This window comes from Thalia democratica, chromosome 7 (assembly GCF_965202585.1).
Source record: "Thalia democratica chromosome 7, ktThaDemo2.hap1.1, whole genome shotgun sequence".
Taxonomy (NCBI): domain Eukaryota; kingdom Metazoa; phylum Chordata; class Thaliacea; order Salpida; family Salpidae; genus Thalia; species Thalia democratica.
The window spans coordinates 60,152,978-60,225,066 of record NC_139171.1 but is presented as its reverse complement, the minus strand read 5'-3'; the positions used below and the strand labels follow the sequence as shown (position 1 = coordinate 60,225,066).

The 72,089-nt window shown below is 23.6% G+C and overlaps 2 protein-coding genes across 2 annotated transcripts; one reads left to right on the top strand and one right to left on the bottom strand.

Annotated features, from left to right (window-relative positions):
- The first annotated feature begins 19,194 nt into the window (after window positions 1-19,194).
- LOC145841674 (chymase-like) lies at window positions 19,195-20,216 on the top strand. The gene is made up of 2 exons (XM_082949026.1): window positions 19,195-19,358; window positions 19,520-20,216. Exons 1-2 carry the CDS (start codon window positions 19,195-19,197, stop codon window positions 20,214-20,216), a joined length of 861 nt encoding a protein of 286 aa, XP_082805152.1.
- A 9,910-nt stretch (window positions 20,217-30,126) lies between these two features.
- LOC145841673 (uncharacterized) lies at window positions 30,127-62,588 on the bottom strand. The gene is made up of 6 exons (XM_082949025.1): window positions 62,472-62,588; window positions 61,593-62,396; window positions 33,366-33,394; window positions 32,783-32,948; window positions 32,182-32,322; window positions 30,127-30,213 (listed from the first exon to the last, which is right to left on the bottom strand). The coding sequence occupies exons 1-6, from the start codon at window positions 62,586-62,588 to the stop codon at window positions 30,127-30,129; spliced, it is 1,344 nt and encodes a 447-aa protein (XP_082805151.1).
- Window positions 62,589-72,089: the final 9,501 nt, after the last annotated feature.

Below are 72,089 nucleotides of genomic sequence, written 5' to 3'. Positions count from 1 at the left end.
TAAAAAATAATTCATATGACTATCTTAACTTACCGATCTATTAGTACATCTACATATGTATTAATCGTATGAAACGCATTATTAATAAAAAGTAGTAAAAGTATACTTTTAAAATTGTAAGGATAAAAGAAAGTAAGAAAATTATTAGAATAAGATTGTTTACAAAATAAAACTTAAAATAAATTCGATTTAAGGCTGTTATTTATTTATCTAACTTTAATAAACACAATTTTTGAATCAAATTTAATGAACTAGTTTTGATCAAAAGTTTTTTCAATTATATTATGTATATGTTTTTTTTGTATATACATCGAAAATGCGGTTAATTAAATTTGTTTAAGTAAAACTAAAAAAAAAAAAGAACATATTTATATAAAATAACTTTAATGTCATAAAATATAAACTTACATAATTGTAAAAATACTAGAATCTGATAGACTTTACTAAATTGTATATAAACTGTTCACAAAGCTTAAATTTTTGCGAGTAAAGTCATTTGCAACGTTTTTTAAAATACTTAATATTAAATGTAATATTAATTGTAATAATTAAATGTGAGACGTAATATTAAATGTACCTAATGTTAAACGTAAGAGTGTTTTAATTCAGCGTTTAATTATCTTAACTTATTTTCTAATTTATTTTATAAACGTATAAAACAAAAGAATTCATTTTATAGCAACACTCTATTAAGTTCACTTTTCGTAAGTAAATTTATTTGCGCTGCTCCCTGACACTAGTTGTGACGTAACAAGAATAAATTGAGTGAATTTTGTGATACGTGAAGTACAAGTTATGACAGAAAAACCTTTAATTTGCTAATTTTCATAATAAATGTACCTCTCATGAAGTAATTTAACAGCCGTTGCTACCACGGCTAATATATTTGACAATAAAGCTTTAAAAAAACAAAAATAATATTTAAACCGAGCAGAATAATTACTATTAAGTTTTACCACAATAACTCAACTACTAAATGAATTTTGCTAGTTGTAAAATTAAAATTTACAAAAAAATGTTTGTCAACTTGGAAAGTTGATAACATGCTGTTATGTCTGGTTTGTAAATTGAAACCAATAACCTCACTAATACAAAGCTAAGGAAAAAACATATTTTCGAAAATAAAATAATAACTTAGAAAACCAAAAGTAGCATGATTTTTATTTAACTAAATAGCCACACTAGTGTTTTAATTGATAACTAAATAACAATTTTTTAATTATTTTTTGTTTTTACACAGCTAATGTGCAATTAAATAAAAGTTTAATTTCAAATGAATGTTAATTTTTTATTATAAGTAGAATAAATGTTATGTAACCTAAAGTACATACCTTGTGCATACGTTCTGGCTGGATGAATGAATTAAATGATCAAAATACTTTGATGTAAGTAATATTTAATTTTTTCAAACTGTGTTGGAGATAAATACTTATTTTAAATTATAAATTACATATTACGTAGTTTTAACTTCAATGCTCGGTATATTATTCATTTCAAATTAAGTTTTTTAACATTTACCAATGTTAGAGGCAAACACAAAAATTACAAAAATGATAAAAGTTTGCTCGAAAGCAGCTAACAAGTTAATAAATACAATTATTTTAAGCTTATATAATATATAATATTCATTATATAACAAGGCAATTTTTTAAAAGTATCACTAAAGTTAACTACTATAGTTTATAAATGTCTTTTTGTTAAAAAACTTTTTTTTTAACTTTTAATACATTTTTAGCTTAAATTCAAACAAACAATCTTGAAACATATTTATCATCTAAACGTTTTACTGTATAGTATAGTAAAGTATTTTAGAAATTCTTTACTTTTAAAGTTATCGCTAAGATATATAATTTAAAACACTTACATTGCATCATATACTACTTGTATTATAGTGGTATTTATTATTACTTTTACGAAAGTTCAAAGTACAAAGCTACGTTATTTTCAAAATTTGAAGCATTATAATATTAAATTAATTTTCTTCTTTTCCTAATTTTAATAAAATCACAAGTACATAAAAAATTTTACGCTCCGTTTTATGTTTATGTAAAAATTAAAGTTTGTTATACTATATGTTTATTAAGAATAATTATATTTTAAATTATGTAAAAAAGTATGTTTTGATTTTAAGTAAATCTTAAAACTTCATTTTAATATTGTGTTATGATTTAATCTATTAACAATTTAATATAAATCGACTTTTAGTTTTTTTTTAAGTAAATAAAACTTTTTAAACTTTATTTTTGCTGAATTTTAACCACAAGCGCTTTTTATTTCAAGTTTTTATAAAAAGAAAATTAGAATTATAATTTCAGTTTCTAGATATAGATTTTTGGCTACTTTTTAATAACCGCTTATGTACGGTTGTTATGTACAGTTTTACTTATGGTTTTAAAAATAACATGAAACTTAGTTGTTTATATTCATAAGTAACTTTAAAAACTTTGGTAAGTATATTTTTAATTGATTTATTCGTTATTAAGGAACAAATACCTTTGAAACAAGTGTGAACACATACTATTATAATTCTTTCAAAGAAAGTTGTCAAGTTATTTTTGTTAATTTTAGTCTTAATGAAAAATTTTAAGATAATAGATAATTAATTATTATTTAAAATTTAAAAGATTGTAAGTAATTAAAAACAATAGTTGTTAATATTTATTTAATTATTAATGATATTATAATTTTTAAAGCTTCAGCTGATTACAACTTTTGGATTTAACTATTAAACAGTCCCACTTATTTACATTGATCATTACATTCACAATTGTATTTAAATGATCATTAAATGATTAATTTGTTACAAATCAAACAAATATTCCTAACTAAACTAAATCAGGCAACGAAAGGTTTTAACGTAATTTTGAAAATAAATATTTAGAAAAGTCTTTTAAATTACGCCTACTAAATAGTAGTGCTTAAGAAAATTGTCCTTCCAATATTATTTTTTTAAAATCATTTTTAGTACAGTTTTTAAACTTGCCTGACATGCAAGTAATTTTTTTGAATAACTTTCTACATAAAATATGTTTTCCGATAAATTCAGCTGGCTAAAATACTGCTAACTCCTATTCTAAACTTGTTTATTAATGTAGCTTTTTTATGTGTCATGTCTTAAAAGTTGATTTGAAATTCATAAGGTACAGTTTTTAAGATTATGAGGGTAAAGCAAAGTTTTTAAAACAAGCTTGAAATTAATATAAAAAACCCTACGTACCTTTCAAAAGGGTCCATATGTTTTTACAACTCTACTAATTATGCTAAAAAACATTTAGTTAAAAAATAAGACAAGTAAATATAGTATACAAGTTTGTTATGATAGTTTAAAGAGAAAACTTTGAACAATACTCAAAAAAAAAACTAGTTTAGAACAAATCAGAACGGTTATGAGTTGAAAAGTCGGAATTAAAACTAATTTCTCACTTAGTTTTGGTAAAGCCATAATAAAATAATTTCTAAATTTCAATTTTTTATCATTTTTAATGCCCACACTAAAGTTTATAAACTTTATTAAATCAAGTTTAATCAATGTATGTAAGCATTTGTGTTAAAAAGTAAAGATTGGTAAAAACATATTAACTATATTTAATATTTTTAAGTTTTTTAAAGTAATAACACTATTATAACTAATTTATATGCTGCTAATCGAGGAGTAATGGATAATTAAATAAAAAAGGAGATATATAAAACTAATCGGAGCGACAAAAATACACCAAGACAGGGTCAATGAAAACAAATTTAGGAAACCCTGGTTTTTACAAAAAACAAGTTGCAATATCTACTGTTGTTATTCCAGTTTATAAATTATAACTTTTTTTATATAATTAGCTTAAAGTATTAAATAAAACTTCTACTTACTTTTGATAACGAAAGGACTTAGCCAAGCTAATTTTGTAAGTTTAATTAAATTAAAAAAAAAATTAAATAAAAAATAAAATTAAAAAACTGTCTATTTTAAATTTATAAAATTTTCAACAACCAACAAGTAAAGTAAACTGTCTTAAGCATACTAAAGCTATTAATTTAAAAGTTTTCACTGATTAAATATAATCTAGTTGTTTTCGTAAACATTTACCTTAAAACATTATTTTAAAGTTAGTTTTCACTAAAATGTATACTTAGTATATTTTTTATTTATCTTACACCTAGGTGTAATATTAATGAGTATTGCATTGTAAACCAAAACAAATGCTTGAAATTTGATTGAAGCACAAAATAATTTTCACACTATTTATAATCTTTAACTTAAGTTTTACTAATAAAGAGTTGCTTAAAGTAGCGTTTAACTTATTTTAAAATTCTTAGTCTAGTTGAATTTTGAGAAAAATTTCATCAAACAATGATTAAAAAATACTCTTGAATACAGTAAATCAAAAATAAATCATAAGAGTTTTTTTTTATTAATAGGTTGAGCTACAATGCATGATTTAATTTTGATACCATCTTATGGTTTAATCAGATATATAAATTATTATAAAAGTTTTTACATTAAATACCGCATTAAAACTTAGTTTTACTATTTTTGTTTTCAGTATATAGTAATAATATGTGTATTAAAAGTTCAGCTAGGAGTTCTCATTGTTTGGTAGTCGTTTGTACATGGCTAACAATAAATTAAATATAGGTGAGTTAGAGTATTGATAGATTAATAAACTGTGTTTTTTCACAAATATCTTTGTACTTTTTTATAAATTAAATAAATCGGTAAACTATAAAAATCATTAACTTTAGAAATTACGTTACGTTTCATAAATTAAGTCAAAGATATTTTAAAGTTAGTTTTTCACTTTTACTAATAAAATTATCGTCACAAATTAAAAATTTGTTTTTAAATGTATTAGTTTATTAATTATAAAATAAAAATTTAAATTTTAAATATAATAAAAAGCAATATTTAGAAGCAGTATTTTTAAATTACGGTAGGAAAGTTGAATTTATTTTGAAAAACTAAATATGTTTTGAACAAGTATAGTTGATGTATTAAAATCAGTAATAGTTGACTTATAGGAATCTTTTAGTAGTTGAAAATAAATATTTTAATATTATATCTAACTTAAGTATCGATGTAAATAAGTTAATTAATATTTTGTTTGAACAGTTAAGTTAGTAAAGTTTCTATTTATATATTTAGTGTATTTTTTCTGTTAATTTCTAATTCAATGTTTTCAAGATTACTTAAGAAAAAAAAACGTTAAAAATTTGGTCAAATTTTAATGAAATTTATAAAAAAAACTTTTACAATAAAACAGCTTTCATAAAAAATTGTGTAGTCTATTTTAACTTATTAAAAGTTTTAAATAAATATACCTTGAAATAACTACCTAAATTTCAAATGTCTTTCAATTATTTCTTATCTAAAACAATATTAAGTTTTAAAAAAATATTAACGAAATTTTATTTTTTACTAACTTTAACTAACAAATCAAGTATATCTCTTATTAGTTTAAGTATTATTTTTTTAAATTTATATTTTTACATAAAAATGTTTAAAAACAAAATTAAAAAACTTAACCCACAAACATCATGTTTAAAAAATATTCAAAAATCTAGCTGAAATTAATATTTTAAGCGTTTTTCAACATTTAATAGCTAACTATGTTTGTAGCCGTTTTTATACGGCTGATAACATTACAATTATAAGTAAATCAAATGTTTATACAATTTAACAAAATAAGTAAATTATTAAATTTTATACAATACTTAAAAACAGCAGAATACTGAAGAACTTAATGATAAACTATTTTTAGAAGTCATTTTAGTTTTAAGTCTAATATCTAAATTTTCACTACCATTAACAAACTTAGTAATTTATAAGTTGTATTTTATATTAAATTTTATCATCATATCAATTCTAAGTACTTTTAAATACCTAAATAATTAATTAACAATAATTCTTTTTTAATTGTTTAAATATAATTTTCCTTAAGTTCATAAGTTCATATTTATTTGAAAAAACTTACTGCTTATCATTATAGTTTTAAAAGCTTTCAGTTTTTTTCTTTAAATTTGTTTCTTAAATTGTAAAAAAAGTATAAATTACGATTATTTTGAAAAGTTTATTTATGACACATATGTGTCAAGGTATATAATGCATTTCAGCTAAGAAACGGTTTAAGAAACATTGACTATGTAATAATGCCATAAAATAATTTATTGTTTCAAAGTAAGATCACAAATGCAAATATTACATGTAGAACAATTTACTTATTACTTACTGTTATATTTAAAAATTTTCAGAAGATTGAAAAATTCTAATTGTAAAAAAGAGTTTTAAAAATAAAGCATTAATACTTAACTGACAATAAAATAGCAAAATATGTACAAAGTTCATATATAACAATGAAAAAAGTTTAGTAAAAAAAAACAACTACATATAGTTTCGGACTTTGAGCTTTTTTACATGTTTAAATAGGTTTATTTTCCCTAATCAAAATTCTTGATATAAAACTTTCTCAACTTAATCGCTAAGTTTAAAACTTAAATAACTTAAAAGAATAAGTGAACTTAGTACTAAAATATGCAATATATACTTAATTCTTTAAACTACTAGGTTAAATTAATATATTTCTTCTAATTAAAAAAGAAATATTGTTAATTTTCTTTTATAGGTTTTTTGCGGTTTAGCAAAGTGTTTTTTATTGAGCAGAGAGTTTTTAAAGAATATCTTATAGTTAGTAAAAATCTACTTAGTTTATATAAGTAATAGCTATGGTTAAATTAGTTTTTAATTTTTTCAAAGAAACAACTTAAAATTAACTCAAGTGATGCTTAAAGACAGTAAGTGTTATTTTTTTAGTTTCATACATTATTTTATCAAATAGATTATTTTATTTAAATTATTCCAAGGAATGATTCGTATAAGTTACGACAAAAAATTAATTAGAAGTTTGTACTAACTTTTTCAAATACTGATTTTCCAGCTACCTTTTTATTAATAAACTATACAACAAATTTATAAGTTTTAAATATATAAAATTTTTGCAGTGAATACATTTACATCACCATGTAAACCCTATTAGTTATCACACACGTTCAAAAAAAAAATTTTGTATTTGATTTTTAAACTATTTCAATTTGAAGTTTGATTACATCTGCTATAACTAAGGAGCTATAATTTTATTTAAGGAGCTATAATTTTATTTAAGGCAACATACTTAAATCGTTTATACTTCATAAAGTTGTGGTCTCCGGAAATTGGTAGTTGTTTGTAGGTAACTGATGTTTTCTTTTGATATAACATTTAAACTATAACAAAAAAATGTAAATTAAAACTAAGAAAAACTAACGTTTTTTAAACTACTGTAAAATCAATTTTTATTATGTTATTTTTTTTTGACGACTTAATTGTATACTTACAACTAATTACTTTTTGGTTGTTATTTATACTTTTAAAACTCTAAATTGATTTTGTTTTATATGATTTTGATAGCTTGTTGTACTCATTTAAAATTTTAAATTCACTATTGAAACAAAGCTAAATTTACTTTTTTTTCATTAAAACTTACTTTAAATTAAATAAATTCAGCAAAGTACTTGTTATATATGCTTTTATATTTTGATTTAGAAAGAATAGAGTTACATTAGAGTTACATATTTTAAACAAATTATTTAGAACAATGTAAAAAAGTTTAGAAATAAATATAACTAAAAACTATACAAAACCTAAAGCTAGTTAACAACATTGCATTAATTATACTTTGATTTTTTATATGTCAAGTTATTGTAAAGTATTTACATATTTGTAAAAAATAACGAATTGTTAACGTTAAAAGGTTTTATAAAAGTTATTTTACAAATTTAGTAAGTAAATTAGGCCTTTACAAAAATAAATTTATAAAATCTTCAAAAAAATTAAGGTATAAATGTAAAACCTTTTTTGTTATACTTAATTAAAAACATAACTATCTTTTAATTAAGGTCGCTGTAAAGATTTACCAAAAAAATCAAATATGTTAACATAAAGTTTTAAAACAATACAAAAATTAAAAATCATTAAATTAATGAAGCAACTTACACAATAATAAATGTTAGTTATAAACAGCAACTTAAAAAATATAACTAAAAATTGCTTTTTTTTATAAAAAAAAAGTATTTTGAATTGGCATTAAGAAAAATATACAAATAAAAATAATAAAAACTATATTTCTATATGATGTTTGTTGTAAAAAAGCTTAACAATTAAAAATGTACGTACATTTTATTAGTAAAACAAGTTAAAGAAGTTTTTTATTGTATATCATTTAGTGACCAGAGATGTAGAGAGTTAGATTTAAATTTAAATTTAATTGTTAGAATAGTACAACATTGAAAAAATGTTAAAAACATGCAGTTATATAATTTGATTTATCACTTGTTAATTTGTTTAAAGATTTTAACCTTTTATCTTTTGTTTTTTAATTCCTATTAGTTTTATAAGACTTATATAAATCCAGTTTTGAAAATATTTTTCTTGTTAACTTAATTTTAAGTTTAATACGTAGCTACATAAGCTTTTATTAAACTTAAGAAGAATAAAAGAACAGAATGTATTATGATGTAAACTTTTCTACTTTATTACGTAACAAATAATACTAAATAAAAAAACTTAAGTTGTTAATGTTGTTTTTAGACAAAGTATCAGGTAGAAATTATTAAAACAACAAAACTATTGTAGAAATTTCTTAAGATTATGTTACACCTACAAATGCTCTTGTAACACGATAATATGTAAACAATATGATAACGTAATACTTACATCATAGATAAGAAAATCAGATTGATATTTTTTTATATATGTTCGTAGATGGCTAAAAAAATTATTTAAAATAAATTAAAAGTTAATGATAATATTATTAAACTAAGCAAAATAAATTAATCAACTAACTAAGCTAATTTTTCAATTAGCTTTTTAAACATAAAAGGACTTTAAATAATTAGTATCTAAATCTATAATAAGTAAAACCAGTACAAATGCTTCATGTAACTTATTGTTACAATCTTCGGCTGTTTTAACGTGAAGTAAAGACGAATTAATATTTTACAGTAGTTAAGAAGTTACTTAAAAAATCAAGAAAACAATTATACGAAATTTTGAAGTTTTTTAAAAATATGTATTTGTGCAAACATACACATTTTGGCGCTGTTTGAAAAGTTATACTTTGAGCCTGCTTCATATTTAAATAAATTTTTATCTTTGTTAGACTTGAGTATTATTATTTTAGCTGAGAAAATATTAAAAAGTTGTAATAAAACTACTACTAACTTAGTTTCATTTCATCTTATTATTTATTGAAACATTTTTTTTTATAATTTATAGCATCTATAAAATTATATAAAACAATTGTGCTGTTTAATGAAGAAGTTTAGTTATAATTCTAAATTATCTATTTAGTTATTTTATGTTTAACTAGACAAATATTTGACTGTTTTTTAAACCATAGGAATTTCAAGACTTTGTTATATTTCAATACAAAAAAAACTATCTAACGCTTAAATACTATGTTTCTATGGGTATTTTTTACGTTTTAATAACCATATGAGTTAATTTTTTATTAAATTAGTTATTTTCTATAACCTAAGCAAATTAATACAAAGTGAGAATAACTATCTAAATTATAAATGATATTTTATCATTTTGTCAAATAATATAACATTAATGTGTTTACTACAAACAATAGAAAATACAACATAGCTTACCATACTTAAATTTTTCATTTTTACTTTTATAAAAATTTGTTTATTGATTAGTTTTCATCTTAATTGTGGTACTATTGTAAACATTATTTGAGTAAACTACATAAATTACATAACAAAAAAAATTGTACGTGTTAATCGATGTTAATGTATCATAAATAAAGATTTTTTTTTCAATTTTTACAAGACCACAAACTCTCAGTTAGTTATATATTATAAAAGTAGAGAACAAGTAGTTGAATATATACTTCCTTACTTCCAATAGACTTATTGTTTGACAGTCATATCAATATGGCTGTTGATTTGAACTTATGAAAATCTGTAACATAAAATTATTTCACTTTAAAAACTTGTCAACTTAAAGTTATTAGAGCAGTTACACATAAGCTTCAATGTAATGTCATTACTTACAACTGGAAAAAATATAGTTATATAGGACTCTACAAACTTTGATTTTTTAGCTTAAAATGACAAAATCTAAAAAAAATACTTTTCACACGTATTATATATAATACCAAACAGTTAATTATAAAAACTTACAGTTGTTTTTAAAACATAGAATAATAACTATTTGTTTTAAAATTTAAAAATCACATTTGAACAAAAATTGATGATAATATAAATAGTTTATTATTGATTTAGTTGTTTACTTAAAAAAAGTTTAGTTTAAAATATTTTTCTTTGAGATTTTATTTTTTAAGTTTAGCTCTACATATTGTTTGCTTAATTATGATCTAAAGTTTTAATCATTACTTTTGTATTAAACCGTGTAAATATTACGTACTATAAACAATAGAAGAGTAAATTACGTATTTAAGTTAAAAATTAAAAAAAAGCTTTATGCTGCATAAATTAAATCGTTTTTATAAGTTATTCAAAACCATAAACTCTTAGTTAATAAGTTTTAAAAAATATAGACCATTAAAAATTGTTTAGTTTTATCATGAAATTGAATTTGTAATTAATTCAAAAATTTTAATGTATAAGACAAATGTAAAATCAATTTAGAAAATAGTTTTACTAAAATATAGTTAGTATTATTAATTTACTTAATTAATGTAATTAGTAGTTTCTTATCCTTAATAAAAGGTTAATTTAAATTCTACGACAATAATATAACATTAAGTAATTTAAACTATTTTATGAAAGTAACTTTCCTTCAAAAATACAAACATGTTGAATTAGTAGTTCAAAATTATGTTTCCTATAAAATTATTTGACTATAAAAAAATTTACTTAGTTTTTAAAATATTTTTAATTTACAAAATTTGAACTATTAGATGCTATTTCATATTAAAATTACAAACAAAATGAATTTAAACTATGATGTAAACTTGAATTTAGTTTCAATACCTAAAGCAGCATAGTCATGGTCAGATAAAGCTTTAAAATCTTTAAATTTATACAAAGAAAATTGACTCTTATTTATTAGACATAATTGGATTTAATAAATTTAGTGTATATTAAAAAAAGGAGTGTTTTAAAAAATAAAACTTCTAGACCGGATAAACTTAAAAAACAAAATTTAAAACTAGTAATAATTTATCTAGACAGTGCTGAACTAACTAGTATTTTATGATTTGAACTAATGTCTTCAAGTGAAGTAAGATTTTTCAAGCTTGTTAGCTTTTTAAAATACTAAAATAAATGTTTTTGCAGTTAACTTTAAGTGTTTTTTTCAAATTTAATTTTATACATAAATATATAGTAACATGTTACTGAAAATCTTACCTATCACGTGTTTTATTACTATTTAGCATACATGTGTATTTAAAATATCATTTTCATTATGTAAAGAAAGACTTGCTACAGTTTAAATTTTAAGCACAACTTTTTTTTTTATTTATGCGAACTAAGCTTTTGTAATTAAATCTTTAAAATATAACATCAAATTCTGCTTTGTTTACTTTTTTTTTAAATATATGTTTATTAATACGTATTTATAAGCATAGTTTAAACATAAAATTTTAAATGGTTGGTGATTTTTTTAAATTTATTCATAACTGCCTATAATGGAAATGAGTATGGAAAACCTGGTTCGATTATTTATCTATGACTTTATTTAGCAGAAATTTTTAATATACTTAATCGATAAATGCTTTCTTAATAACATACTATAAAATATCAGTCTTATAATGTAGTTATTATTTTGTAAAAGAGATCTGTGAAGTATGTTCCTATATTTGGTAGCTGTTTGTAGATGGCTAGTGATATAAAAACAGAAAAAAAAGAAGTAAAAATTAAAATTGATTCATTTATTGAACAAAAAATTAAAAATAATAAGTAATTTTTTTTTTTCTTCAACAAAAATTTCAATCTGGGTACTTTTACTTCTGTACTGATCACTATATGTCAAACTAACATTTATTGTAATATGCTGTTGAACAAACTTATAAAAGTACTAGGACCAAGTTTTACCTGCTGAAGTGAATTAATTTGATGTTCTTTTAACTAAAACATCGGCGAAAGCCTGCAGAACAGAAACCTAGACTTTTGTTTGCCGTGAGACAAGCTCAAGTTTAACAAATGATTGACTCTGCCAATTCGATCATCAGATGTAACTGTTCTCAGTCTACCGAAAGCTTGTGGTCTGATGATCGAATTGGCATGATCAGCCCCTTGTTAAACTACAAGTTCTTTTAAGTTATCATTTGACTGTTTATTAGACTAGCTTATTATAACACTTTTTACATAAAAACATATAAGACTACTATAAAAATTAATTTAATATATTTGAAATAGATAAGTATTAGTTAGGTTAAAGTTTAGCATTAATTATAGAACTCAACTTATAAATTATTTATTTTTAGGAATATTTGAAATTGCCTTTATATACTTATGTAATTCAGTTTTATGCTTTACAAAATTTAAATATTTTTATAAGTAATAAAATGTTTTTTTAGAAAAAGTAGATGTTGCTTTAATTCACTATGCATTTTATCAACTTTTAAGTACTTAGAAATTGACCTATGCTAGGGTTTAAGTTTAATTTTCTTTTCTTCAGCAAGTTGTAAATTTATCTACGGAATTCTGTAAAGTTGTGTTAAAATTGCTAAAATTTTAATTTTATGTCTGATGAGGTTAATTTTGCTACTAAGAATAACTTCTAAAGCTATATCATTTACGTAAAAATAAAACTACATTGGCTTATAACCCCTCTTTGAGGAAGTCTACTAAAATAGATGTATAATATATGTTTATTAATTGCTACTTTTTGAGTTTATTGGGTATTTAGTTTAAACTATTTGTTTTAAAGTTTACATCACCTAAGAAAACAATTACTAGTTATAGTGAAAAGTAGTTTCATTTTATCATACTAATTTACCAGATCAAAACTATAGAACGAATTAATCAGTTTTCAGTTGTCAATACAAAAGAAACGTTATTAGTAATTAGAATTTTTTATTATTCTAAAGATTAAAAATAATTTTTAAAGTTTATAACAACTGTTTGACTATTGTTTAACACATCGTAACAAAAATTTTATGAAATCATTATATTAAGTCATATCTATTTATAAAAACAAGACTTAAGTTATAAAAGTTTAAATATCTGCTTTTATGATAAATAGTTTTATTTGATCAACCTTTTGTTTAGAAAAACAAATTTAAATTCAAAGTTAGGGTTAGGGCTTATTGATAAAATATTTTAAATTGTTTAATTTTATACAAAATTTTATAAATGAAACTGATATTATTGAGTTTATTTATTTTTTTTACAGAAAATTAAAAAAAAAAACAATTAAAACTTTTATGATAAGTAAACTAATTAAATAAGTAAAATTTTCAGCTATAAATAGCTTGGCTACCTTTTTTTAACAAACCTTGTAACCAAATTAAAACTTTTAGTGTATAAATATGATACAATTTATCGTTGAAACAAATTTACACTACTATGCTCGGAGTGTCACTTAAACACGGAGTGTCACTTTAGCACAGAGTGACACTTAAGCACGGGGTGACACTTTAGCACAGAGTGACACTTAAGCATGGGGTGACACTTTAGCACGGAGTGTCACTTTAGCACGGAGTGACACTTTAGCACGGAGTGTCACTTTAGCACGGAGTGTCACTTTAGCACGGAGTGTAACTTTAGCACGGTGTGACACTTTAGCACGGTGTGACACTTAAGCACGGGGTGACACTTTAGCACGGGGTGACACTTTAGCACGGAGTGACACTTTAGCACGGAGTGTCACTTTAGCACGGCTTCACTTTAGCACGGGGTGATACTTTAACACGGAGTGTAACTTTATCACTGATTGATTCTTTTGCACAAAATTCTTCTTAGCACGGAGTGACACTTAAGCGCCATCGATAGTTTTAAGTAACTTAATCAAATACGTGTAAAGTTTGTATTTAATAAAACGTTTAAAATTAAATTTATATAACCAGCATGCTGTTAATTATGCAATTTAGGCACTTTAAAAAGTGATTTCAAGAAAGAGTGTGTCTTCCAAAATTATTTTTAATAAAAATATTATTTAAGTAAGGAGTGAATTGTAAGACAAAGTTTGGCAGTCTTTTTGAATTATATTTAGAAAAATCATTCGTAGGTAGCAAAACGTTAGAAAACATCTTTAGTGGCCTGTATTTTTTAAGAAAAACTATACTTAATAACATAAATAAGTACTGATAAGTTAAGTGATAAACAAGAAGTTGATAAATTGAATGGTAAGTAGTTTTAAAAATCCTTAATTAATTAAATGTTCTTATACTGTATTCTTTTTTACTTCTGTTAATAAAATAATAATACTTTACTTACATTTTATTTAATTACTTTGCTTGGCTGACATGGTTAAAATAACTTTATTTATGTAAAACAATAATAAAAAATTATGCATAGCACTAAATTTTATTATAAAAACGAACACAAACGAAGTTTACAAATATATACATTTAATCTATATCAAAATTGTATTGAATACCGCGTAGGTATTCGAGTATATTATTATTTTCATTAAAATTTGACACCAGATAAAACAGACGCTCATCTGCTTGTCTGAACCTTATTCTTTTGGGATCTGGTTTTATCCCTGCCAGAAGGTTTTCTAGTCCCATATCCCGGGAATTCTGAGTCGTTTTCAGAATAGTTATAAAACTCCACAGATTGGGATGGTTTCCATTTAATACTGCGTACAAAGCTCGATGCGCTGCTTCCGCAATATTGTTCGTTCGATCACTTTTTGTAAGTACTCGTTCGTACTGACTCCACAAAGGAATTGGAAACAATGACTCACCTCTAGCACATTTTAGTTTAATTTTTTAGCAATAATAATTGATTATAATAATAATTAATTCATAATTTAATTTAAACAATAGTTTGTTTAGCACCTATAAAGTATTAAGTTAATAGTAAAAGTTTAGTTCGGATTTGATACATCGACTTTATTAACATGTCAACTTAATATAAAAGTAACTTAAGAAACTATCTACGAACTATCTTATAATAACGCGTTACGTCAGTTAAACGCTAAACCCGCATATATAAAAGTAACAATATCGGCAGATGGTAAAATGCAAACATGAGTACAAACACTTTTGAAACAATCGGCTTAAAATAATCAAATAAAAATTTTACTGATCAAACTTCAAATTATACTATTTAAAGAATAGAAAACCTAAATAGACAGAGAAAACTGTAAAATAGTTTTATTTACTTTTGTTGCAGTCTATATATAAATCTTACACATTTACACTTTTATTTAACGTATATACTAATATACTAGTATTTATTAATATTTATACTTTACTTACTGAAGTTAAATTAAGCTATAATCTTATTAAATAACGTTATAAAAAACCTTGAGATCGTACATGTTGCTAGGTTTAAACAAGTAGTTTAACGTTTAAAATATGATAGTAAATATTTAAATACGTTAGTTAAAATATCTTAATAAAATGGTTTGATAGAATTTTTAAAGTTATTTTTGTATTGTTATTATTAAGTTGAGGTTTGCCATAGAATAATTAGTATAATTTTATATTAAATACGAAGTTTTAGTTGAAGTTTTAACTTGAAACATATTAAAAGCTTGTAGTATTATGTTGCATAGTTTTTTTTTTCAACATAACATATAAGCACAAACAAATGTGTCATTCCATGCTAAAATGACGCAGTGTGAAAGTGTCACTCCGTTCTAAAGTGACGCCGTGCTAAAGTGTCACCCTGTGCTAAAGTGACTCCGTGCTAAATTGTCACTCCGTGCTAAAGTGTCACCCCGTGCTAAAGTGTCACACCTTGCTAAAAAGTCACACCGTGCTAAAGTGTCACACCTTGCTAAAAAGTCACACCGTGCTAAAGTGTCACACCGTGCTAAAGTGTCACACTGTGCTAAAGTGTCACCCGTGCTTTTCTGACCCGTTGCCTTACAGCGTAGCTAAGCATTCGTGGCCACCAGTAAGTTTTATCAAAGATTGTTGACCATCATTATTTTGTTCGGTTTGCTTTGAAAACCTCTTAGTATCAGATTGCAAACTTTCAAAGTTTGTTTGAAACCCTGCAGACTTGTACTAAAGTCTTTAATTAATTGCTTCTAACTTTATTTGAAATAAAATAAATTTTTGAACATAAGTTTTTAGTCTGAGGTTGATCAGATCTTTTTTGTGTTCGTTTAATACTTTTTGTTGGTTGCTTAAGTTTAGCAGCATTAAACATCTTTTTTATACACCTTGAATAAATCTAAAACAAACATATCAAAAATTATTTTTCGGCCGTACTCTAGTTTTTTTTAATGCTAGTTTGAGTCTTTTTAGTTTTGTTTATCTTTAAAAAATAGTTCTCCCAGTTTCAGGTCAGCTTTTAACCCAAATTTCTGTTCACCAAAGATTTACTCTATTTCAACACAATTTTTTTTTAAATTTGGTTTTACAACAAGTGTTTTGCGACATAGTTATAAGTTTTTATTCTCATCAATATATCTATTATAAAAATATTTTATATTCATCACTTAAATTTAAGTATTAAATAATAGACTTCAAGGACAAAAATATAATGTAACTTATCAAGTTTAGATTAAAACTAAAACAACTTATTAAGCAATATATTACATACTCATAAATAATCAGAATAGTTGAAAGTAATATTTCTTAAATGGTAACTTGAGGCAACCTTTAAAAAAAGATTATATTAAAAGGTCTTGTTTTATTTATAGTAAAACATTTCTTGTAAAATTTATATAATTTAAAAGACAAGAAAGTACGTCATAATAAGATCTTGCTTTCCAAATTATTATTCTTAACAGTAAAGTGTAAAATTATTTGGTTTTTAAATAATTTCTTTTCGGTACTAACTTTATATAAAAATTTAAGACAATAATTCATTTTGCAGTATATTTTATTTTTGTTAACTAAAAATTTTTCAATCTACCCTTTTCAATAGTTTTTGTAGATAACTAAATAGATTTTTCTAAAATAGTAAAATTAATAAAATTGTAAGATTATGCGTCATAGTAGGTAAATAAAATTACATGTACTAGACGATGCTATTTAAAGTTGTTTAACAAAATTTAAAGTATAAAGCTTAAGTACTAGAAATTGAAAGTATTAATAGCAATTTTAATAAGAGGAAACAAATGTTTCCTCTTATTAAAATTGCTATTAATACAAATGTTTCCTATTATTAAAATTGCTATTAATATTTTTTTCTTTTAGTGCTTGTCTAAATTATAACATTTACTTAATTAGTTTCTTAGTTAGTTATTTAGCTTTTGTCTCTGGATAGCAATTTGTTTTGGTATCAATTAAAAACAAAATGCTTAATTAAAATTTTACTGTATTGGACATGACGTTAAAATGTATCCAAGTGGTGTAGGACTCGATAACCGAAAGGTTTTTTCGTGGATTAGGTCCTAGGACCAAATACTTTGAGCGATCTTTTTTTGTAGGGCAATAAACAATACTTGCCGTGAAATTTACTTTGTTTTCAATGATTCATAAAATGCGAGCTCTTTGAGCGAAACTTGGTTTGCTGAATAAGTTATATTGAAAGAAAAAAAAAACAAAATGTGTATTCCTATAAAATACTTTTGTAATTCAATTCTTCGTTATATGCTTAGTATTTATGAATATAACATTTTATACTAAAGATATAACATAAACTGTTCATCTGTTTTAAGTTTATTCTGGAAATAGTATTTAGCTCAAAAAGCTTGTCAGTGCTTATAAAGTTGAAATTCTGAAAAAAATAGTCAAATCTTTTTTTGAAAGATAGTTTTACTAACATTACTATAAATAATACAAATTATTATCTAAAGGTAAAAGAAAAGTGACGAATTTAGTAATAAAATGTAATATTGTAATTGTTAAAAGTTAGTTGCTATAAGGCTGTTAAAATGATTATTTATTATTAAACGTTGATATAGTCTACTTGTTCTGCTTTTTTTAAAGTAAAAATCCATAACTGTTTCTTCAAACAACTAAACGTATAGTACTAAAAATATAACTTTGAAGCTTATAGGTTTTTCTATTCAACTTTAATATAAAACTGTTTTTTGAAAATAACTAATTTTTATTAGCTTTTCAACGAGGAAAATTTTAATATAAGATAGAAAATAGCTTAAGTAAACTTTTAACTTAAAGATGTTAAGTCTCTTGTTTGGTTTTTAGTTTATAGCATCTTTCATTTAGTTTTTGTAATTCATTTTCTGATTTTTTTTATATCTATAAAACATTGTTTTGTAATTCAATCTGATCATATAAGTTTCGATAACTTGTCACCTTGTTTTTTTTATAAAATGAGACTTAGTATTGCTTTAAACCAAAATTTTAAAGTTAATTTTCAAGTATTAGCGAAACACTTTAAATTGATAATTAATCATTTATAAATTGAAAAGTATTACTTGACAGTTGATTTAAACTCTTTTGGTGGACAGAGATTTTGTAGTGACCAACTGAGTGAAACTGAAACAAAAAACATCTACACATTTGTCTTTAAAATAAGTTGTCTTACATTATTCAACAAATTTATGCATTAATTAAAAAAACATATGCACTAATAAATCAACATTTCAACAATCAAATTTTTTTATCAACATCTTACCAAAACACTCTGTATTGGATTGTATCATTATTTAAATAAAAAACTATTCACGAATAATGATACAATCCAATACAGAGTATTTTGGTTAGACGTTGATAAAAAAATGTGTTGATTAATAGTTCTTTTTTTAATATTCATGTTTTAAAGTTAGCATCTACGAGGTAGCTATTGACTAATTTTTTGGTTTTCTTCTTTAGCTAGTAAAAAGTTATTACAATTGTTGCCCACTAAATTAAGAGATTAGCAGAGTATAGTAACAACTGGTTTTATTAATGCACAACCGTATATTATTTTAAAGTTATATTTTACTGAGTAGTCTTCATAATTACAGATTTTTCTATTTAGATTTTGTTAAAGTTGTTAAACTATGGACTTTGATAAAACACGTCATGAAACGATTAATTTATAAAAATCGACTATAAAGTTTTGGAAAAAAAATTACTTTTCACACAATTGTTTCAATTTTGCCGGACAGGTTTTCAAATGTCGTGGAGCGCGGGAAAAACACTTTTCCTGCTGGTGATCTTTTTATTCATTTTCCAAACAAAATCGCAAGTGATGAGCGAATTGAGAGCCGAGGAGGGAACGCTGAACCACTTGGTGCGCCTGCGACTCCACTTCAATTATTGGATTGAGGAAAAAAAAAGGTAGCTGGGACAGGCTCTGGCAGCCTCGTAAAGTTGAATTGGATTTTAACTGCTGCTCACAACGTAGCGAATAGAAAAGTAAAAGTTCGTGGAACCACAATCCGATACACTTTTCACAAAGCCGACGTTTTAGCTGGCACAAAAAACTGGAATTTTCACAGACAGTCAACAACGCAGGAACGTACTGTTTATAGAAGAGATACAATTGTGCATGATAAGTACGACCCTGTGCGTTTAGCTTACGATGTAGCTCTCATTCACATAAGAGAAGAGTTTGAAATAACAGATACTGTTGGGCTGGCAAAGTTGCTTGAGCCCGAGATGGAATTCGATGCGGATGCCAAGTGCGTTGTGCAGGGGTGGGGATACGATAAGTTGGTCCGTAACCAAGGCAACCAGCTTCAATTTTCACGCGTTGAGCCGAACAACGCGAGGCAGGGATTCGTGAATATTTTAAACGGCGAAAGCTGCTCGCAAACTTACGGCAATTTCAATTCGAGTTTGCATTTTTGTTACGGCTGCTACCACGGAAAGTGCCAACAAACGTCTCCTGGAGATTCGGGAACCCCGGTGGTTTGCGCTCTCAACAAAGGGGAAAACCCTTTAGTCAACGGTGTGGTGTTCGCTGTTCACAGCTACGGGTGCAGTAACGTCACAAAAAAATGTTTCCCAGACGGACCGAGCGTGGGAACAGACGTGCGCGAAATAAAAAGTTGGATTGGCAAGGAAACTGTTAAACGTACGAAAGGAACCGGTGCACGAAAAGAACCGGTGAACGAACCTCCTGGCGGTGTGTTACCGTATTTCGTTGCTGGGGCGGTGATTGTTGCTACGGCAGCAATAAACTTTTTTTATTAAGCAGCAACCAGTTGCAGTCAGATAAATTTACGTCAGTTCCGTATATTGAAGTTGATTATGTTAAAGCAACGTCATAAGTGCAACAAAGCTTGTGTATTAAAAAAAAAACTTAATTTGAAAATTACAACTATTAAAAAGTGTAATAAAACGTGATACATATGTGAAAAAAGGATTCATTAGTTATTGTATGTAAAACTAATTTAGTCAATAAAAGTATTTATTAAAAGGTATTTATTAAAATGTATTTATTAAAATGTATTTTATAATAAAAAAAAATTAACCAACTTTTAATTTTTAGGCTTGCACAATACTTCTGCAAATAAAAAAAAATATGTTGGTAATTGTTTTTGATTTTTGTTTTTAAAACAGTTATATATGTTTTTATAATTATAATTTACTATAATTAACTTAACTGAATATAAAAAATGGACACACTTAAACAGTTTTGTATATATTTTGTATCTAAGCTGTTTAGTTTTATTTTTATAGAAAAAGTTCAATCATTTTCAATGGAAATAAAATAAAACTATTTTCTTAACTTATGTTAAAACTAATTGCAATATACACTTATTTACTTAAGATAAAAATTTAAAATTTTGCAAATGTACTTAAATAAGTGTATAGTGCAAGTGAATTTTTATTACTTACTAATACATTTTAATACTTCATAACGAATTATACAGCTTATCCATAAAAATAATACAACTTAGTCAAAAAAATATAAAAATGAACAATATCATGGCATGTTTTAAGAAATAAGAGTTTAATGATTTTTTGTTTCATTTTTAAGTAGATAAAGCTACTATGACACAAAGAATAATTTAAAAGAAACTTGAATTTGTTCTAATTAGTAATTATTTACTGTTTTTTTTTATTCTTTACATACAACATACTCATTGGTTTTGTTAAATAAGACTACTTTAAAATATATGTTAAGTTTTCAGCATTATAAATATCTTATTATCATTTTTTTTCGAAATGTTTATTCTTTTTTGAAACTTTTTCAAGAACTTTTGACCAAGAAGTGTTTTCTATCAAATAAAATGACTTTTATTTTCTTACTCCATTTGAAAATGGGAATGACAAGTTTTTGAACAATAATATTTCATAAAACATAAGAAAAATATAAAAACTGTAATATACTTTTGAGGCTATAAGCTATGTATAATTAAGTTCTAAAAAATACATTCTTTTTATAGGCAAATAAAGTTTAGCAACCGTATACTTAAAATTATAAATAACTTTTAGATAAATAAGTGGTATAAAGATTTTTGTAACAATATATAAAACAGCAACTTATTGCTTATAATAGTTGTTACTTATCTTTTAAATTTATGTTTGTTGCTATAACTATAATGTTTATTAAGCACAAGAAAATTTAAAGAGGCTTTAAAAATTTTTATTATGAAACAGTTAATACAATATAAATGGTAGGGTTGTAACAGATGTTTTCATATTAAGTATATTATTTTTTCATATATTGGTATTTTTAAGTATTTATTGTTACTTTTTTTTTCTTTAAATATATACGTTTGTATGCATTAGCTTTCAAATGTTTAGAAGGTTGATAGAGTTTGAATTTGCCACAAGATTTAGATATTTTTAGCTGTTTAGGTCAAAACTACAATTTAAAAAAACACAAAACACCATTATAACAAAATTTAACCTACAACATTTCAAGAATGCAATTAAATCTAGGTTCAGCAACCTTTTATAACTAACGGACCAGTATTCCTACAACAAGTTTTTAGCAAGTTGGTCTAACTGTTTTAAAAAGTCTTCTTGGAGCTACAGTTATTCAAAATAATTTTCATAACGTATATATGAGTAAAGTCTTGGACAGTTTATCAACTAAAAATTTTAAACTTAAGCCATAAGTATAAAAAATTTCTAGAACAGTTTAGATTAAAAAATTGATCAACGATTACTCCTTGAATACTATTAGTTGGTTGCTAACGTTTAGAAGCATCGAAAATTGTTTTCACGTTGAATGAATTTATACGGAATACTGTCTTCAAAGGTACTTTTTCGGCCAAACTCAAGTTGTTTTTAATTCAATACCTTTTTTTAAACGTATCTTCCACTTCAGTATTTTAAATCACGTTCAAGGTATCTAGAAACTTTTTACTACCTCCAGATTTTTCTGATGCCTTTTTTTCAACTTTCTCTTTGTACTTTCTTCGGTCTTCCTTTTCAGATATTTTCAAATTGTTACAATATTTAAATCTCACTTCAATTCAAAATATTTAGCTTTTGGACCTTTTTGATTTTTCTGTACAATTTTGCTGTACAATTCTGTACAAAAATTCCAGTTTGCATTTTATACGATAAACTGCGGCTCGCTGGTAATTCTTTTCTATGGCAGGGTTAAACCAAAGATTTATGTTTAACTTCACATTGTTCATTGCTTGATTTTAAAACCTTATGGTTTCGGAATTCAATTTTTCAGAATTAGTTTGATACCCTGCAGCTGATACCCAAATTCTTTAATTCATTCCAACCAACTTTATTGGAAACAAAATAAAATCTTGAACTCAACTTTTTAGTCTGATGTTGATCAGATCTTTTTAGGAGCATATAACTTTTTTTCACCTTGAATGAATTTGTACAGAATACTGTCTTCAAAGGGTGTTTTTCGGCCAAACTCAAATTCTTTAAGTGCTCTTTTGAGTCTTTTTTCTTTCATCTTAAGAAGATAAATCTCCTAGCTCATGCTCATCTTTTTAGAACTCACACTTTTTTCAAATTATTGTTTATCAAAGAATAAATTTGGTTTAGCTCAAATAAATTATTAGCTTTAAAACAAAAGTCGTACATCATTAAAAAAGTAAAACAGAAGAAAAAACGAGATGAAGCAATTTTTTTTCCAAACTTTATAGTTTAATGAATTTTTTAGATAAAAACAATTTATATTCCTGTGTCATATAAAAACACATATTAAATATAAATCAGTTATCAATGTATGATACTAATGTATATGTTTTTTTTTATATTATTTAATTTATGTTACTTTAAATCAGTTTGACAAAACTTTTATTACAACTGAAAACCACTAATAGAGTAAAGCACTGTTTTAGAAATTTTATAAGTTTAATACTTGTTTTAGATTTAATTAAATCTGAATTGGTTTTAAATGAAACTTATATTAAAGAAAAGCAATTTTTTTTAAAAAGATGTAATGTAAACTAAAGTTTACTGGAAATGTCCCCAGTTATATACTGGGCACTTAATTAAATTTCGAACTTTAGTTGGGTCACACAATTAAAATTTTATTGCATTAATTTCATATAGTTTATTGGTGGGGCATATAGTAAAATATAGGAAAAATATGATTAATATTTGTAAACTTAGTTTTATCTGAATTATTCGTGGCTAACAATACTAACAAATATAAAATATTTATATTTAAAGAGAAATTTAACTAGATTTTTAAATAAATCCCTAAAAGTTTCAAATTAGCTTAAATATTATAACAACTTCGTTAGTAGTAAAATGTTATCCTAGTTTTAAATTAGTTTCTGACTTATTTTTATAAATGTATTATGGTTATTCTGTTATACAGTTAAAGTAAAATATGCTGTAAAAGACTTTAGATTCAAGAAAAGTACCAATGGAAATCAGGTCCAGTCCAGGTTTTTAATTACACACTTGGCATTAATATAATCGCTAGATAAAAAAGTAAATAAAAACAGATTATACAGCAATCTCCCTTTATTGTACCAACATATTTCTATGTGTTAACTAATCAACACACTTCATCTGTGTTTTTAAAAGAAAGAAAAACCCAGTTAAAGTGTGATGATTTGTTTAACACACAGAAACATATGTTGGTACAATAAAGGAAAATTGCTGTATAGTTTGTTTTAATTATATCCAGTGAACTTGTTTCACTAGGGTCTTTTGTTAGCAAACGATTAAATCTGTTTTTGAACAGTTAAATCAAAAAGTATTGATATTTTTATTTAAATTAAAAACTTTCAATTTACAGCGTAGCTAAGCATTCGAAAACTATCAATCAATTACGATTTTAAAATTTATTAACATAAAATAACACACTTATTGAACTTATTATAAAAGATTAAATGCATTTTATTTTTTAAGTTAAAAAATATTACTAAACTTATCAGAACTATTTTCTTTTTTGCATAGGAATTGAAGTTTTTTATATCTGAAATTGTTTTAGTTCGTCTTTTATAATAATTAAATAAATGTTTTATAAATGTTTAATCTTTTTATTGTAAAATTTTTAAACTGGTTGAACTTGAAGCAGTAGAAATGACTAAAAATCTATCTAATAATAGAACAACACGCTTTTTATATGATTTGCAATATCAATTTTAAATCCATGCACGTATCACAAAATTTAAATGAAAGGTTAATTTTACCTTTGAAGTTAAAATAAACTCTGAGTCAAGTTACTATTAGTTATATTAAGTAATAATCTATATTGTTTAGATTTTATAAAACAAATAAAAAGATCTCAACTACTAGAGGAGTTTGCATAATCTAGTCTTGAAAAAGTGTTAAGAATTTATGGGTTGTAGACCGTTGAAAAACTTCTACAATCAATAAGTAATATTGTAACTTGTTTTAAGTTAAACAGTTTAAAGTTCTCGACTTAAGTGTCTTGAAGCAGATTTTTTTCCAATATTTATTTTAACAGTTTCTTACAAACAAAACAATGTTTCACTCCTATACTTGCATATAGGAGATCCTCAGTTGTTGTAAACAAGTCTTATTCAAATATAATCTAGAAGTACAATCAAGAAGTAGTCTAAGTTTACTTTCTTACAGTTAAACAATTAAGAATAATATTCAATTGACATCAAGACAGTGCACAAGTAAATATTTCAGTCACTTCTGTTTTACTCGTTGAATCAATCATCTTAGCATATACAAATGTGCAAAACTTTTTAACCTTCAATAGTTGGCAGTCTAGCTAGTTAATTTGTGATAGACTTTATGATGTGCGCAGAGCACAAGTGTATGACTACTTTGTTAATTGGCAAAGTTTCTCATTTTTAAAACTTTCCAACACCTGTAAATTAAAAATTAAATAAAACATACTTAAGTAATTATTCTATGTGTCATAATTTTATAAAGCATCTTAAATTGTTGAAGATACCGTATAAACAAAAGAATTAATCAAATAATTTGTATATAATGTTAATAAGAAACATATACTTTATCACTAATTTTTTTAATTATCAAATGAAACAAAAACGTATAACAGACATTTAATTTATTAATAAAACAACTGGAAAATTGTTACAATAATAAGTTGTTGTATTTGAAAACAGGTATGGGAAATATAACTGTTCCGAATGTTTGAATGAAATGTTTCATTTAAAATTACATTCAATGTTAGCAATTAGTCACTAAGTAAGTATTTCCTTGCATATTTATTGTAAGTGTAAGTATAAAAGTAATAAGAAAAACTTTGGTATAAATATTTCACTTTTAACATTTTCTTATGAACATAACAGATTTTAAGTCTTACAAAAGGTGGAGTTAAATCATTTAGTTGAAAAAAAAGGTCTAAAATACTATCATAATATATAAACATTATCATCATATAAGCTAAATATATTTAGTTACTTGAGCTTTTCTAAAAGTTTTCAGAATTTTATAACACACAATTTTAAAGGAATTAAGAGTTTCTAATTTTTTTGACTAAAAAGTTTATTAAACAAAGTTATTTCAACAGGATAAAGTTGAAAGCTGAAGTAAAAAAACCCAATGTCAAGAAAATCTACATGTTTTACTGCGTATTATTACATTTTACATATTGCTAGTTGCTAATTTTTCTTGCAAATTATTGTGTAATTGTAAACTTGTTGTGTATTTAAAAATTTTGAATTTTGTTAAAATTAATTTGTAACTTTAAAACTTTTTATTTTATATAATACAATTTACGTAATCTATTTGTCAAAAATTAGTTTATTACATTTTTGTTTATTTTTTTAGATAACTTTATAATAGTAAAAACTGCTAATTAAAAATTTGAAACGTTATTCAATTGTGTGAAATGTTTTACTAAAGCATTTAAATTTCAACCAAACATTTGTTCAAATAAATAAATTTCTATTTACACTTCATTTCGTTTTCCAAATCGGCAATAATTTTATTCATTGTATCTTCCACTTCAGTTTTTTTAATCAGGTTCAAGCTATCCAGAAATTTTTAACTTTTTTCTGATGCCCCTTTTCCTCTTTCTCTTTGATATTCTCTTCAGTCTTCTGCGGCTTTTTCTTTTCTTGAAATTCTCTACAACAGTGTTTAAATGTCTGTTCATTTTATAACAAGCATCATTAATATATTTTACTTTTGGAGATTGATTTTTCTGCACAAATGTCACTGCTTTTTCCATTTTAAACTGATATTTGCTGGTGAGTCTCTTTTGTGGGCACCAGTAAGTTTTATCAAAGATTGTTGACCATCATTATTTTGTTCCGCTTGCTTTAAAAACCTCTTAGTATCAGATTGCAAACTTTCAAAGTTTCTTTGAAACCCTGCAGACTTGTACTAAAGTCTTTGATTAATTGCTTCTAACTTTATTGGAAATAAAATAAATTTTTGAACATAACTTTTTAGCATGATGTTGATCAGATCTTTTTGGTGTTCGTTTATACTTTTTGTTGGTTGCTTAAGTTTAGCAGCATTAAACATCTTTTTCGTTCAATTTGAATAAATCTAAAATAAACATATCAAAAATTATTTTTTGGCCGTACTCTAATTTATTTAACGCTCGTTTGAGTCTTTTTAGTTTTGTTTATCTTTAAAAAATAGTTCTCCCAGTTTCTGGTCAGCTTTTAACCTAAATTTCTGTTCACCAAGGATTTACTCATTCAATTCAACAAGAGCCACCCCTGGTTATTTCGAGTAAAAATCTCAAGTATATAAATTAATTGTTTTCTTCTTTAAACAAAACATACCATTTATATATCATTTGGTTTTTAAATTATATAAACTTGAAGTGCAAAAATTTGTTAATTATCTGTGTTGAAAATAATTATAGAAAAATATTTGTGTTTGCTTGAACTTTGAAGAGATTGGAAGAATAAGAGAGCATTGAGTTCGTTTTAAAAAATTTGAAGGTCAATTTTCTGCTGTCAAAAAAATCAGAATGATCAGCTTGGATTTGAACAGCATTAACCTTTTTTGATTGACTACGCCAATAAGATAGACAATATCTGATGAGGCTTTTTATTTCGGTTACCTTTTCGTTGAAAGGATAGAAAAGCTTTTTACAGTTCTGGCAAGGAACATGTTGGGACTTATCTTCTATGTTGACACGTCTCATTCTTCGACGTTGAAAAGAAAAGACTGCAGATATAGTCCGCGAATTCTTAGTTGCATGGCGTCCCATTTCTTTACTTTCAATAAAGAAAATTATATCAAATGATGACCTGGATAAATATCTTCAGTACTGAGAACTTCTCTTAAATCATCGTCCCCAACGCCAGCGAGCATCAAGTCTTTTATTGCTTCTTCTGTTTAGCTCGTCACATTGCTTTTCCCACAGTCACACTCACTGACTGTAGTGAAATTGCAGGTTTCTGCTTTGCTTCGTACACTTGTGGCAACCGTTCTAAACGGTTCATCATGGTCCTGATGTAGGTTCATAAGTTCTGCTCTCTTTACACCAATAGCAACTTTTATGACTGCAATTGACTCCATCAGTTTAGCAACGTAACTTTCTGATTTGGCCATCAGTCGAGGATCACTTGCTAACATAAGATCGCCAAGCTTGTCCTGCGCACACTGAAAAAGCTGTATGCTTGCATTTCGGTTGCTTATGTTTGAACCAATCTTGAATGCCTCCCACCTCCGAATGAAAGCAAGCCATGTCTCTTGGCTGATCCCCCGGTCAACCCTTGGTCGAATCAATTGAGGTGCATTTGGCATTACTCCATTATTGGATAACCCAGAATCTTGCTGATGCTCCATTTTTTGGAGGTTGAGAAGGCTATTCACTACATCACTGGATAGATCTGTCGTCTGGAACTCGCATCCACGGATTGGGCACTTTACTACAACCATTTCACTTTTCTCAAATTGTTAATAAGATTTTACATGAAGAATAACTTGTTGAAGATAATGATCAATAGTTTATATTTCCCATTTCTTATCAAATACCCATGTGCTTTTAGGTTTGGGTTGTATTCTCGCTGCTCGCATAAGCCTTTAATCAACAATTTGTTTCCTCGTCTATCGACGCGGGTTATGTTCTACGCTTCGCCCCTGCAGCGTCTTCACATTGGGGGTCTGAGCGTTTTATCTGACTGCCAGGAACTTCATAACTGCAGATCATCATGACACAATTTTCGTCTTCATAAAACTGCCAATGGCAAGGTAATTTTCTCTCGCATCTTCATTTTTGACACATTGAAAAGGCCACTTTCAATGTTTTGTATAACTGACTTTTCTTCGCATTTCACACCTATTATAAAAACTGTATGAAACTCCTTTAAAACGTACATCCTTAACGGCTAAGCTTGCCATTTTTTTTTTTGCAGCAAACCCGTGACTTTCACCCCCTGGAATTCTGCATCTTTAAAACGGTGCTTCCCCATACAAAACTTCCCCTCTCTTGTTTATTCATGTGTTCATGTCCCTGAGTGTCCTATTTAGCTCTTGAACATGGTTGTTTCTGATGATGTTTTAAAACCTCTGAATAAACTGTAAGCGACATATCCATACTTAGTTAATTTATGAATATCTTACCATTGCGAACATTTGACTCAAAAGAATTATTAAATATGTTCTAAACAAAATAAATAGGACTTCACTGAGTTAATTTTTATGTAATTTTAATATTTGCTTGCTAGTTCCAGTAGTAACCAAATTTTGTTTTGTAAGTGATCAATGTAAATAATAAATTTACTGAGAACTGTGTACATTTGAATTTGGCAAATACTTAAGATTATTTTTGGAATTTTCAATTATATCACTCCGTTGCTCGAACTTTCCATATATAAACACTTTTTTGAAAGTTCAGCTTTGACTAACTTTTCTTTCTGGTTCTATTGCATCAGGATCCGTGCGATTGTGTTCTTCTGCAAACCAGCTCACAATATTTTGTCCAAGCTGTCTGCAGAATTTTTCAATTAATCTATAATGTATAGAACCTTAATGGGTTTGTCAAACATAATAAATATCTAGTGTTTTTGCCCATTTACAAATTTTTCTAAATCTTTGTTATAGACTGAAGTTAACCAGTTTTTATATTCTTTAAAGGACTATCTGTATTGCATTCCATTCCAGAAAATAAATGAATGACATTAATTATTCCATCACGGACAAACTAAATGGGGAAAGGAGATGTATTGGGGTATTTGGTTGTGCTGGTCCTGCAAGTTGAAAATATTTTTACTTTGATTTTGGCATCATCTGCAAATAAGCTTAATTCACTTTTAATATCAATGTTTGAACAATTATCATTAATATAAATTAAAAAAGGAGACCAACTACACCACCTTGTGGTACTCCAATGTATAAAATTAAGGCCATAGTAGAAGATTGTCTCATTGCATCATGTGTCATCTCTTTTGCTTCAATAATTAGATTTAAATATGCTAAAAAGCATACTGTTGCACTAATTGATTAAAAATTACCTAATATTTTCATCTGAATACAGCAGCATCCCTGTCCACAAGGGAGCTAGATTCATATAAAACACGACAAGGGTTATTATAAAACCAGGCATATAGTGTTTATTACGATTTTTGCTATTACTCGTAGTATTCAAATTTCTTTCGTATATTTTTAATAAAAACTTCCCAACAGGTGAAACACATAGCAAAAATAGGTGTAAACTTGAATTATTAAGTGCGATGCTATCATTTAGTACCAATCCAAGGAACTCTACACTAGCATCGTTGGAACCTTGCAATTTTTTCCCCAATTTTCAGTCTAAGCTTCTTCCTACAACCAATTGTCGCTCGTCGTATGAAATGACACGAAATTGTTGGTCTCGTACAACCCCTTTGATTACCTGTTAAATTCATATAAACAAATTTTAACGCATTTACTAAAAATTTTAAACAGTTTCACACACCTTTTCTTTTCCAGTTTCTCTATTTAGTTCATTTTCTTACTCTAGCTGTTCCTGCCAAAATGACTCTAGTTTTTTTATCCTCTGGTGCGCGTTTGATACTTGTCGTTCGCTTATGACTCCTAGTTTGTTACCTTAAATGAGGCATACTTTAAATAATTAACTTTAAAAAAAAGTATATCAAAATACTAAATGCAGTAGAACGTGTAAGGTTGGTTTTTTACAACACTTCTATTGCAGCTATTTTGGTTCTAGTCCTTTTGGTGAATCTTCCAATTTGTTATATATTATAGCGTTTAGGTATTTACTTTATAAAACAACTAATATACTAAACTAAATATGCCTAAAATATTATCATAAGTCACATCGTACATATATTAGATTAAAATACAATCTTAATAGAAATCTTGCATAGTTTAACTTACCAGTTTGATGAGGCTTTATTCTAATACACTTGTTAGTTTTTATTAAATGCAGAGGTTTTCCTGATCTTTTTAATTTACGAAAGGTCTTACTACAGTTTCCGTTCCGTCTTACAGACATCCTTGGTCTATAGCGCATTTAAAATTAAGGTAAACCTCTTCCATTTGTTAACGGTAACAGCTACAGCCTTTATTTTTTATTAAGTAACAGTTTTTTAAAGGTTTTTGTGTCAAAGCAAAATCATTCTGTGTTAAGTATCTAATTTCATTATTATTATATAGTTAATATCATTTATTTGCAATGAGAAATACTAATAAACTCTTCAGAAACTTCTTAAAAATACTAATAAAATTAGTACATTCACAGCATTTTTAGCCTGCTTTTTCCTAAAAAACTTGCCCAAGATTTTTAGCAGTGTTTAGAAAATTGGATTATATTAAAAGCTAAAGTCAAAATGTTTCTGCTTGTCGCACTGTAACTTAGTTCAAAACTGGCCAATCATCATTAATTTACCATAAGCTTGCCTTAACTTATAAAACTCGTGTTTAGTTTTATAATACAACAAACCTGAGCTTTCTGTAGTTAACATCAGGTAATTCTCTCAACAAAGCTCAATACCAATTTGCTTTTCTCTTTTATTTTGCTCACCTCTTTTATTACTTGTTCTGATTGTCGAATTGACAAATTTATTTTGTTTGCACTGTTAAGTATCAAACCAAGTAACTAACTGGTGTTGCCAAATCACTTCTCAACTGCTTAACACTTAAAACTAGTTAAATGTTAAAAAAAATTCAAGTTGACTAATAAAATGTCATAAAAAATAATATGTAATCTCAAATTGTATTTCTATTTTCTATTTTATATATTCTATTCAAATTTATGAAACTTTTTTTAGTTTTTTACTAGTAGAATTCTCTAGTAATTAGAAAAATGTATGTAAAAAGATATGTAGAACTTAACTATTACCAAGTAAACAAAAAGTATAAGAAACCTTCTTACCTATAAAACTTGTACTCGTAATATCTGTGCTTTCATCTATGTAAAATGAGCAAGATTTTATTGATAGGTCGCTCATAAGTAATTTTTTTCAAATTGGTCCAAGCGTGTTTATTACGATCATAGTTGTTTATCACGATATACTGTTGTTTTATGTAACTGACGAATCCCGTTCATGTCTTTTAGTATGAGAATGAGCTTTCAAGATGCTATGTTTTGGAAGAACCTCTATTTTGCATCACTTGCAATATGCTTTTGTACCACATTGAGTTGGAGCAATCCAATCTATAAAGTAAAACAATTCTACACATATTTGAATTAACTCTTCTTACTGATAAAAACCTTGAACATTCTAAAAACAACTAGCATCATTGTTTTTTGACATAAAACTGAGTATTTCTCTACATTAATCTTTTTGTTAGAATTTATGAGGCATAGAATAATGGAAACATACAAAATATTTTTGTCAATGTTTTGTTTTAAACTAACATCAGAAATATGCTTCACCAGCACAGTTCTATTATTGGTGTTTAGCAAAGTTTTGACTACGTTACCTGTTGTAGAAGTTTCACCATGGCCTGTGGGATCTGGTTTTTTAAGAGCAACATTAATTTTTTCTTCTACACATTTCTGAATTTTTCTTTTTGACTCAATTAAATTATTTAAACCTTGAATTTAAGATATTCCTTCAAACTTCGATTCTGACCAATTAAAATGTCAAGCCACAGCATGATAAAATATTTTATAGATCCATCCGAAAACTCTGAGGTAACTGTGAAGCGGATGTAAAGTCAAGTGCTCTTCATTTGTAATTGGTTCCTTAGTTACTACCTGTCTAACCTTAGTGTTATTTGGTTTTCGATTTTCTAGCAAGTGCTATTTCTCTTCACATATTTGTTTTGTTTGTTCAAGAGAACGATGAACCGGAAAACCTGCTTTAACATAATCTAAAGTATTACATTGTTCCTTGCTATAACTGCAAAGGCAACAGAAGGCACCTTCTAGACCAGTGAGCAAACTGTGTAGCTTACCATCATCATTGTCATTTCAGCATCAAAAAAACATTAGTTTGTTTTTTGTTCAAGGTAACGGTAAAGTTGTGTGAATTTCTTTCTTTTTGGAGAATTTTCACAATCCCGCAGTTGTCATATGATTCTTTGCCAAGAAGTAGCATGACTGGACGACAAGTAGAGGCTGACCCATGCCTCTTGTTAGTCCAGATGACTGTACCATCTTTTGTTGTTGCATTTTCAAATCTGAACATGCATATAATAATGTTACTAGTGCAACTAAGCATAAAATCAGTTGTTATTTTTATAATTATAACGCTTGAATTTAAGTTATATAACTATTTTAAAATAAAATAAAGTAGTTAAGTCTTATTCCAGCTATAAAGTCTGTAAAGATTTTGACTACATTTAACTCAATCCAATCTATTTTAACTATCAGCAATTACTTAATCTCAGTAGAAATTTTAAATTTTTATAAGCTCCACCATTGAAAAACATAAATTTTAACTTGTTAAAGTTAAATCAAAATTATAATTGACTTGGATTTTTAAAGTTTTTCAGAAAATGTTCTTTAACTACAGGCGTCACTTTATTTAGGTTCTTAATTGATATAAAGTCGAAATGCCTTAGTATTGTGTTACATTTACACTAGCAATTACTGACGATCCTTCCCATTTCCTCAAATGCTCCCTCTAAAATTAAAATTGTATTTTAATATGTCTAAAATGTTCTGCAAATTCTTATTCAAATGTTACAAATGTTCCCTCACATAGACCACCCAGTCTTCTACAAGAACGTCGAATGACTCTACTGACTTGGTTTTGTTAGAATTGTGGTCTTACCTGCAGCTCAATACTAATTTTTCCTTTCTAGACACAACAAGCTGCAAAAGATCTAGACTGCTTCATTTTTGAAAAAAGGAGTAGAAATTCGAGTTATCCAGCATTTAATTTTAAATTTTAATAAATCATTAAAAAACAAAACTGCCTTGATAGGTTAATATTTGCTGCTGTCTGTGTATTTTCAACATAAATTTTTTATTCTGTCTATGTAAGTGCATGTAGCTAAGATATCTTTATCAGCTAATTTCTATACTTGCTTTTCAGTGTAGTTTAACAGTTTACGAAATTCTACTTTTTGCTTTCATTACCTTTCATAAAACTTTTTATACTATCTTTTATAAAATAAAGCAATGTTAGATTTACTAAACAAATCTTTTTTTCTATGAAGCCCATAAATATACTAGACAATGTTGGCCCTAATGGGGAGCCCATGGCTATTCTTTCGTGTTGGAAATGCATTTATCAGGACTAAGCTGATAATTCAAATTTGGTTGAAGTTTTTTAATTAGTAAACCTTCTAAGATAATAGATCAATATAAAAAGTTCACGTTTTAATGATTTTAAAATAATTATAAATGTGATTATAATTTGTACAATAGATTAAAGTGCAAATGTTTATTTTGTCATGTTACAGCTGTTTCAAAAGACCATAGTTGTCAGTATCTTCAGGCCTTAACGAATCAGTTTCTACAACATACAAAATTCTCGATATGTTTAAATACTGCACTACTAGTTGAAGTCACATACTCTTTGATTCTTAGAAAAGTTTTATTTCAGTCTCACCAATATATTGGTTGTTCAGATCACCTGGACACGGAAACTTGTAGACTAAGCGACTTTGTTACATACGAATTATTGAGTCCTTTAGTGAGAAATATTTCCTACCTTAATTTGTGAGTAATTAACATCAGATTTGTATGCATATAAACAGAACTTACAAAAACATTTTGACCGTTGTTGAACTTACTTCTAATATAAGCATAAGACGCTTTTAGTCTTTCTAAAATATATACTAATTGATTCTTTAAAACAATTGAGTTTTAAGTCATATTATCAAAACTTTGTATTTCAAATTTCGTGTTGGAAATGCATTTATCAGGACTAAGCTGATAATTCAAAATTTGGTTGAAGTTTTTTAATTAGTAAACCTTCTAAGATAATAGATCACTATAAAAAGTTCACGTTTTAATGATTTCAAAATAGTTATAAATGTGATTGTAATTTGTACAATATATTAAAGTGCAAATGTTTATTTTGTCATGTTACAGCTGTTTCAAAAGACGATAGTTGTCAATATCTTCAGGCCTTAACAAATTGGTTTGTACAATATACACAGTTCTCGGTATGTTTAAAACTAGTTGAAGTCACATACTCTTTGATTCTTAGAAAAATATTCTTGAAATGGTGATTGTCTAGATTCTAGAATTCTAAAATTTATAGGGTTGCTACTTTTTTTGCCAATGAAACTTTACTGAGTCATCTTGATTCATTTTGTACTAAGTCAGTTTCGTTTACAAAAAATAACTTTTTAGGTCAGTTAGTGGATATATATTATTATTGACTGCAATAAGTTTAGAACAGTTTATTTAATTTATAAAAGCTTGATACAGTCGTTGACATTAGTATTTCCCATAAATAGCTGAAAAGGCCAACTATAGTCTTTAAAATATCATAAAATAAAAGTTTGAAAATATACAAACTTTATTAATAAATTAACGAAACTGAATCGTAATTAAAATAGAACAGATAGGGAATTAGTTATGTACTGAAAAAAATGGAACATACTATTTTTTTTGAGTTATGATAATTTGTAACTAAGTAAATATATTTACATCTATAAATCAAGCCATTTTTAAAACTTTCTTAAACTGTGCATAATTGCTTATTGAAAACTTTTATTTAGTTTTTATGAAGTATGTTTTATAGATAAATAGTTAAAAACAGTTACATTTATTAAGATTAAAAATAAACCTCTAGTTTTTGATTAAGCAACTTTTAATTTTGCCTTAATGGTGATGCCTTTCCACTGATAGGCCGAAAATGTACTAATGCATTAGCTGTATACCATTTTTCCTTTTTATCTTAAATTTTTTTAGCGTTAGTGTAGCATTATTATTTAAGGCGTTGGTTTCTAATTTTTCCAGACTTGGTTTTTAGAAACACTTATTTTTGTTTGTATATCATCCTTCAACATCAATTAAATATCATTAGAATTATTTACGGCTAGTTTTTTTTAAAACGCCTTTTAGAGCATAAACTAATAACGTATTCCAACTAATTATCAGTAAAAGGCTCTTTAAAAGTTTGCTACTATTAATTGAACCATATGCTTTAAGCTTTCATTTAAATAATTGATTTTAGATTTAGCACACCGTTATTTTGATCTACTACTGTTATAAAACTCTAAAGATACTTATAACTTTTAATTTTCAAAAATTTATATAAAACAGACAAACCCGTACTAAATAAACATTTGATAAAAATTGATTTTTATATATTTGCTATTAATAACATTTTAAAATTGATATAAATTTTTAAAAAGAGTTACTATTTTATTTAAAACTTTAGCTAGTGTTACCAATAAACATTAAAGCACATTAACATAACTTACTGTATAATTTTTTACTTTATCAAACAAAGTTATTTAAAACAAACATATTGACATAAAAATTTGTTGTTTGAAACGCCAAACTTTTTGTTTATTAGGTGTTTTAAGTTATAATACAAATAAAAAAAATTCTATACATTTCTCTAAGTTTTTTATTGTTTAATAGCCAGTTGGCTGATATCTTTTTTTGGAAGAAAAACGTTTAGAATTTTATTTGTTAATTTAAGTGCTATATTCTTATGGTTTTAAGAATATTTACACATGTTTATGAGTTATATAACTTCATTCTTACTAAAAGACATTTGAATATTTCTAAAATACTTAGTATTACATAAACAAAAATTTAAAAAAAAAAAGGATTAGAGTCGAAAAATTTATATTTATGACATTACAACTTTAACATAATACATAAATTTTAGACAAAATAATAACTCAATAAGTACAAAGTCCAGAAGTTTAATAAACTAAATTGTAATATTTATTACAGAGTAAATGGATAAAAACATTTAAAAAGTTGCACTTTGAAGCTGTTTACATGTTCAGAAATGTTTATCTTATTTTTAGCATATATTTTTAGTTTAAAAACGACATGACTCGAAAAATAATTAACAGTGTAATAAAACCATTATAAACTTAAAATAATTTCATCTTTCTCATACTTCACACTAAAATTAATTCAGTTTATTAAGTGTTTATAAAAACATTGTGTTGTTTAACGAAAAACTGTTACTAAATCTTTGAAGTTGGTTTATAAAAATCTTAAATTAATTAAAAAAGAATTAAAAACTAGAAAAATGTTTTATTTATTACAAATTTCAAAAACCGTAACTTTATAAATTTTAAAACTCTGTTATAGTTAGTTTCAAAATTTTAACTACTAAAATCTTTAATAACTTATTTTATGACTGCTAGTAATAAGATGATTGATAAAATAAACTTAAATAACTATCTTTACTAACCAGTAAGTAATGTTAAACTATCATGGTATTTAGATTATTGTAATAATGTATTTTTTAAATTTAAATTTAGTATATAGTTGTTAGAAAAGTTTTTAAGTTAAAGACTATGATCAAACTATACCCACAAACGTTATGTCAACAGTACATTAAAAAAAGAAACAGAGAGTAATATGTATGTTAAATTCTTTTAAAAAATTATTCGTCGTTTTATAGTCGTTTGTATACGGCTGATAATAATATAACTATACGTAAGTAGAAAATCAATAAATATACATTAAAATTTCAGACAGTTACTAAGTTTTTCCGCTGAATGGATTTCAAAATAGTGTTTTTTTTATTAAAAATACTAATAAAGGTAAACAAAAGTTTTATTTTTGTATAAACTAAATAAAACAGTAAATTATAAATATCTCTTTTCCTAGGAAAATATGTTTAACTTAATTCTGTCTTTATACTTTTATTTTAAAAACATACCACAGATGTTTTTTGTGTCAAAACTTTATTCCGACTAACGGCATTTCACTGCACTCAAATAAATTTAACAACAGATCTACGGAGTCTATAAAATACTAACACACATTAGAAAAAAAGCATGTATAATTATGTATAGTATTTATGCGAGAAGTAACTGTAAACGAGCTTTATGGTTTAAAAACAAATTTTGGAGTAAAAACATAAAAAGTATAAAATTGTCTAAAGAACTGAAAATTTAATAAAAGTATTTACTAACCTCAAAAAAGCTTTAAGAATAGACAATTTTTTGAAATGAAAATTAAATAAAGTTGTGCAGAAATGTTACATCATAATACACTTAACAAATTAATCAATAATTTTTGCAGTTTGAAAACATGTAAAATTTAACTTAAAAAGGTTTGTGATTGTATATGGAAATGTTTTGAAACAAATAAATTAGTAAATTAACGCAGTAAAATAGCTTGTTAAGATTTAAAATCGCTGTAATAGCTACTTAATTATTTTAAATACCCGTGCAATATGTATTGTTAATGCTTAAGCAGTCTTTAATAAAAAAGCCGTAGAATGTGTTCAAAGTTAAATTTATCTAGTAAAATATAAATAATTAAGCCATCTTTGTATAAAGTAACTAGAAACAAAAACAAAACTTTTTGTATAGATAGTTTAAAAAAAGCAAACATTTTAACATTTTTGTGTGTAACAGTATTAACACATATGTTCTAGTTTTTTAAAACAATTATAATTTAACTAGTACTTTTTTTTCTCTAGTTATGTAGTTCGATCTGTATTTTTTATAAAACCATAATTCATTCTGTAAAGCAAATTATTACAAGTTTTTAAATTTTGAAGTTTTAGGTAGTAGACAAACAATCACATATATAAACCTATTTATATATGTTTATTTTATTTTTTATAACTAACTCTTAAAGTCTATATTAGTTTTATAGCTGGCTTTCTGTTTTATTTTTAGAATTAGTAAGTTTTTTAGAAGTAAAATATACAAATAAACTAATAAAATCTTTTTATAAAAGTTTTCCTTTATACACAAATAAAAGAAAAATAAAAGAATGCTAACATATCAATTATTATTATTGTTGTTTAGCGTAAACGTTTAGATTAAATAAGTTTTTCATAATGTTCTAAATGAGTTGCTACAATTTAATTTTTAAGCACAAATTGTTTTATTTCCTATGAAGTAAGCATTTATAATTAATTATTAAAAATACAATATAAAATTCTGCTATGTATAGTCTTTTCGGTAATGTTTTAAAACACGTAACTAGAAGCATAGTTTACATACAAAAGTCTTAAAAGGTGAATAGTTTTTTACTAAACTTTATTCAAAAGTTTCGGTTATGGAAAAGAGTTTAGTATATCCCGGTTTTAAAACTAATCTAAATTTATGTACAGCAGAAGTTAAAATAGTACTAAACCCACAAACGCTTTATTAATAACATTCTATAAAATAGCAACCTAACAATGTAATTGATGTTTTGAAAATAGGTCCGTAAAATAAGTTCCAATATTTGGTAGTTGTTTGTAGACTGCTAATAATAACAAAAAATATAAAAAAATAGTAGTTAAATTAGTAAACTAACAGAATATCTTAAACAGAAATTTAACTAAAAGTTTAACTAACATAGATAAAATAAACAATAAGATGTTTAGATGATGTATTAACTTATCAACCAGCAAGTCATCATAGCTATTACTATACTTCAATTAGGTAAACAAACAACTTAAAAAATTATTCCTAGTTTTTAAAAGTTACTCTTTTGTGTGAACATAAATAATCTTTACCCACAAACATTATGGTAATAAAGTATTATAAAAATAAACTGCGAACAATGTTCATATTAAAAGATCAGCTAGTAAAACTTTTGTCTGGTAGTCGTTTGTACATGGCTAGTAATAATATGATTTTAGGTAAGTTAAAATATTGATAGCTTATCAAACTGTGTTATTCTTAAAAAAAACTTGTACCTTTATATAAATGAAAAAAAATCAGTAAAATATAAACATCCTTATTTTTTGAGAATATACTACTTTGATTAGATTTAAACAATGATATGTGAAAATTTGTTTTAACTATGGTTAACAGAGTTCTACAAATTTTATCATGGTTTATTAAAATATACTTAACGGTATTAATTTACCAATTATAAGGACAAAGTTTTACTAGTTTAAAAAAAAAAAACAAAACGCAATACTTATAAGCTGTATTTGTAAAATGCTACAGTTAAAGGTGAAAATATTTTGAAATACTTTGTAGGTTTTTAAAAACTCAATAAAGTTAATAATTTTGTCAAACGATTGAAACTAAGCGTTTTTAGATAACATATATGTGCTAAAAAAACTTAGTAAGCTTTTTAATTAAACCTAAACATTTGTGTAGAAACAAAGTAAAAAATTGACGGGTTGTATTTACATAAATTCTTTTCAAAAACTTTAAAGATATGGTTTAAACTGTTCTAGTGCAATTTTATTTTGTTTAACATACTTTCAAACTTTCTGATAATGTAATATCTTTAACTTAAATGCTTAAATACGAAATAAATAAATTTACGGTATAGTATAGTAAAGTATTTTAGGAATTGTTTACGTGCTAAAGTTATCACTTTGTAAAAATCATTTACGTTGCATCATATATTACTTGTATTATTGAGGTATTTATTGTTACTGTTATGAAAGTTCAAAGTACAAAGCTATCAATTTTCAAAATTTTAGTACAATTATACTTAATTAATTTTGCTCTTTTCCTAGTTTTAATAAAATCACAACACAAGTACATAAAAAATTCTACGTTCCGTTAAATGTTTATGTAAAAAATAAAATTTGTAGTACAATATGTTTATTGAGAATAATTATATTTTAAATTAAGCAAACAAGTATGTTTTCATTTTTAAATAAATTTTAAAACTACCTTTTTTTTTTTGATTTAATCTTTTAATTATGCAATCATAAAACAACTTCCAATTAAAATTTTTTTTAAGTTAATGAAAATTCTAAAATTTTATTTTTGCTAAAGTTTAACCACAAACGCTTTTTATTTTAACTTTTTATAAAAAGAAACTTATAAATATAATTTCACTTTCTAGGTATAGAGTTATAGCTAATTTTTAATGACCGCTTAATAACGGTTGGTGTATACAGTTTTACTAATGGTTTTGATTATAATATGAAACTCAATTGTTTATATTCAAAAGTAATTTAAAAACTACAGTAAATATAACTATTGATTTATTCGTTATTAAGAAACAAATACCTTTGAAAATGTTGAATACATAATATTTTAATTCTTTCAAAAAATTTTTTCAAGTTGTTTTTGTTAATATTGTAGTATTGTTGAAAAATTTAAAACAATAGATAAATTCTTTTTAATTTTATTTCAAATTTAAAAGGTCGCATTTAGTAAAAAACAACAGTTGTTGATATTTTTGTATTAAGCATTAATATATATAATTTTTTAAACTTCAGCTGATTACATTTTTTGGATGTAACTTTTAAAAAGTCCCACTTATTAAGATTGATCATATCATTCATAACTGTATTTACATTTATCATTAAATGAATAATATAACAAATAAAACAGACATTTCCTATTAAACTAAGTCGGGCAACGAAAGATCTTTAACGTAACTTTGAAAATAAATAATTAAAAAAGTCTTTTAAGTTACGCCTACTACACAGTAGTGATTAATAAGTTATTCTTTTAATGTTATTTTTATTAAAAATTAATTTTAGTACAACTTTTGAAGTTACCTGACATGCAAGTAATTTTTTTGAATAATTTTCTACATAAAATATGTTTTCCGATAAATTTAGCTGGCTAAAAAACTGCCAACTCCTATTCTAAACTTTTTTTTATTTGTATAGACTTTTAATGTGTCATATCTTAAAAAGTATTTTAAAGTTAATTAGGTACAGTTTATAAGATTGTGAGGGCTAAGTTTTAAAAATAAGTTTTGAGTTAAATTTAAAAATTATTACATACTTCTCAAAAAGGTGCATATATTTCAATAGTTCTACTAATTGTGTTTAAACACATTTTGTTAAAATAAGTACCAATAAATTTAGTTTACAATTTTATTATGATAGTTTGAAAAAAACATTGAATTCTATTCAATAAATAACTTGTTTTGAACAGGTCGGAATTACAATTAATTTCACCCTTTATTTCGATTTAGTCATCATTGAACAATTTTTAAATAATATAGTTTTTATATTTCTTAATGACCATGCTAAAGTGTATAAACTTCATTAAATATAACTCAATTAATTTAATTTAGCATTTGTGTTAAAAAGTAAAAATTAGTAAAAAATATTTTAAGCATATTTTGTTTGTTTTAGTTTTTTTTAAACAATAAAAATATTATGACTAACTTTTATGTTAATAATCCGAAGCAATGGGTAATTAAGTAAAAAAAGGAGATATAAAACTAATCGGGGAGACAAATTTACACCGTGAAAGGGTCAAAGAAATTGATTTTGGAAGACCCTGTTTTTTAACAAAATATAAGAAACTTTAACAATATTTACTGGTAGTTATTTAGTTTTATAAATTATAAATTTTTTAGATAGTTAGCTTAAAATATTTTATTGAAACTTGTACTTGCTTTTGATAACGAAATGACTTAGCAATGCTCATTTTGTAATTTTTAATTTTTTAAATAAAAAATTCAAAAATGTCTATTTTTGCCCAGGAACTATTAAATTTACAAAATTTCTTTCAATTTACGACTACTACCAACAAGTAAAGTAAACTGTCTTAAACATACTAAAACTACTAATTTAAAAGTTTTCACTGATTAAATAAGATATAATTGTTTTTGAAAACATTACCTTTAAACATATTTTTAGAGTTAGTTTTCACTAAAATGTATACTTAGTAAATATTTTTTTCTTTTATTTTCCTATGTGTAATATTAATGAGTATTAAATTGTACACTTAAACAAATGCTTGAAATTCGATTGAAGCACAAAATAATTTTCACATTATAATTTACCAATAAAGAGTTTACTGAAATAGCGTTTTACTATTCTTCTTAAATTCTTAATTTAGTTTAATTTTGATTCAATCAATAATAAGTCATAAGTGATTTTTCTTTAATTAATAGGTTGAGCTACAATGCATGATTTAATTTTGATACCATCTCATAGTTTAATTGGATATACAACTAATTGTAAAATTTATTACATTAAAACCGCATTTTAACGTAGCTTTTACTATTTTTGTTTTTGGTACATAGTAATAATATGTATGTTAAAAAATCAGTCAGAAATACTCTTTGTATGGCTAACAATACTTTAATATAGGTGAGTTAGAGTATTGATAGATTATCAAACTGTAATTGTTCTCAAATATCTTCGTACCTTTATATACATGAAATAAATCGGTAAACTATATACATCATTATTATTTGAAGTTATATTACTTTTCATAAACTAACTTAAAGATATGTTAAAGCCTTTTTTTCACTATAACTTATACAATTTTTGTCAGAATTAAAAATAAAAAGTTTTTAAATGTACTAGTTTATTAATTATAAAATAAAGCTTTAAAATTTAAATATAATAAACGCAATATTTAGAAGCAGTGTTTTTAATATTACGGAAGGAAAGTTGAATTTATTTTGAAAAACTAAATATGTTTTGAACAAGTATAGTTGATGTATTAAAATCAGTAATAGTTAACTTATAGGAATCTTGTAGTAATTAAAAATAAATATTTTAATATTATGTCTATCTTAAATATCAATGTAAATAAGTTAATAAATATTTTGCTTAAACAGTTAAGTTAGTAACGTTTCTTTTTATATATTTATTGTATCTTTTCTGTTTATTTCTAATTCAATGTTCTTAAGATTACTTAAGAATAAAAAAACGTTAAAACTTGGTGAAAATTTTAATGAAATTTATAAAAAAACCTTTAGAATGAAACAACTTTTATAAAAAATTGTATAGTCTGTTTTAACTTATTATAAGTTTTAAATAAATATACCTTGAGACAACTACCTACATTTCAAATATCTTTAAATTATTTCTTATCTAAAACAATATTAAGTGTAAAAAAATATTAACAAAATTTTAATTTACTAACAAAAACTGACAAATTAAGTTTATCTATTATTAAATTAAGTAGTATTATTTTTAATTAATAACATTACATTAAAATGTTAAAAAAAAAAACCATAACCCACAAACATCATGTTTAAGAAATATTACAAAAACTAGCTGAGAATAATAATTAAAACGGTGTTTATCATTTAGCAGCTAACTTTGTTTGTAGTCGTTTTTATACGGTTGATAACACTACAATTATAAGTAATTAAACTGTTTATACAATTTAACAAAATAAGTAAATCATTAAATTTCATACAATACAGTAGACTACCGCTTAAGTACGCACTTTTTTGGTACGCACCTCGCCTTAAGTACGCACTTATCTAGAAAGACAAAAAAATTCTAAATTTTCTTCGACTCAGATTTTTTCTAAAGACTTGTTCCATAGAGTCATTTTCTGACGCTTTCCATCCATTTTTCTAAATTTTTCTAAACTTTTCTAAAATTTCTAAACTTTTTTTATTAAAAAACTTTCAGAATATCTGCAAAAGAAAGGCTTATTTTAACGTGACATATTACATAACTAGTTAACCACAAAAACTAGTTACAATTTTATAAAGTCAAAATAAACATATAAAAAGAAGCAACAACAACAAAAAACTAAAGTTAAGAAAAAATTAATGAGCATCTTATCATTGTGCACTTATACTATAAATGTTTATACTGATATAAACTTTTTTACAAAAACAGTCCTAAAACGTTTTTCTTTCAAATAAAAAATTAATCAGACTTTTTTAGCTAATGGAAAATTATAATAAATGTATTAACTAAACTAAACTTAGCTTGACTAGCAATATGTAGAAACTTTTTATAGAAAAAAATAATCATTTTAAAATCTATTAAAAAATTTGCAGATTAGGATTATGTATCAAATGTTATTTAAAATAAAAATACTTGTTTATTTGGCTCATTTAGTGGCTAGTTGTAAGAAAGAAAACAAACAACTAAAGTTCATATTATACTATGTCTTCAAAAAGTACGCACTACCCGTGCTAAGTACGCACTTTTTGGTCGGGTTCAACTTGCGTACTTAAGCGGTAGTGTACTGTAGTTATAAAAAGCAGACTACTAAAGAACTTAATGATAAACTATTTTTAGAGAACATTCTAGTTTTAAATATAATACCTAAATTTTCATTACCATTATCAGACTTAGTAAGTTATAAGTTGTATTTTATATTAAAGTTAATCATCGTATCAATTCTAAGTAATTTTTAAAACCTGAAAACTTAATTAACAATAAATATTTTTTAATTGTTTTAATATAATTTTCCTTAAGTTCATAAGTTAATATATTTTTGAGGAAACTAACTGCTTATCATTATAGTTTTTAAAGCTTTAAGTTGTTTTCTTTAACTTTTTTTTTTAAACTCTAAAAAAATTATAAAATACAATTATATTGAAAAGTTTATTTATGACACATATGTGTCAAAGTATATAAAGTATTTCAGCTAAGAAACGGTTTAAGAAATATTGACTATGTAATAATGCCATAAAATAATTTATTGTTTCAAAGTAAGATCACAAATGAAATATTACATGTAGAACAACTTACTTATTACTCACTGTTATATTTAAAAATTTTCAGAAAATTGAAAAAGTCTAACTTAAAAATAAGTTTTAAAAATAAAGCATTAATACTTGACTGACAATAAAATAACATATTAAGTACAAAGTTCACATACATAATAACAAAAAAAATTAAGAAAAAAAAGTTTCGGACTTTGAGCTTTTTTACATGCTTAAATAGGTTTATTCTCGCTATTCAAAATTCTTAATATAAAACTTGGTCAATTTTATCGCTAAGTTTAAAACTTAAATAACTTAAAAGAATAACTGAACTTAATACTAAATTATGCAATATATACTTAATTTTTTAAACTACTAGGTTAAATTAATATATTTCTCTTAATTATAAAATAAATATTGTTAATTTTCTTTTGTAGTTTTTTTGCGGTTTAGCAAAGTGTTTTTTATTGGGCAGAGAGTTTTTAAAGAACATCTTATACTTTGTAAAAATCTACTTAGTTTATATAAGTAATAGCTATGGTCAAATTAGTTTTTAATTTTTTCAAAGAAAAAATTTAAATTTGACTCAAATGATGCTTAAAGACAGTAATTGTTATTTTTTTTATTTCATACATTATTTTATAGAATAGATTATTTTACTTAAATTATTCCAAGGAATGATTCTTATAAGTTAAGACAAAAAATAGAAGTTTGAATTAACTTTTTCAAATACTGATTTTCCAGCTACCATTTTTTTAATAAACTTTACAACAAATTTATTAGTTTTAAATGTATAAAGTTTTTGTAGTGAATACATTTACATCACCATGTAAACCCTATTAGTTATCACATATATTCAAAAATAATTTCATGCTTTTGTATTTGATTTTTAAACTATTTTCATTTGGAGTCTGACTTATATCTGGTAAAAAAGCTATAATTTCATTTAAGGCAACATACTTAAATCTTTGATATTTTAAAAAACTGTTGTGTCTGAAACTTGATAGCAGTTTGTAGATGGCTGATGTTTTCTTTCAATTTAACATTTTAATTATAACAAAAAATGATAATTATAAATAAAAAAAAATAATATTTTTTAAACTACTTTTAAACCGATTTCAACTTATGTATTTTTTCAAGACTTAATTGTATAATTACATATAATTAGTTTTTGTCCGTTGTTGGTACATTTAAGTTTCTAAACTATTTTTGTTTTATACAATTTTTAAAGTTTTTTCTAATTATGTTATATTTTTAAGTTCACTATTTAAAACAATAAAACAAATTTTGTTCTTGAAAATTACTTTAAAATTAATAAATTCTGCAAAGTACTTATTATATATGCTTTTATATAATAATTTATAAAGTTCATAGTTACAATAGAGTTTAAAATTAACACATTACTTTTAAAAACAAAGTATTCGAAACAATGCTTATAAGTATTTTGACATAAATATAAACTACAAACCTTAAAAACTTTAAGCAAGTTAACAACATTTCAGTACTTATATTTTGATTTATTATGTGTCAAGTCTTCACATAATCGTTAAAAATAAGAATGGAAAACGTTAAAAGGTTTTATAAAAAGTTATGTTAGAAATTTATAAGTATATTTAGGCCTTTAGAAAAATAAGTTTAAAAAACCTTTAAAAAAAACTAAGGTATAAATGTAAAACATTTTTTTTTGTACGTTATTAAAAATATAACTTTATTTAAACTAAGTTTGCTGCAAAGATTTAACCAAAAAATAACATATGTTATTATAAAGTTTCAAAACAAAAATAAAATCAAAATCATTAAAATTTATGTAGCAACTTACACAATAATGAAAATCAATTAAAAACAACAAGTTAATAGATATAAGTGAAAAACCTTTTTTTTTAAATAAAACAAGTTTTTTGCAGTAGTAATTATGAAAAATATACAAATAAAAGTATTAAAAATTGTTATTTGTAATACTTTTAATGTAAAACAACCTTACAGTAAAAAAAGTAAATTTGTTGCTGTTTTTTAAACAATTATCAAGTACAAAGTATAAAATAATAAATTTATTATAGAAATGTATTAAAATAATATTATACTCACAAATGCTCCTTATTACAAAATAATATATAAACAGTCTAATATTAATATTTAATGTCAGAAACCTGATACTCGAAAGTCAATTATTTATAGCTATTTGTAGATGGCTAATAACTTTACATCAATAAAAAATATTGATAATAATATTATTAAACTAAACGAAATAACTAAATCAAAGGTATGCATATATAAATTAAAAAATAATTAAATTTAATTAACTAGATAATATTTTTAATCAGCTCATTTTACAGAACTTTAAATAACTTTTTTAGTGTCTCAAAAAAAATAAAGAGTTTTATTTTACTTATTGTTATGATCCTCAGCTGTTTTAATTTGAAGTAATTACGAAAAAGTACCTCTTGAGTAATAAACAAGCCACTTAAAAAATTATAAAACAATATGAATTGACTATGAAGTGTATTTAAAACGTATACCTGTGCAAACAGATTTTGGTATTGTTGAAGAGTTATACTTAGAACCTGTTTTCATAATTTATATATGTAGTTTTTATCTTTAATGAATTATTTTTAGTTTTTATTAGTTTAATTAGGAATATATTAAAGGGTTGTACTAAATTTACCTACTAACTTTTTTTCTATTTATCTTTTCTTATTATTCCGACTAGTACATTTACAATTTATAGTATTTATAAGATAATGTAAAAACAGTTGTGCTGTTTAATAAAGAAAATTTATTACAATTTTGTTTTACGTCAACGATTTTATTTTAAGGTTGAAAAATATTTGATTTTTTTTTAAGTTAAAAAAGAAGCAACTCATTAGTTTTAAGACTGTGTTATACTTAATTTAAAATAATTGAACAATCAAACAGTTAAATGATTTATTTTTATGACTGTTTGTTACGTTAATATAGTTATTAAATTTAGTGTTATTAAGTTAGTTATTTTCTATTAACTAAGCAAATAAATATATAGTGAGAAGAACTATCTAAATTTTCAATTATATTTAATTTTTTTCTTAAACAATATAACATTAATATATTTAATACAAACAGTAGAAAATACAATATAGCTTACCATACTTGAAATCTTAATTTTTAATTTCATGATTTTTTTTACTGATTAGTTGTTATCTTACCTGTGGTACTATTGTAAACATTGTACAAGTAAACTACGTAAATGATATTACAAAAAATAAATAAAACAAAAGTGTTAATGGAGCTTAATCTAGCATAATTAAAAATAAGTTTTTATGATTTTAATAAGACCACAAACTCTCAGTTAGTTATATATTATAAATTTAGAGTGAAACTTATTGATTTACATTTCGTACATTTAGTAACCTTATAGCTTTTTGATAGCCATTTGAATTTGGCTGTTTTTTTAATCTACAGCCATTTAAACTTATAAAAATATTTAACGGAAAATTATGATACTTAAAAGGTTTAAAAGTTTTTCCTTGGAAGTTTTTTTATTGTCTGGTAAGTTACGATTTGAAATTTTAATTAATATATTTGAACTCAATCAAGAAAAAAGTACTAATTGCAATCATTAGAATAGTAGATTACGTTCAAATTCCAAAAAAGGAGCTTAATGCGGCATAAAATAAATTATTTTTTAAAAGTTATTCAAGACCACAAATGTTCAGTTAGAATGTGAAATATGTAAAAGATGGTATAAATTGACAATGCTCTTATATTGTTTGGTAGCCATTATAACTTGGCTGATTTAAAAACTAATTTATAACGATCTAACAATTACATAGTATTAGAAAATTTAATAATACAATATCAAGAACTAAAGTTTTTTACTGATGTAAAAATTTTATTAGATGAAACATAAGTATACAAATTAGTTTTACAGAAGTATAGTTTTAAGTAGTTTATGTTTATCAATGAAATATCAATTTTAGTTTAAAGTCAAGAAAAAAATATATAAAATTACAATTATTGATTCAAACTATTGTATAAAAAAGATTTTTTTTGGAATACAAGCATGTCAAACGATTTATTAAAAATATTTGTTTCTAATAGAATTCGTCAATCACTATTAAAAATATTAAGTTTACTAAAATATCTACAATTTATAAATTTTGAACTACTTATGTTTATTTTAGACTTTAACTAGAAAAAATAAAAACGGTTGAATTTCTATTCAGCTAAATATTTTAATAACCACTTCAATTTAGTTTTGGTAGCTAAAAGAGCATAGTCATTGTCAATTGAAAATCTTCGATACCTAAAAAATTGTACAAAACAGTTTTAACTTTAATTTATTGTACATTGTTGGATTAAATAAATTTTATTTATATTAAGTGCAGAACGTTTAATAAAATAAAAACCTTTTGGACCGAATATACTTACAAAGGATAGTTTAAAATTATATACTTTTTTATCTCGTAGACAGTAATAAATTAATTATCATGTGTACTTTATATATTTTATATTTTATAATGTCTTAAGTGAAATTTGATTTTTAACTTTCTAAATTAGTTTTTTTACAGTTAATTTTATTTTTATTTTTTGTTGCATTTATCTTTATATATAAATATAAAGTACAACTCTACTGAAATGCTTACCTATTAAGTTTTTTTTATCATTTAGCACACATGTGTAGTTTAAATAACTATTTACAGAAAAATTGCAACATTTTAAATTTTGAGCAAAAATTGTTTACTTTTCATAAAAGTTATGTAAACTAAGCATTAATAATTAAATGTTAAAGATATACCAACAAACTCTGCTTTGCAAGGTTATTTTATTATATGTTTCTAAAAACGTATGTAGAGGCATAACTTACATACAAAAATCTAAAAAGGTGGATGATTATTTATTAAACTTATTCAAAAAGGCCGATTATGGAAATGAATTTGGGAAACCCTGGTTTAAATATTTATCCAAATTTTAACTTGACAGAAATTAATAACATACTTAACCCACAAACGCTTTCTAAACAAAATCTTATAATTAGAAACTTTGTAAAGAAGTTATTGTTTTAAAATAGAGGTCTATGAAGTATGTAATAATTGGTAACTGATTGTTAATGGCTAGTAATAAAAAACAACATAAAGATATGAAAGCTGAACAAGAACTATTTTAATTGAAATAAATAAGTAAACACAAAACTTACTATATAATGTTTTCTTTTACTCAAACGAAAGTTTTAATTCGGATATTTATATATCTGTACGGTTCACTATATGTCAAACGAACAAACAAAAATTATAACTTTCCTATCTATACTTAATTAATGTTAAATTAATTTTGAACAAACTCAAAAAGTTTTAGGTAAGATTTTTACCTTTTGAAGTTAGTTGAATTGAACAGTTTTTTAACTATTTAAAGCATAAAAAATTGTAGATAGACATATAACATTATTATAAGTTATAAACTACATTAACTAAAAATATACCATAATTAATCAAGTTAAAGATTAGCATTATCATAAGCAATCAACTTAGCAACTATTTAATTTTAGGAATAATTAAAATTGCATTTATTTACTGATGTATTTAAGTTCTACGCTTTAAAACATTAGATATTTTTCAAGGAATAAAACTTTAGTTTTTAGAAAACGTAGATATTGTTTTTAATCACAATTTATTTTATCGTTTTTTAAATATTTAGAACTTGACATTTACCAAGGTTCGAGTTTATTTTTCTTTTCTTCAGCCAATTTCAATTTTTATAAGGAATTCTGTAAACTTGTGTTAGAATGGCTAAAAATCTAAAATCAAATATGCTAAAATTTTATATAAGCAATAATTCTTAGACTTAACATACAGTTACTTTGGCCTACAACAGTTAAAAATCTAAAAACTAGTCTGTAAAGCAATATACTAATAATTTTCAATTTTTTACAATTTGTATATAGCAGACAAGCCCATACTAATTAAATATTTGTTAATATTTGATAATTTGTAATTTAATGTTTTTGCTATAACTAATATTTTAAAGTTTATATTAGTTTTAACGAAAAAGTTATTACTATTTTGTTTTAAATCTTAGCTAGTGCTATTAATTAAATATTAAAGTAAACTAACTAGTAAATTAAAGTAAGCCAACTGTATATATTTTTTTATTCTATCAAATCAAGTTAATAATTAAAACAAATATATTGACATAAAAATTTATTGTTTGAAACGGCAAACTTTTAATTAACTTGGAGTTATAAATAATAAAACAAATGAAATAACAGTGATTTAACTTTCTCTCAACTTATTAATTTTTTGGTAGGCAAATAGTTATGGCTAATATCTTTTATTAGCAAGAAAAACGCATAAGATTTTAAAAATGTAAGTGCTATATTTTTATAGTTTTAAGAACATTTACACATGTTTATGGGCCATTTAACTTGTTTAGTACTAAAATACTTAAGTATTTCTAAAATACTTAGTATTACATAAAAAATAATAAAAAAACAGGCTTAGAGTAAAAAAATTAATATTCATGACATAATAAATTTAACACAACAAAAAAGAAGAAGTACAAAGTGTAGAATATTATCAAATGAAATGTAATAAATATTACAAAATAAATAAATAACAACAGTTAAAAAGTTGCACTTTGGCCTGTTTACATGTTTAAAGATGTTTATCTGTTTTTAAACATATATTTTTTTAGTTTTAAAAGGACATAATTACAAAAAATAATTAACAGTGTAATAAAACTACTATTAATTTAACTTCATTTCATCTATCTTATATTTAAGACTATTATTAATTCAGTTTAAGAAGTTTTTATAAAAACATTTGTTCTGTTTAATTGCAAATTGTGACTATATCTTTGAAGTTGGTTTATGAAATTTTTAAAATAAGTAGAATAAATTAAAATCTAAAAAAGTGAATAATTATATTGCAAAAATTAAACACCGTGATTTTATTTAATTTTATTTAAAACCGTGATTTTAATTAAATTTTTATTATACTTAGTTAAAGATATTAAAAGTTAAAATATTTAATAATTTGTTTCTTAGACTGTTTGTATCAAAAAAAGTATAAAAAAGTAAACTTGGACAACTATGTTTATTAGGTAGTAAGTGGTATTAAACTATTAAGGTATTTAAAAAATTACATACATTATAAATTTAATCTTTGTTTATATCTGCACTCAAACTCCTAAATTAAAATATTTAAACAAACTTAACCCACAATCACTATGTTAAGAGTACATTGTAAAAAGAAACTAAGGGTAATATTTGTACTAAATTTCATAGAAAAAATTTTCGTAGTTTGATAGTCGTTTGTATACGGCTGATATAATTATACGTAAGTAGAATATTTGAAATTATATATTTACTATTTTAGATAGTCGCTAACTTTTGCCGCTGAATGGATTTTCAAAAAGAGTTTTTTATAAAAAAAAACTTTAAAAAAAAAGGGAAAGCTACACCTTTATACAATTAATGCAATACACTAAACTAAAAAATCACTATTTTTTGAAATTATGCTTAACTTGATTTTGTCTTTATGATTTTATTTGTCAAACAGAAATTTAAAAAAAAAAATTATATTTTAATAATCTTTTAGATTCAGTTTATATCTTAAACTTCAAATCTAAATTTGCTATATAAACCATTTAATAAGAGAAGAATTAAAAAAATCTAATTTTATAAAGCTTTATATTAACTTAACTATTGTTATTTGACTTTATTTAGTGTTTCATTACTTTAATAAATCTGTAAACAAGTTTTAAGTTTCGTAAAAAATGTTAAATCAATTTGTTTTAACTTAAAACTTAAAAAGGACTTTTTGTCCTAAATTATTAATATGTTAAAGCTGTTAAGGTAGATTAGTTAGCTATTTATTAAGCTTTTTAAAGAAAACATAAAGTGTTTAAAGCATTATGAAATAAGACTAAAAATATCTATTACGTCTTAAAATTTAATTGAATTTTAAAGTTTTTTATATAGATTTCGTGGAATACTTTTTTTAAGTTTTAAGAAATTGTTTGTGTTTTTTAAAACAAAAAAAAAGATTAAATGCTTTGTTAAGTTGTTAAATACTTACGATAATTTTTTTTATAAATGTTTAATTACTGTTTTATAAAAAGTTCGAACTGAATAATAAGGATTAATAAGCTAACTATGCTATACTTAATATGACATTTTCTCAAATTTTGATTAAAAGCCCTATAAAAAGTAGAAAACAAAAGAGAAATAACTTAAAAAATTAACTATATGTGAACGTGTTTAAATAGAGAAACTTAAATACTAATAAAGTGTCTTAAATATATAAAAGTTAATATTTTCAAAAATAATAAATTTAGGGTTTAAACTATGTTTATGCTATAAAAACAACTAGAAAGTAAAGCTCTGTAAAGTTCAATAGGGAACATACTAAGTAAAACTGAGTAAAAATACAGAGCTATTTATAACATGGCGTTTCTAGTTTCATGTTTGAACAAAAAACATTTATACTTTTTGTGTTTTGTATGGGGTTGATTACATTTCAATTTAAAAAAAGAAGTTAGATAGCAGAAACTTTATTTAAGAAATATTTCTAATCTTGATAATATTAGAATTTCAACAACCATATTTATATAAAGTTCTATTACATTGATTATTATAAGGTAAAATCTAGCTTTAAGCTCAATAATATGTATCTCATAATGTTTTTTATTTAAACATTATTATTGTTGTATTGATAAAATGTACAAATTTACAAAATAAATATTGAAAAAGACGTACTTTTTATAAATTTCCCTTTTCAAAATGATAAATTTTAAACCTTAACTTATTTTTTTATATTAAATTAGCTTTAAAAACTTACAAAACATATCTCAAAACTTTTAGTCTATTTTAATAACACGAATGAGCTAACACGTAACTACAAAACAATAAACTAAGTTAGCATTCAATAAAACTAAAAAATACTTTTTCCTAGTAGAAAAAAGGAGGTAAAGTTTAGTGCTTAGTTGCTACAGTTTAGTTTTTAAGCACGAATTGTACTATTTTGTGAACTAAGAATTTATAGTTTATGATTAAAATACAACATACATTCTGAATTGTATAGTAATTTTCATTAATGTTTTAGAAAACGTATTTACAGGCATAATTTACATACAAAAATCTAAATAGGTGAATGATTTTTATAAACTTTATTCAAAGGTTTCGATTATGGAAACGAGTTTAAGAAATCCCTGTTTGAAAATTTATCTAAATTTTTGTACAGCAGAAATTAAAAACATACTTGACCCACAAACGCTTTATTAACAACATTCTATAAAAAAGTAACCTAACAATGTTCTTACATTTGGTAGCTGTTTGTAGATTGCCAATAATAATAAATAACATAAAAAAAATAGTTATATTTTAGTTGAAGAAAATTTGTAAACTTAAAAAAATATACGTATAAGTTTTTATTAAATCTTATTGAAAGTTTTAGTTTGAACGAACACGTGAGAAAATTTTTTACATTTAATTTAATATTTTTGGTATAAAAACGTTTTTATAGTTTTTGATTATTTTACCTAATAATTACTTTTTAGTTTAAAAACGTAGTTAGTTTTATAAGCTAAAAATGAAATCAAACTAAAATAACCTTTTGTATATCTTTTTGTTGTGTCAAATCAAGTTAATAGTTATAACAATTATATTGACAAATGAAATTCTTATTTATAACAACAAACTGTTATATAATTTGATAGTATAAATTATATAAAAACATAGGAAATTTTTTAAACCTTCTTTTATTGTTCCTTATTGTCTAGTAGCCAATCAAAAATGGTTGGTATATTTTACTACAAAAGAAAAAGTTTTTAAGTTTAAATTATTAACGTAAATATTATACTTTACAATTTTAAGAAGATTTCCGCATAATATATTTGCTTTTTATCTCTAAAATTATTTAAAATTGCTAAAATGTTTACCGTAATTCTTTAATATTACATTAAAGAAAAAACATAATAACAAAAAAAATCAGGTTTGTAGTAAAAAAGTGTATATTCATAATATAATACATTTAACAAATTTCATAAACTTTAGAAAGAAATCAACAAACTAAGTACAAAGTCCAGAAATTTACTGAGCTAAAATTCAATATTTATTACAAAGTAAATACATATCATACTATTAAAATGCTGGAATTTGAACCTGTTTACATGTTTAATCAGATTTATTACGTTTAAAACAACATAAATTTGAAAAACATTTAAACACTTTAAAAATATACTTCTTACTTAACTTAACTTCACCTTTTTACTTATTTAATTCTATAATCAGTTTATAGTCTTTATATAATGTTATAAAAATTTATGCTACTTAATGAAGACTTCTAACTGTATTTTTGAAATTGGTGCATAAAATTAAAAAAATTAAACTTAACAAAACAAGACAAATACTTGACTCTTTTAAAAACTTAACTACCGTGGTTTTACTTGATTTAGAAATATAACTAATTAAATGCAAAAATGATTTATTCTGTGATTATTGGTTACATTTAAATATTTTTTAAGCTTCTTAAACTTAAGTTTAGTTTTAGTTTAAAGTGCGTAATAATTCGATAAATAACTTTCTGTAATTTAAAAAAATTAACTTAAAAAGCTACATTAAATTAAAACTTTGAAATTTATTCTTTTTAACCAAGGATAAAATTAAGTGAAAAAACTACTTTAGATGATGTTTTAAGTTATTTACCAACAAGTCATGTTAAACTATTACTATACTTCAATTAGTGAAATAAATAATTTTGAAATTAATCCTAGTTTGTAATAGCTACTTATTTTTTTTCATCATAGAAAATTATAAATAACCTTTACCCACAAGTATTATGAAAATAAAGTTATATAAAAACAAACTGAGAATAAAGCGTTTGTTAGAAAATTAGCTAGAAATTCTCCTTGTTTGGTAGTCGTTTGTATACGGCTAATAGTAATATTATTACAGGTAATTTAAACTATTTATAAAATATCAAGCTGTGTTTATTTTAAAATACATCTGAAAATATAAAAACTTGTACCTTAATATAAATGAAATAAATCTATATACATCGTTATATATATACATATAGATTATATCCCAAAACTTGACTAAAATGTCAAGATGGGATACTAAAAATGACTTGCAATGTCGGAGCAAGTCGGCTAATATGCAGTCACTTCCAAGGACCAATCATACCATCGGCTTTACATAGTTCTTCAGTAGCTGAATCGCTTTCAAGCCTAAGTATATAAATAAAAACTCTTAAAGTAGTTAAAAATAAATATTAAAATAGTTTTTAGCTTTTAAACAGTTATAAAGTATATAACGAAGTGATAATTAAACTTTGATGAATAATAACAACATAATATGATAAAAACTAAATCAGTATTTCTTGAACTTTAATAGCTCCATATAAAGTTAACAAACAGTAAGGTATGATAATTTAATAAAAAAAGAGTACTACGTAAATATTTATCACTTTTATTATATTTCTATTATTGTATACTCCAGTGTACTTGCTTTGCTTGGGTATCTACTAGCAAACTATTAGCTTTAAATTTCAAATAACAACATAAACGTATTAATAAATATTTTGATATAAAGTTTCAGAGAGATTATATGGTAAAAAATATGTTTAAAAAACATTTACATCCCGATGCTTATTACAATTATATAATTTTTAAGTGCCATTCTATAAAGTTTAATAATTTTTACTTAAATTAGATTAATGATACTTGAAAGTTTTTTTTTAGATTTTATTAACATAATTCTAACCATTATTTTATAAAATAGTTTACATTATTTTATTTAATAAGTATATTTATAATTATTAATTATAAGTGTAAATCTCTAAAACTTATATACTACAAAAAAGTAGCTTTTTAAAACAGTATTTTCAATATTTTAACATAAAAGCTGAAACTATTTTGAAAAACAAAATATGTTTTGAAAACTCAAAACAAGAAAATTGTAGCAAACTTTTGAAGCTAAGCGTATTTCAGTAAAACTTTTGTGCAAAACTTTAAAAACTACGAAGTAAGCATTTTCATGAAACTTCAACTTTTGTAAAGTAATAAAAAATGACGTATCTATTAATACAAATTCTTTTTAAAAACTTTAAAAATATGGTTTAATGTGTTCTTATGCTACTTAATTTTATTTCAAACACTCTTAAAGCATCTTATAAAATAATATATTAATTACAAGAACATAAAAATTATACGCTTCAAAATATAAACAGTTGATTATTTAATATATAAAGTGTTATAAGTTTCTAGTTTTAATTAAATAACTTTGTGTAGATTTTAACATACATTTATGTTGTCAGACTTTTTAGCAGTTTAAGAATGTTTGTCGTCCAACAAAGTATAATCATAGTCGAATAAATAGCTTGGATAACTAAAAACTAAATCATTTTTTGATTTTAAATCATTGGACTCCATTGAATATAATAAACTTAATATATTCAGAAAAACAATTTTTTTAATATATAAAAATTTCAAGACCTAGTACACTTACATAAGTAACTTTAAAACAAGATAAATTTTTATCTAGACAGTACTAAATTAACAAATTTCTCATTATTTTTAATAATATCTATAACTGAAGTAAGATATTTTAAGCATAATAGTTTTTAAAATACTGAAGTAAGTGTTTTAACAGTTATTTTTTTATGTTTCTTTGTAACATTTAGCTTAGTAAATACAAAGTATGTTGTACTGAAATGCTTAATATCTAGATTTAAAAAAAATATATAGCACAATTGTATAGTTTAAATCATTTTTTTATTGTTCATTTACATATTACAGAACAATTGTACAATTCAAAAATTAGGCACAACTTTTTTTTATAACAGTTCATGTTTGCTAATCATTTCTAGCTAGTTATTTGAAATATAACATCAATTTAAACCTTTATGATCTTTTTAGTGTATGTTTTTAAGCATAACTTGCATATAAAAATCTGAATATATGAGTGGCTAACTACCAAAATTTATTCAAAAGGGCTGTTTATGAAAACCGTTTTAGGAAACCCCAGCTTGAATATTTATTTAAATATTTTTTTATCAGAAGTTAAAAATATATTTATCACACAAACGCTTTCGTAAAATATACTATTAAATAATAATCTAACAATGTAGCTATTGTTTTATATAAATAAGTCAATAAAGTATGTTTCTATATTTTGTAGCTGTTTCAGATAGACAGAACAAAAAATTATAAAATAAATTAGTACAACAAATTAGTTCGTTTGTTCAACGAATATAAGTTGTTAGTAATTAGGACCTTTTTTATTGAACAAAAAAAAATTTAATTTAACTAATTGCTTTCTTCTTCTTAACAAAAATTGTATGTTATCAAAGGTTTTATTAGATTTATTTAAAAAACCTAAACTTAGCTTAAAAATATTAAAATAAGTGATTATGTGATAATTATTAAGTTTTTTCTTTCAATTAAACCGAGTTTAAATTAAAAATACGTATTTGTAACTAAAATAACTTGTTTTTTAAATTACATATATAATTTGAAAAAATTTATTGATAATAAACATAATATCTTAAATGTTTAAGATAAATTAATAAAATAGTAGTATACACATTTATGATATATAAGCAGGTTTTAGAACTATTTAGCATGGCTATCTTTACATTAATAAACTTTGTAACAAAATTAAAACATTTAGTAAAATTGTATGATACAATTTACAATTTAAATTTTTTAAAAATATTATTAATCAAGTTATATATGCTACGTTTTTATCTAAGTAATTTTTATAAATTATATCTTTATTTTGAGAAAACAGTTATTTTGAAGTAATACTATTATAAATCTTAAAACAAACTTGTAAAGAAACACACTATTAATTTTTAGTTTTCAAAACTTGTACATAGCAGATAAATGCGTGATAAATGTAGTTGTGTTAACATTTTATTTAATATTAATGCTATAACAATATTTTTATAGTTGTTTTTCTAATCTATATTAGAAATATTATTTCGTTTAAAAACGTATTTAGTCATATCAATAAACATATAAAACAAGCTTAAATAGTTTATAAGTTATCATTTTTTTATCAAATCAAGTTAATAGTTATAAAAATAATATTGACAATATAACTGTGATTAATAACCACAAACTCTTAGTTAGTTCAATAGTACATTATAATACAATTTGAAAAAAGTATAACCTATCTTGCAATTTTCTTAGTTGTTTTGTAGCCTATCAAATATGGCTGATAATTTTTATTAGCTAGAAAAACGTTTGAAATTTTATTCATTAAAGTAAAGATTATTTTCTTATTATTTTAAGAAAATTTCCACACTTTAGACAGGCTTTACAACTATCATTAATTAAAATTATAAATATTTACCTCAATTATTTGATTTTATATAAAGCCAAAAATATTAAAACGAAAAAATTAGGTTTAGAGCAGAAAAGGGTATATTGATGAGATAATACATTTAAGATGTACATAAATTAAAAAAAAAACAAATTCAAACTAAGTACGAAGTCAATAAATTTAATCATGTAAAATGTGATATTTTTATTACAATTAAAAAATTGGACTTTGAACCTGTGTACATGCTTATTAAGATTTATCTTTTAGTTTTTTAAGTTTAAAAGCGACATAATTTCAAAAAACTTTAAACATTATAAAAATTACTTGTTACTTAACTAACTTCATCTTCGTCTTTATACATTGATATAAAATTTGTGGAAATTAAGAACTTTAACTGTATTTTTGAAGTTGGTGCATAAAATTCGAAAATTAAAATAAACAAAACTAGACTATTCCTTGACTGTTTTTAATAACTTAATAATCGTAGTTTCATTAACTTTAAGGCAACTTTATAATTAATTTAGAAACATAACTAATTAAAAACTTTCATAATTTATTTCTGTGATTATTACTAAATATAAAACTTAATTGTAATTTTAATGTATATTAGTTTAATAAATAACCTTCCTTAATTTAATTAAACAAACTTAAAAATTTAAAATTGATTTTTTCAACTCAAGATAAAGTTAAATAAAAAAAAATTTATATGATGTATCCTTATCAACCAACAAGTCATTTTAACTATTACTATATTTCAAGTAATTAAAAAAAAACTTGAAAATTAATCCTAGTTTGTAACAGTTTTTCGACATTTTATTATACAAAGTTATATACCCACAAGCATTATGTTTATAAAATATTGTAAAAACAAACCGAGAATGATAAATATTAAAATTTTAGGTAGAAATATTCTTTTTTTTTTGGTAGTCGTTTGTATACGGCTAACAATAGTACGATTTTAGATAAGTTAAAATATTGATAGATTTTTAGACTGTGTTTATTCTCAAATTTACTATGAGAAACAGAAAAAAAAACCTTTATACAAATTTAAAAAACCGACAAACTACAAACATTATTATTTTCAGGGAATATATAACTTTTCTTAAATCAAAGTTTTTTTTTATCATTAATACTATTCTCATCATTTTAATAGATATTTTTTAATTAACTAATTGATTATGAGTACAAAGTTTTCATACCTGAATACAAAAACACGCAATAATTATAAGGTATTATTTCAAAATGTTATATTTAAGCTAAAACTATTTTTAAAAACTAAATTGTTATAAACATAAAAAAAACAAGTATAAACTGTAGCTATATATTTAACTTTTGAAGCTAGGCATAATTCAGTAACACATATGTGCTAAATATAAAAAAAAAGTATAGTAAGCATTTTAATAAAACTTGAATTTCTGTTTAGTAATAAAGTAGAAAATTGACGGGTAATATTAATATAAATTCGTTTTTTAAATTTAACTTTTTAGTACTACATATCTTGTACAGAAATCTAAGACAAAATTCTATCAAAAACATCTTTATTAAAGCAACAAACAAGTAAAATCGATTTCGGCTAACGCTTTTCAATTACTTTAGTTAGCAACTAATTTTAAGATTAAATTTTGAGTATATAAATAGTTAGAGGTTACATCAGAAAAATCAGAAAAATCAATTAACACTAATTAGCATAATTGAGCAAAAATTAATTAGACATTCACAATTCATAAATGCATATATAAAACAGTTTATCAGTAATTTAACTAAGATAAGCAACATAAAAATAAAATAAAAATAAAAATAAGCGACAAAATTCAAATAAAATCTATAACAACTTATAAAGATTAGATTTATAAACGTATTGCTGCTTACACAAATTAGGTTTACATGTTTTTATAAAAAGAGATTCTAAAACACTCAGGTGATAATCGTTACGAGCTTTACTTAAAATTGAAAAGTTACTATCACTATAGTTCTTTGCGCAATCTGAATTGTTTAATAAGTGTTCAGCTATCGCTGAGGATCTATTACATGGTTTTTTTAAACCAGTGTCCATCCATCTTCTGAGGGAATTAAAAACGTGTTGGTCCCTTCTTATATGGAATCTTTGGGACGTTCTGCCAATGTACTCACTGTCACAGTGGCATTTGTACATATAAACTATTTTACTTTTTTCATGATCGGCAGTACGGTCTTTACAAATTCCATTTAAGGGCTTTCTTGTAGCATGACTGATTCTTAGTTGTACAGAGTTAAAAGTGGACTTTACAGTGTATTTTACAGTCTTTTCTAGAGCAGTTGCTACTTTACCGAGATATGGCAATCTCAAATATACAGGGCATTTACTAGGACCAAATTTAACCGGTTTTTCAAATTTTGAGATTGTATTGTTAATTGTCTTTCTGACTATATGCGATGGATAACCAAGAGCTTCAAAAATATTTTTTATTTTATCTAATTCCTCTTCAAACAACTTTTTCGAACAAATCTTGTGTGCTCTGAATACCAAACAGGAAATTAAACCTAGTTTTTGAGATAAAGGGCAGAATGACTGAAATGGAAAATATTGACCAGCAAATGTTGGTTTTCTGTAAACAGTAGTAAGCAACTTAGAAGATGTACGCAACAGATGTACATCCAAGAAAGGTAAGCAATTGTCTTTTTCTTTTTCAATAGTAAATTTTAAGTTTGGGTGTAAATTCGAAATTTTGCTAAATAATTCCTCAATGTTATATTCATCATTGTAAGACACAAAAATGTCATCAACATACCTAATATAATTTATTGGTTTTTGATACTTGGAAAAGAGCAATGTTTCAAAGTATCCCACAAAAATGTTGGCTAAAATAGGGCCAAGTGGACTACCCATCGCCACTCCATCTATCTGTTTTTAAATATAAGAGTTAAATCTGAATTCAACATTTTTTTTTACTGCCATGTTTAACATACTAAGACAAACATCTTTTGGAATAGAAGGAGCTGTAAGACCAGAATTATAAAGTTCATTTAAACATATATTTATAGTCTCATCCACTGGGACATTAGTAAAGAGGCTTTTTATGTCAAAAGAACACATGTTACTTGGTAAAAAAGAAAAAAACTTGTTTTTTAAATTTAAAAACATGGTTTAAATTGTTCTCGTTGTATTTTATTTTATTTAAAATACTATTTAAGTCTTTCATATTGTAATATCTTAGATATAACAACTTAAATAATATATGGGTTCAGATAAAATAGTCCATTGTATAAAAATAACTAAAGTATAATAAGTTTCTAACTTTAATTAAAGCATTTTGTGTAGAAATTAACCTACAATTTGGTTCTCAGACTTGTAATAATTAAAAAAAGTTATCAAACTTTATTATATGATTATAAATTCTAACATTTAAAATTATAAAGAATCTAAATTTCTTTTTTTTTGTTGTTTTTTCTAGGTTTATTTTAACTTTTTTTTTCATTCAAGTTATGAAAAGTACAGTCATTACATAAATACAAACTAATTTATAAATAAAAAAATGTATTGTATTAATTTTTTGACTTAGATAAATCTTTACTTATTCTATCTTTTTAGACAAAATCTTCAACAAGTTTACAAACCAACAACCTAAAGGTTAGCTAAACACGACAGATTCTATCATATACCTCCATCTAACTTCGAAATTCTACCATATTCTAATATATCTCCTTATAGAAACGTATACAGCGTTTAAGTTGTTTTTGGTACATGACTGATGGTTTAATTACATTTTTTAACAAGTTCGATACAAAAGATTTTACAATAGATGTCTGACAAGTTTAAGTTAATAAAAGTTAACAACATAATGTAGCTCGATTGAACTAAAGTACTGAAATATTAAGTATAATATTAAATACTTTATTAACCTAAATACTTATTAGATGACTAAAAAAATTATTTAAGATTTTAAATTTAAAAATATTTATAATATGAATGAACATATAATAAATTAAGGATGTTAGTTTGGTTCTATATGTAACCTTATCAAAACTAATATTAGCTACTTAGTTTCAAATAAGTTTTATAATTATTTTAAAAAATTTTAATAAATAAATATTTGTTTTAACAATAAAGTGTTGCTCATTTTAACGATTAGAGAAACTTTTTATAAAATGTTTTTGGTAAGAGTTTACTTTTTTACTATATGATGCACTTTAATATTTTGAAAAAAATTGGACAAGTTTTTAAATTTTTTTAAAGACTATTATCATAAGCCAATGAATTTTGAGTATTGAGGATCTTACGTTTAAAAATTAATGTACATTCTAAAAATAAGTTTTTAGAAAGAGAATAAAGCTGTTTTTTTATATATACCATTACACTTATATGTGTTTGGTTTTTTGAATTATCAACAACAGTATGAGGATATTACGATAGATATAACTTTATTTCAATAAAAAGTTTTCAAACCGTATTTAAATAACTTTTCGTTTTTTATGCAGACTTAGAAGTTTAAAATTTATTTTTGTTTACGTTTCTTCAACAGTTAGTTTTTCCCTTTTTCGTTCTTCTATGTACTTTGTTCCAAAAAACCCGAATTTTATCAATTAGTTTACATTTCAATTATGTTACCAAGATTAACATTAAAAAATGAAAAAGAAATAAAGACTTTAAAAAAAATATAAAAACTGTTAGTTAACATGTAGCATAATATAGCATAGTTTTAACTAATTTTATAACACCACAAACTCTCAGTTAATCATATATCATAAATATAGATTACAAGTAGTTTAAATTATATTTCATACAATTAAAAAATACGTGTTGCTGTTTGATAGCCTTTTGAATATGGCTTTTGTTTTTATATATATTACTTAGAATATTTTTAGATAAACACATTACTACATAGGTTTAAGTACTGATAATTATTAGAGCATTTGCATACAAGCTTTAACGTCGTACCAGCACTTATAATTGGTGAAAGTATTGTTTTAAATGATTTAAAAAATCTATAATTAAAACTATGCTTATAGTAACTTGGTAAAAATCACAACACTTTATATATCTTACATCTCACATATGTATACAATCTTTAACAGTTAGTAAGAAGTAAATATAGTTGATTTAATATACAGAACAACACTTATGTGTGCTAAAGTTTAAAAATACGACTAAGGTAGAAATAAACGGCTAATCTTTAACTAAATTATTTACCTAGTCACCTACAAAAAATATTAAAAGTATATACATTATCATCTAGACAGTACTAAATTAAGAATTATTTTATTACTTGTTATAATTTTTTCAAGTAAAGTAATATTTTAGACTTAAGTTTAATTTTACTGATATAATTAACTATCAAGTTTTTTATTATTTTTTAGCACAAACGATAGTTACATTTTTTACTTACAGAAAAAATTACTACTAACGAAATTTTGAGCCAAGTTTTTTTTTATAACAATTTATGTGAACTAAGCATTTATAATAAAATGTTTAAAGTATAACATTAAATTTTGCTTTGTAAAGTTTTTAATTACATGATTTTAAAAACATATTCAGAAGCATAATTTACGTACAAAATCTAATAAATTGAGTGACTATTTGTACAACTTATTCGAATGGGCCGATCATTGAAATGAGTTTGAGCTATCTTGTTTTGAATATTTATCTGAATTTTAACTTTGCAGAAATTAAAAACATACTTAACCCACAAACGCTTTCTAAATAACTTTCTACAAAATAATAATCTAATAATATAGTTACTGTTTTGAAAATAGGTCTGTGAAATAAATTCTTATATTTGGTAGCTGTTTGTAGATGGCTAAAAGTAAAAAACAATAAAAAGAAGAGAAAGTTAAATAAGAATTTATTTTGTTAAACAAAAACTAAACTTAAGATGTTAATGTAAATTGTTTAATAAATAAAACGAAAGTTTCAATCTGGATATATATTTCTGCATTGTTCACTTTACGTCAAACAAGCAAATAAACATTATACTTTTTTCATTAATACTTTAGTAAAATAAAAAAAAAAACTGTTGAAAAAACTGAAAAAAGTACTAAAAATTGTTTTTTACCAGCTGAATGAGTTGAATGAAGTTAGAATAAGTAAACATTTAACTGTTATTTAAATGAAATTAAGCATAAATACTTTGCATATAAACATATATCACTATTATAAAACTTAAAAAATGTATATATGAAATACATCATTATTAATTAAATTAATGTTTAGCAGTATTATGATAAGTAACTTTCGATTTATCTGTATACCTTATGTAATTCCATGATTCAAAAAACTTAATATTTTTTAAGGGAAAAAACTAGATATTTTTTTTAGTTTAATAAAATGTTTTATACTTTTATGAATATTATACAAAACCTAAAACTATTGTTATTAACTTATTATTAAATAGAATAAAAATATTAAAAATTTCAAATAAGTAATTTGCAATAAGTTAGCTTAGATGATTTATTTGTTTCGTAGTTATATTTATTTGTTTCGTAGCTAATTGAGAATGGATATTTTTTGAATTTAAATTGGATAAAAAAATATAATATTAGACAAACATAGAGCTCACATACTTAATAACGAACTAAAACGAATAAGTTTTTCAGTTAATAATAAGTCGTTTATTACTTTATGAAGCAAAACTAAAAAAGTAATTTTGAATGTAGAAAACTATCACATAAAAAAATTTGACACATAACAAAAAAATAATTGAAGTTTGGAGTTCCGAAATTTAATTAATTAATAATTCTAGCAATTCTTTAAGCTAAAATAAAAACAAAAAACTGTTATCATGTTGGACTTTAAACTTTTATGTTAAATGAAAAGTCTGCTAGGTATCCCATTTCAATTATTTAGTCTAAAATTACAAAACTTTGCCATAACAGTTGTAGTGAAAAATAGTTCTAACAAAATATTTTAAAGCAGATTAATAAAGTTTTCTCGTTTAAAGAACATACGTTGTTTGCAATTACGATATTTTTTGTATTGTAAAATTAAAAATCATTTATTTTCAAAGACTGTTGTTTAATACTTGATAAGAATATATTCATGAATACATCATAAAATTTTAGAATATTGTGATATATTTGACTGATAATAGTTAAATCTAACTTATAAAAATTAAAACTCCTCCTTTTATGATAATTGGTTTTATTCAATAAACCTTCTTTTTTCTTATTAAACATAACTTGAATCAAAAAGTATCATTACTAAAATAAACTAATTTGTTTAAATAAATACACACCTTTAAAAAATGAACTGCTCATAAAGAGTTATTATTTTTAATTTAATAAAACAGCAGTAAAATTTTTTATGATAAATATATTATTTTTAGACTGTTAATGCCTTGGCTACTTTATCATTTATAAACCCTGTAACAAAATTAACATATTCAGGATATGAATATAATATAACTTTACACAACTGTATTAATATTACTAATTTAGTTATAAGTGGAAGTTTTTAGGTGAGTCATAGTTTTTATTTTAATTATACTTCGAATTTCTTTTTAAAATTATTTTGACCTACAATTGAATAAAATAAATAAAAAATCCGTCTGTTAAGAATCACACTAACAATTTTAGTTATAAAAGTGTGTATTTAACAGACAAACACGTACTAAATAAACAATTGTAATTACCTAATTTAACATTTTTTCCACCACAAACTTTTTAAAGATTTTATTAATTTTATTTAAAAACTACTTTATCGTATGAAATCGTAGTACGCGTTATTAATTGAATATAAAAACAAACTAAAGTAGCTGATTGTATTTTTTTTATTATAATAACAGGTTAACTATTATAGCAATACGTAGGCATAAAATTTGTTTTTCATAAACACAAACTCTTACTTATTTAGATATTATAAACTATGATATAAATATGGAAAAATTATTTTCTTATTCCTTTATTTTCTTTATTGTTTTCAAGCCAATTTAACATGGCTCATATTTTTTACAAGCAAGAATAATATCTATATTATTTGTTAGTTTAGGAATTTTATTATTAATAATTTTAAGACCATTCACACATACATTATAGCTTTTATTATAAATTTTTTACCTGAATTCTGTGAAGTATATAAGTTGAGTAGGTATTTTTTAAACTTAAATACAAACTTGTTATGACAATAATCAGAAAATTGGTTGGTAAGTTTAGTTTGAATGCATTCTCTATAGAATTCTATAAAATACTTTAAACTATTTTTTCTTTTACTTGTAGTTTACACAAAATAATATAAAAAATTACGTAAGAGTCTCTCTTTATGGCAAAAAAGATAAATTTTTTTTTGTTATATTTAAACTATTTTATGTAAAATTTACCATACATTTTTGTTGTGGATTAATAACAATTAAAGTTTTTTTATATGCTAAGTAATCTTGGAACTAAAAAGATATTTAATCAACTAGTCATACATTCGTTTGTTACTTGTTATGTTTTGATTAATTACACTCTAATTAAAAATAAGAGTTTTAAATCAAGGTACTATATTTAATGAAACTTTTTATAAAGATTTTTCTTATATTGTGAAAATAAAGATCAAGTATTTGTAGTTTGTTTCGAGCTACTGTTAATTAATTTCTAACTTCTGAAACATAATTATTTTAAAAAGTTTAATTGCATTAGTTATTATTAACATATTTCAAATTAAAACAACAAATAATTTTTTTTAATGCGTTTTCATGATGTTTTTTAATATAACTTCAAGTTAGATCAAGTTATCTTAAACCTAAAAACAACGTTTATAAAGCTGTAACTATTTATGAGTTGATTATATTTTTTATACTAAACTAACATATTACTTTATAAGTTATATGTTAAGACTTTGAAACAAAGCAAGTTTGAATTACACATATGTGTTAAAATATAAACAAATTTATTCTACATAATTATTTTTATAAACTTTGACTACAAAGTTCGTATGAAGAAACATTTTCAAAATTAGCAGGTAAATAGCAATGTAAATACATTAAAAAAAAATCTAAACCTTTTTGTAAAACTGTTTCTTCACTTTACTTTTAGTTTTTACAAAATATTTTTAGAAATAAAGTAATAGTCTTTCTATATGATGATAAAAACATTTTAAACTGTTCCTAGTGTTAATTAAATAACTATATAAAATGACTAAGCTATGTTTTTTTGTTGTCAAAGATATGTTGTAGTTAAGGTATGTTAAGGTATCTTGATATTCTGATAAGCAAGAACAATTTTGTTTTTGTATATAAAATCGTTGACCTACTACTTTAATTGAATTAGAAAGTCTATTTTTTATTAATGGTTTTCCAATAAGTGATCTTTATCTTCTACTTAACTTCGAATTTAAAAAACTTAACTTATATACTGTTAAATTTTTTATTTTATTTTAGTTATTTTAATAGATTTAAAAATGTTGTAGGGTTAATACAAGTTTTTGAATACTTTCGTTGTTTATTTTAGTTTAGTAGAAAATTATATTACATTATTATTTTTAAAAGTCGCAAATATACTTTAAATTATTTTACGTTTTAACCAAACCAAAATTCAAGTTACGTAAAATTTATTCTTAAAAATAATACAAAGCCACAAATACTCATTTACTTATAAATTTAATTAAAACACTTCGCAGTAAATTAACACGATTAAAAAGATGGATAGTTTCATTAATTTAGTGGTCATTAGAATATGGCTATTGTTTAAAACAAATTTCAAATACATTTGAACTTTAAAAGAAGTAAGAATTTAATTAATAGTTCTTAAAATGTTTGTATATTTTTTTTATAACCTTAATCTAGTGAAATAATCTATTTTTATAACTTTTACATGCAAAAAAAGTGCAAACGTGTATATAACAGTCTGGTTGTAGAAAAATAAAGATTAATAACTAATATTAAATCATTAACTAAAAAAATTATAAACTAAGTACAAAGTCCAGATGCTTAACTAATAAAAAAAGAACGCTTAATTTAGATTAAAATGAAGTCTATAAATTAAATGAGTTTAATCCTATTTACATATTTAATAAGAAACTAATGATGTCATTTTAACTGTTTTATATAAAACTTACTTAACGTAAAAAGAGTAGTAATAAATATTGCTAAGAAATAAAATATTACTTTTACTTTAGTTTTTTAAATATTTAAACTAAAAATATACAAATTAAAAATAACATCGTTGTGCCGTTTAACAGGAAGAAAATTGTTCAACAATACTTAAGTCAGTCACTTAAACCTATAAGACTTTTAATAATAAAAAAATTAACTTATATTTTGTTAAAAAAGTTGTAGATATTTAATATATTCTTGAATAACAATTTATGCAAAAATAAAACTTTTCGCTCTCCAAGTTTTTATTTTAACATAAATTGTTATTTAAGAATCTAATAATGCAATAGTTTTGTGATTAAACAAAAAGAGTGAAATTGGTTTTTAGTTTTAGTTAAATATTTACGTGTAGAATTTACCATTAACTTTTACTATCAAGGCTTGCTAAAATTAGAAGTAAAAATATAAGATCGCTGATGTGATAAAAAATTTTACGAAATCAAGTCGAACAGAAACTGATTTTAAACTTTAAAATACTAGTTCTCATTACGGATTTCTAAATTTTAAACCTTTGTCAACTAGTTTATCTAAAATACAAAACTAATTATTAGAACTACTAATCATATTACTTATGTTTAGAAGTTTTTAATAAGTATACCAATGTTGTAGTGTTTAAGCATTTTTTTCTTATCCTTTACTGTACTTGGTAAGTAACTACTAATTGTTCGAAATTTATATATAAACTTTTATTTTAACCTATTTAATCTCTCAGGAAGAAATACTGCATAAAAGATGTTTTACAAAAAATTAACTATATCTAACACAAGCCTTCACTTAGTTAACTATTATAAATCTAAGGTAAAACTAAGTAAAGTAGTTCTATAGCTTCAATTAGTTCTTATTATTTGGTAACCCTTAAAATATGGTTGATGGTTTTATCTTAACTCAAGAAAATTTATATTTTTTTAGTTGTATTGAAATTTCAGTATTGTTAGTTGTTAGAACGTTCACAAACTTTATTTAGCTTAAACATGACCTACAGTTGGTAAAACTGAATTAATAAAATATAGGTTAGTTGTATAATATAATTATTGAAGATTATGCGAAATCAAAGACTCTAAGTTTTTTAAATACTATAAGTTATAAAAAAATATGTGAAAATGCATCTTACGAAACATTGTTTTGTGTTTTTTGGTAGCCATTAAAACATTCTTATAGTTTTACGAAGACTCTTATTAGAACACTCACACATACAATTCACCTTAAACATAGTTAGTATGACTTTGTATTTTTTGGAAAATTTCTTTCATATTGAAAAAAATACCATATAAGTTTATAACAGAATGAATGTAGAAAAAAAAAAAATAATAGTACACTTTTAACTATTAAATAATAAGCAAACTATAAAGTCTATAAATTAATCGTCGGTTGTTTTTAGTTTTTATAAATTTAAAAAGAAATTAAATACAAAACAAATAAACATAACTTTTTGTTTATATCTAATTAAAGTTAGTAATTTAAAATTTTAATGCTTTTATGGAATGTTTTCTTGAATAAAATATTTCAATATATGAATTAACAAAAACACCAACAGAATCTTCTAAAATAGTTATAAACAACAACATTGTAAAACTATATTTAAAAAAAAAACTATGTTAAATGGTCAACTACACAATTTTAGTTTATAAAGAATATTATTTAAAAACGTTGAATTTAACTTTTAATTTCAAAATAAATTTTCAGCCATTTTCAGATGGCAATCAAATAAAACCGAATGGATGATCTGATGTATAGGGAAATGAAATCAAAACTACTATTAATAGTAATATTCTGAAACAGCGTTTGTGGTGCTCTAGTTTTATAAACATTTTTTTTTTAGTTTTAATGTGATTGTAGAAAAGTTTTCCTCTACTAAATTAAATTATTTTTAAAGATTAATTCAATATATTTGTGCGAAATTTGTTTTCAACACATATGTACTAAATAATTTAAATAATATTTTGTTTGTTACATTAAGCCTTTTGAAAGTTTTACAACGTGTTTTTTGTTTTCCTTTTCATAAAGTTTTAGTTTCAAATCAAAAAACAGATACATTGAATTTTAAAAACAAAGGGAAAAGAAGTATATCTATTTAAAGTAAGTTTAGATAAAACTTTTAATGTTTATTTACAATGTTCTTCCTAATTTAATATGTCAATATATGGTCTAACAAAAACTCTAACAAAATCTTCATGATGAATTGTTCAATAAAAATATTGAAAAACTATACCTAAAAAACTTGTGTTAAACGGTTAATTACACCATTTTAGGTGACAAAGCATGCTGTTAAAAAAAATTTGAAACAACTTTAATTATAAAAATTAAATTTTTAGCCATTTTCAGATGGCAATCCAATAAAATCTAATGGTTATAACGATGTATAAGAAAATTAATTTAAACTAATATTAATAGGAGTATTGTGAAACAGCGTTTGTGGTAATCTATTTTTAATAACAATTGTCTTAATTTTAAAGTATTTGTAGGAAAGTTGTCCGCTAGTAAAATAAATTATTTATAAAAGTGAGTTTTATAGGTCTTGTGCGAAATTA

Coding starts and splice junctions, on each gene's coding strand:
- LOC145841674 (XM_082949026.1), top strand. CDS start 19,195: ATGTCGTGGAGCGCGGGAAAAACACTTTTCCTGCTGGTGATCTTTTTA. Junction 19,359..19,519: donor TGGATTGAGGAAAAAAAAAG/GTAGCTGGGACA, acceptor GAATTTTCACAG/ACAGTCAACAACGCAGGAAC.
- LOC145841673 (XM_082949025.1), bottom strand. CDS start 62,588: ATGTGTTCTTTTGACATAAAAAGCCTCTTTACTAATGTCCCAGTGGAT. Junction 33,395..61,592: donor ATATAAGAAGGGACCAACAC/GTTTTTAATTCC, acceptor TTTTAATTTTAG/AGGGAGCATTTGAGGAAATG. Junction 32,323..32,782: donor GAAATTCACACAACTTTACC/GTTACCTTGAAC, acceptor AGAAAAATTCAG/AAATGTGTAGAAGAAAAAAT.